We start from the raw sequence: 72,089 nt of genomic DNA, 5'->3' as shown, positions 1-72,089 counted from the left end.
GTTGCTCGCGGTGGCGCGGCTCTAGAGCGCTGTCCACAGAATGGTCAAAAAGGTCCCGCTGTAGCGGATCGGAAGCCGCATGAGCTGGGGTCAAGGTGTCAAAATGGCAAACAGTGAATGACACATCATCAAACGCGAACAGAAGGTCCACGGGCTCGATGCGGCCGAGGCACTTCCCTTCGATCAACATAGCGGGAGACGCAAGAGGATTGGCTACCAGAAGTGTGCTAGCGCCGTTGTTCATTTCAAGGACGACAAACGGCAGCGGTAAGGGGCGGCGGCGCAGACAGCGTTAGAGGGCACAAAGAGGACTGTCGCGGCGGTGGTAAAAGAGGCAGTGAGGGGAACCAGAACAGCGCTAACGAGTGGCATGGCTGTGTCATGAGCTACGAGGAGTTTGGCCGCAAAACGATGACACGGCTCGTGGAGCAGGGCATCTGATGGTGCATCATTTGGTTCAATGAGCTCTACTTGAGGACTGGCGCAGTCAATGATAGCATGAAGCTGGGACAGGAAATCCCAGTCGAGAATGACGTCATGAGAACATGTGGGGAGAACGACGAATTTCGATGATGTACAAGGCTGCAGCAATGACGACGCGAGCAGTGCAGATAGCTGTCAGGTGTATACTGTGAGCGGATGCGGTACGAACCGATAGTCACTCCAGAGGCATAGTCACCTTCCGGATGGAGCAGCAGAGTTTTTGGCTGATAACTGATACAGCGGCGCCGGTGTCAACGAGCGCAAGAGTATAAACACCATCAACGATGACAAGAATAACATTCGCGGGATTAAGACGAGGACTTTGAAATTCTGTCGAATACTCAGTTCGTGCCTCGCGAACTGCGACGGTTAGTTTTCCGGCTGGGTAGCGGGTCGTCGGCGCATTGGCGAAATGGAGGGGCGACGTGGTTATGGCGAACGACTAGGGAGGAAGTCAGGAGGATCAGGGGGTGCTTTTGGAGGACCCGATGGGACTGGGAACTGGGGGGCCAAATAAGGTGCGCAGTCAGTGCAGAAAAGGCCATATCTATGCGACGCCGGCAGTAGCGTGTAGTGTACCCCGGGATGCCGCAGTGGTTGCAAATAGGCGTGTTGTCTGAAGTGCGCCATGGAGATTGTGTCTGAAGCTAGGGTGGTGCAAAAGCTGTTGGTGCCGGCCGCATGGGGGGCGAAGCATAGGCATATGCTGGCTCAGGAGGCGGACATGAAGGACTTCGGCATACGTGCGACGCAATACTTGAGGAGGAGCCGGCGCGAATGCTGGAGCGTAGCTCAGTGGCGCAACGCCAGACGATGAAATTGTGGGCGTGGGAAACGGCACTGAGGGTGCAACCGGAGCTCATTGAGGAACAGGATTAGGAACGACTTGATGTACATGCTGCTGGATTGCACGGCGAAGCTCCGGAACCACGGCCAGTTGGTGACGACTTCTTAACATATGGCTGCAGGGACAGGTGCCGCGCGACTTTCTGACGTGCAAAAGCCTTGATGTCTTCGGAGAGGCTAGATGACTCCCTCTCCGCGGCTAGTCAAGCGAGTTAAGCGAGAGGCTGGCGAATCAAAACACGCTCCTTGCGGAGCTCGTCATAGCTTTCACAGAGGTCGTAGGTTTCTTTGACTGTAGTGGAGCCTTTGGCGATGATCATATTGAAGGCGCCGTCATCAATTCCTGTGAGGCCATGACGTATCTTAAAGGCCTCGATCACGGTCGGGTCAACGCGGCGACACAAATCAACAATGACCTCAATGTAACTGGTGAATATTTCTCCGGTCATCTGTACTCGCGACCGGAGACGCTGTTCCGCGCGAAGTTTTCGGTCAGCGGGGTGGCCAAAGACATTAGAAAATTTGGTCTTGAATTTAGCCCAGGGGCTAAAGTCCGACTCGTGGTTTGGAAACCACGAATTAGCTATGTCGCTCGAGTGAACGATGACATTGTTGAGCTTACGATTGTCGTTCCAGTTATTGTGACGGCTGACCCGTTCATAAGTGGTCAGCCAATCGTGGACGTCGTCATCGCTGCTTCCACTGAAGATAGCGGGGTCCCATTGACGAAGCGCACCTATGCAGGTGACGGGCGGAGGTAGGTGAAATGAAGTGGGCTTCGTCATTGGAGTAGTCAACGTTCTGCTGCGAAGTTCCAGGGCGAGATGGGTACAGGGAACCTCAGATTGACCTCCACCAAGTAAAATGTGGATTTAATAGTTGGTTTGAACGTCTAGCGCTGCCAGTAATTCGGGCACAGCAGGGTCGAATTGCCAGCCGCAGGACGTAGCTTCAGCGCGAGAGATGGGCGCCGGAGACCAGCGATGGTGATGGCGATGCCGCAGTGTTTTCCGTTCTTTGTCTTCTTTACTGTATATATATATATATATATATATATATTATTTATTTATTTATTTTTATTTATTTAACAATACTGCCGCTCTCAATCGAGAGCCTAGCAGACGGGCAAAACTGTTACAAGCATACAATATAAAAGCAATGAAAGAATTCTAAACGGTTACAATAAATGCGGACAACAAAGTATACAATTTTTGGGAAAAACAACCGAACAATACTCGAAACAGTATGGCAGCATTTCATAACAAACAAACAAACAAACAAAATAAAAAGATAACAATAGTCGGTGTACCCCATATTAATCCTACGAATTGTTTGTAACGTGTAAAGGGAACCGGGAATAAAAGTAAGAAGCATTAATGGTCTCTTGTGATCAACTCTAGTTGGGTTACGAACTGCGACAAAGAATTTGTCTTTTTTAGAGATGAGCTTAGCTGATTCCATTCTCTTATCGCACGAGGAAAGAAAGAGTACCTGAATGCGTCGTTAGAAAAAGAGTATTCCGTTAGCGCATGCTCGTGGTGGTGCCGTGTTATTCTAGACAGCGAATGCGATATGTACGTAGTTGTATCAATTTTGTACTGGCCGTGTAGTAGTTGATAAAGAGATTTTAGTCGGGCTTGTTTTGCTCTAGTCGATAATGTGTTTAAATCTGAACGAGCTTAGAGAAGGGATGATGAGTCTGTACGCCTGTATTTGCTGCGAATAAACCTTGCTGCATTTCGTTGCACGCGTTCGAGTTTAGCTATGTTAGTTGCTGTATAAGGAAACTAAATTGTTTTAGCGTATTCTAAAATTGGTCTGACAAATGTTTTATAGGCCAGAAGCTTAATATTCATTGGTGTGGCCTTTAGGCGTCTTATTAAATAAAATAATTTTTGTAGTGCTGTAGTCGTAATATTATTTATGTGTGCCTCCCAATTAATATTTGATGTCAGTGTTATTCCCAAGCATCTATGTTCATCATCCTTTAAAAGTGGTGTACCATTAACTCTGTAGGTGAAGAGAGAGGATTGCTTTTTTCTTGTAATTGTCATGGCCACTGATTGTTTAACATTAATAGACATTTGCTAGAGGGAGCACCACTCGGATACCCTGTTGAAGGATTCGGAAAGGATGAGATAGTCATTGTGGCTTTTAAATTCTTTGTATATAGCGCAATCATCCGCGAAGAGTTTAATTTTGCACCCTATATTATTTGTTATGTCATTGATATAGATCAAAAATAGAAGTGGGCCGAGAACTGAGCCTTGTGGAACCCCAGATGTGACAGAGACGGTATCAGATGGCGTATGATAGACTATAACGAACTGAGACAATTTTTAAAAAAATTTGTTATCCAAGCAGAAACTTCTCCCTTTCCAATAATGTTCTCTAATTTTGTAGTTAATTTGTAATGACTCACGCAGTCAAAAGCTTTCGATAAATCAAGTAGAATCATGTCGACTTGTGAACGGTTGTTAATGCAAAGGGTAAGGTCATGAACTACTTCTTTTAGTTGTGTGATGGTTGATAACCCAGCCCGAAAACAATGTTGGTGAAGAGATAGTATGTTTTCACGTTCTAGAAATGTGGTAATATGTTTGAAAATGATATGCTCTAGTATTTTACATGAAGTGCTTGTCGATGATATTGGTCTGAAGTTAGCAACATTCATTTTGTCTCCTGTCTTGTGAATCGGTATTATTTTAGCCATTTTCCAGTCATGCGGTACGTTACCAGTTGACAGCGACTTACGAAAGATCTGTCCCAGATATTTGCTACACCATTCAGCATATCTTTTAAGAAATTCCATCGGGGCCGTTGGATTTTTTGGGGTTAATGTTGAGAAGAAAATTGAGGATTCCGGCATCTGTTATTATTAATGGATCAAGTACCGAGGTATGAGGTAGTGGGAGAGGAGGAAGTGTACCGTTATCTTTCGTGAAGACTGACTGAAAAATGTATCGTAGCTATTAGCCATTGTAGCTCTCTCTTCTTTTGTTAAGTTTGTTGTAGGCTGGGTATTGCGTAGATGTTTCCAGAATCTTTGTGGGCTATGTTTAAGGAAGTTGGGAAATGTTACACTGTAGTAATGTTGTTTTGAGTGATTTAGTTTTTCCTTGAATTCTTGTAATGCAGATTTCAACTTGGAAGTCGTAGAGGGTGTCGGGTTGTTTCTGTTGGCCTTGCGAAGCCGTTTTACACGTCGCTTAGCATGGATAACTTCGCGCGTGATCCAGGGATATTTCAGGTGTTGTTTATTCTGCTTCATTGGAATGTTTTACAATGAAAGCACAATGCTCTTAAAATGAAGCCACAATGAATTCACATCACTGTATACATGAGTGGCTTTTTCTTGGAAGGACGGAAATTCATGAGCTAGATAGTTTAGTAAGCTTACGTCATCTGCTTTATTAAAATTAATGAAACTTTGAACTGTAGGAGGGCTGTATGTAACCCGCGGAACCACAGAAAAAATTTTGTAGAGGCGATCACTTTGTTCGATGATGTTAAAGTGTTTTTTTATTATTTTGTTGATGTTCGGAAGGTTGTTTGCGAAAGTTAAGATCAGGTTTGAGCGGTGTTCATTTTGTGCTGCCGGCCGGTCTTCCCCAAATGTTTCATTGCGATCAATTAATCCCGCTTTTTGGATGGCATCATCAATAATAGTTGGCGGTTAGTGCTGGTGTTTCAGAACCTCCCGCATACGGTTGGAATTTTCCTCAAAATCTTTTGAGCGAGAGCAGATTCGTTTGAATCTTATTGCCTGAGAGTATGGAATTGATGTTTTGCAGTGGCGCGGGTGGCAGCTTTTAAAATGAAGGTATTGTTGTCTGTCCGTGGGTTTTCTGTAGACATTGGTGATTAGTGCCCCGTCTTCAAATTGAATTAATACGTCCAGGAAGTTAATTTGAGTGGAGGAGTAGGTATGTGTGAATGAGATGTTGGGATGTATGTTGTTAAATGAGGTAATGAATTGGATGAGTTCATGTTCGTTTTCTGTCCATATGATAAATATATCGTCTAGGAAGCGTTTATAAAAAGCTGTTTTTTTTGGGGGGTACGAGCGTAGGAAGTCAGATTCAATGTGATCCATGAATATGTTAGCATAGTTTGACGCCATTTTCGTTCCCATGGCTGTACCACTGATTTGTAGGTAATATGAGTTGTTGAATTCGAAGTAATTGAGTTTTAGAACCAGATTAGCGAGTGATGCCTGCACCTGCTTTTTACCCCACCCATCACTACAATGCCATTGTACTCTGCGCACCTGTCTCTCTTTCCACTCTTTGCATATAAAACCTACTCCCATCCCTTGATTTCACACTCCTGATGAAGGCCAGCTTCTGGTCGAAACGTCGAGTAAAATAAAATGTTTCTTTAAATGAAGCGTACCCTTCGCTCTCTCTCTCTCTCTCTCTCTATATATATATATATATATATATATATATATATATATATATATATATATATATATATATATATATCTTGATTAGTCAAATTCAGACGAAGACTTCCCATTTCAGTATGCGCGAAACGCGACAGGGAAGGATAAATGTAACCAACAATCGATGCACTGCTGATGCCGCCAGCAGCACCTAAAAGCACTCCCACTTACTAAAGTTGATGATGACACTCTGTATTCGCCGAAATTTAGGACGGAGCATTGTTTATATACGCATAAACCAACGCCATTTTTGCATCACGTAGCTCTAAATGTCTCTAGCCAATTATAAATATTCGCCCAAATGTTAAACGACACTTGAACATGGTGTAAGCTATAAAAATACCGCTGTAAAAGCGAGAACCAAAATATCACTAGCGTGTACTGTCTCAATTTCGAAGCGTACTCATATATCTCTTTAGGTCAAGTTTCTTCGGGCATTTCTTTTTGCAGCTGCAACACTGTATTCATCTCCGAAGGTTTTGGCGTGTGGCAGGACACATTTCGGTAATGTTAATCGAATTTGAATTGTTGAACAGCAAAACGTTCATGACTGTAAACGACGCTGCTGGGCTTAGCGTGACGGACTGGACAAACTAACCCTTGTGAGAGAAATGATAGCCTCGGGCTCCTTGGTAAACCTTCGGAGAACTGATGATCTAATCGGACACCGTGAAAGGAAAGAAGACAAGAAAGACTCCATTGAACAGCTGATAATATAACTAATAGAAACACAGTCTCTGTAAATGAAGGGGCCAGCTGTATTGTTCGAGGGAGGCATTGAAAACCAGCTCATGCCGACGAGGTGATTCTCTTGCGCAATGCGCCAACAACACAGAAGGTACCTACACAAGCCAAAATCGAACATACGTACTAGCTGTTATGATAGGTATGTAGCTCAAATAAAGAAGAACGAATGCAGTGTCGTTTTCCCTCAAAATGTATTGAAACTGTAGGTTTGCTTAAAGGGAATTCTATGTCCAGTGGCTCGAAGAAACATACTAGTATGATAGCTCCTCTACGCTATATCTTCCTGCCATGGTTACAGATAAGATTTTCCAGGAAGGTCAATGCCGACTGTAAGACTGAATTCATGCTGACTCAGCGAAATGTTGAACAGCAGACTGCAAAATAATGAGAATACAAAACAAAGAAGTGATTCCGACGACCTCTGGCGCTGAATGGTTATACACAAACGCAGTACACACACAAGAGAATGAAACCAAGACGTTAACACAAATGATGCGCTTGCTACCAACTGCCGGTTTTTGCGGTATGTCGAAGAAGAAGAACACATCACAAAAAACGTGGGATTACAATATGAAGAAGTAAACAAAAGGATCAGAATAAATGTGTCATTCAGAAAGATTCGTCATTAGTTGGCTTTATTTTAATTTATTATTTTCATTCCGAATTTCTTCGCATTTTTTTCTGAATCTATTGTGTTTGTGAATCTGTTGTGTGTATTGTGTTTGTGTATAACCATGCAGCGCCAGAGGTCGTCGGATTCGTATAGCCAACTACCCGCTCGCAAGTACTACTGAGAGAAGTGATGACAGGATATTAGAGCGGAAATACCTTCAGTGAAGAGCTTCTATGGCCGCATAGGCATATATTTTAAAACCGCGCAGATCCTATTATTGCACTTCGTAAGACACTTAAAAAGTCAATTTTTTATGGTTTTGATATATATCTATGGCTTTGCCAATATAATATAAAAAAAAACAAATTAACTTGATAACGGCTGTCATCTCTAATTGACAAGAAAAGCCATGAAAAAAGCCCGAGAACGCGCAAATAGGTGGTTTAGGAACACGTTTGCGCTGCTGTAATGACACAAAAGCTCTCAATTCCAAAATGTGTCTAATGACAATGCAATATAAGAGATATTTGTTGCTGTCGCAGGAAGCGCTCTGCTGTATACGGAGGGATTCCAAGCATGACATTATATTTGTTTATCAGGGCGTCGTTCGTACACCTAGGAACCTCAGCAAAGGCCAGATGCTGAATCGCAGGTAAAAACAATATTGACTTATGATGTACTACAGCGTAACCTTCATTTCCAAACTTAATTTCTGCAAAGTGGTCGGTTCTTCTGTATGGATGGATAGATGGACGGAATATAGGAGCGTCCCCTTTGAAACGGGGTGGTAGAAGTAGCTATCATGTTCATTTTTTGCCGTATATTTTATTTATTGATTTAAATTGGTTAACTAAACCATCTTTCTATTTATTAAATTTTTGCGTCTACATTACTAACATTATGTCACTTCTCTGCTTTTAAGCCACCAATCTTCCAGTCGTTTTGTGCTAGTTTATTCACCCGGCCACTGGTATCTCTAAACCCCAGAGCTTCAGGAACAGTGATTGCGCCTGCATGAACTTTCGGATGGATACCATTACATTCGAGTATAATATGGTGAATTGTTTCATAGGAGTTGCCATATACAGCACACGCGTCTTCTTCATTGTTAAATTTCTTTTTGTAGCTGCGTGTTCTAAGGCACCCTGATCTAGCTTCAAAAAGTAGGGCACTGCCTTTTCAGTTATCAAAGAAAGCTTCCTTCCTGATCTGCATTTTCCACTTTCGGTATAATTCCACACTCTGTTGCTTTTCCATCAAATTTATCCAATTTTTACCTTCGCTGTTTTTCACCTGTTGCTTAATGCTCTTTATTTCTCCGTCCATGTGACTAGCATACTTACTAGTTAGTTTCCTAGTTCTTATCATCCATCGTGAGTCAACGCTTTTCAAGTACAGATATTTAAATACTTTAGCTGCCCATCTGTTACTGTCCAATTTCCTCAGGCGTTCCATATATAATATTTTACTTTGAGCTTCCCGTACTTCGAAAGATGCCTAGCCCATATCTCCCTGTACCGCCTCATTTGTGGTTTTGCCGTGGGGACCTAGTGCTAATCGTCGAACAGCTCTCTGATTTATATCTAATGTCGGCTGTACCTCTGACTTTAGGCACAAAACCGCATTTCCGAAAGTAAGTCCGGGCACCATAATTCCTTTCCAAATACCCCTGAAAACCTCATACCTGTTGCATCCCCACAGTGCCCTATGCTTCATTATCCCGGCATTCCTTCGCCCTTTGGCCTTAAGTGATTGCTCATGCATTCCAATGTATGCCAATTCTTCGTTTACCTATAAACCCAGATAATTATATTATGCTGCTCTGGGTATTTCACGGCCTTGTATTTTAAGATCCTGATCAGTTGAGCCGTTGAAAATCATCAGACCCGAGTTAACTGCGCTAAAACGGAAGCCTAGAGCGTCCCCTTCGTCTCCGCAATACTTAACTAGAGCTTGGAATTCTTCCAGACCCTCAGGAAGCAGCACAACATCATCTGCGTACATCAAACCAGGGTGGCGCTGCTCTACCGCCTTTCCATCTAATCTATATGACAGGTTAAAGCCTAGGTTACTGTCTTGTATCCTCCGATCCAGGTTTATCATATAAAGCATGAATAGCAGCGGTGATAGAGGACAGCCTTGGCTTAATCCTTTGCATACTTTGACATCTTCCGTACTTCTTATCCCTTCCCATGTAATTGCTACCTTGTTATCCCGGTATATTTTCAGTAGGAACTCTATTGTCTCAAAGCCAATACCTTCCTCTTTTAAAATGCTCCACAGGAGTTCCCTGTTTAGGTTGTTGTACGCCCCGTGTATATCCAGGAAGGCCAAATACAAAGGTCTATTTTCCACTCTAGATATTTCGATGCATTGGGTAAGCACGAAAAGGCTATCATCTACGCGCCTACTATTTCTAAAGCCTTTCTGAAGTTCTCCGAGTACCTTGTTACTTTATATCCATGCTTGCACCTTTAATTTCACCGCCTGCATGGCCAATCTGCACATAACAGATGTTATAATAATCGGCCTGTAGGATTTTATGTGCATCCTTTCTCCTTTCCCTTTATAAATCCAATTCATTTTGCTCTGCCGCCAGTTGTTCAAAATTTGCTTATTCGTTACGACTGTTTCCAGAGCTTTTAATACATTTCCTTACTTTTTGGACCAAGTTCATTAATCAGCTTGATCGGAATTCCATCTATTCCTGTTGATGTGTTCTTAGGAATATTTTTTTCTGCCTTTTTACAGGTTATATTCGTCAGTTCTAAGCTGCTTTGTATTCTACTACCTTGTTTGGCTTCCATATTTGCGGAGATTACCCTATAGTCGCTCTTAAATGACTCGGCTCTAACTGATGTAATGTAGTTCACTGCGTTGTCTCCTTTAAACATTTTCCCTCGTTATCGTGAATCGGATCCTGTTTTCTTTGATTCTTCTTCCCTAGCCAGCTTATATGGTTCTAGAAGTTTTTTGCTCCGCTTCTAGAGGCATCGTGTATGTCAGCCATCCAGCGATCGGTGGACTGCCTTATTTTAATTTGAACGAGGGCCTGTACCTCGTTTCTTTTGTCGATATGATTCTCATTTTTGGTCGATTTCCTCCTGAGATACCTGTGCTTTCTTTGCCACTCGGTGTTCTCTTGAAGCAGCCCGTCTTTGTTCAATCGCTTCCCTGATTTCCTTATTCCACCAGCTCCGTGGCTTCCTCTTTCCTTTCCAGCGGTTTGCCACTTTAACCTCCTTAATTTTCCTCCTTATGAGTAGTTCTACCTGTTCATAATCCCAGTCTTCCATGGAGCTTTTCTCTATTGCTTCCTCTATGTCTGCTGCTATCTGCGCTATTTGATTGTCGTTTAATTTTGCGTTTACTTTTTGTCTGAATTCCATCTCTCTTTTCATCAAGGGCCCCATCTGCAGACTAATACGTTTATGAACACTTCCCAGACTACATTCTTTTTCTTCGTCTATTTCCATTGCTGTGACTTTGCTATAAATTTCTTGCGACATTAGACAATAGTCAATGGTCGTCTGCCTGTTGCGGAATTCCCACGTGATTTGGCCTTCACATTTTGTTTCCCTATTTACTATAACTAGATTGTGTCGCCCACAGAATCTAGCATTAGCTTCACGTTACAATCCGTGCATCCGTCCAGATCGTCGATGTGGCGTTCATGTCCCCCAGCAGAATAATATTGGCCCCGTCTCCAAACTGGCTTATATCGTCACTGAGACATTCAACAAGATCCTTGTTTTCTTGCCTGCATTGGTGTCCTGTTCCTAAATAAACTACCCCTAGCCATGTCCTTATGCCGACAATTGTTCCTGATACCCAGATATGTTCTTTACCAGATGATTTATTTCTTTGCCATTTTGTTCCCTTGTGTATCCACATACATACAACTCCACCTTTTTTTCCATTCTCGTTCCGTTGCACCCTTCCCAGACGTATTCTTCTATAAACGGTGGATCTTTTAGATCCCTGAGATGAGTCTCGCAAACAGCATACACACCTATTTTGTCACCCTTCAACTGCTGTTCTATCTCTAGCCATTTCGCTTTTTTTCTACCTCCTTGCATGTTTATTTAGCTGATCGTAGTGTTAAATTTCTCTTTTGTACTTTTCTTTCTCGACCTCCTCCTCGCCATTTTGCGGGGCTCAGCCTGCATTATTACACTTTCTTCTGCTTCACTTCTACCTACCTCTGTGCACAGAGTCCTCGTGGACCGCCTAAAAACGTTGCAGCCCTGCCTGCTGGCGCCAGCCGATCTCTGCTCCCACCCTTCTGTTAAAATGAATGCCTCCTCGCTGAAAAGCCCTACCAAAACCTGCTTTATGTACCTCCCTGTTTACCTCAACCACTTCGAAACGGTTCTCCAGGCTTAACTTTCTTATGTCCTGATTAACTGTCAACACGTCTTTTTTCAGCTTTCCGTTCAATCCTAGCACCTCGGGTAGTGTGCATGCAACTATCTGCGCTTGCTGTGCTATCTCCCTGATATCGTCAACTGCCTTACCTAAACTTTCCACCACTCCTGCAGCGTCACCTTTTAGGACATCGTTTAGCCCCGTGGCTACTATCGCCATACTGCGCTCTGCGGAATTTTTTAACAGCCTATTTTTATTATCTTTCAGCAGTGCCCTCATTGTGCTCCCTGGGATGGCTCCAACTAACACTCGCTTATCACCCTTTACACGTTCCAAGATATCTCGCTTGCACCTGCTCATGTTAGAATCTCCGGCTATAAGCACCTGGGCCTTCTCTCTCCCTCTCTCAACTGTTGGCTCCTGCTTTCGGTTATCTGTGTCCTTCTTTCTGGGATTTTCACTTTTCCTTACTTCTTCCTTTTTTTCCGGCTTCTTAGTAGCTGCTTCTGAATAACTCTGTCGGTTCGGATACGCCTGACCTACTTTGCTTATGACTTTAATGCCAGTGCTGGTCCCAGCCACGTTGCCCGAACTGGAATGTTCGTCCTCGTTGTTTCCAAGGACAAAATCCGGCTGACCTACTTTGCTTGCGCCTTCCATGCCAGTGCTGGTCCCAGCCACGTGGCCCGCACTGGAACGTTCGTCCTCATTTCTTCAAAGGATAAATTCGGCCAATTTTCATTCCATTTGAGCAAACTGTCCAAACGGTTTTCGATTTTCTGCCCTTAACAAACGTACTTCATTTTCTAAATCATCCACCCGAAACCTTTAACTGCCCTGTAGTAGTTGTTGATTTGATATTATACTGAACTTTGTTACTTCAACTTTGAACTTTAGGGGATTCGAATAAAAGTGAAGAAATCACACGCGGACAAACAGTTTTACAGTAACAAAAACACTGGATATATTCAGCGAAGTTTACACGCGTCTTTCTCCGACGAAGGATGCGTTCCGCACTGTCTCGTCCCCTCTTCTCTCTTTCAGCTAGTCGTTCCCAGCAGCACTCGCACCCCGCACGTGCGCACCGCCTCTTCGTCGCCGGCCCAGGCCATTCCTTCTCCTCAGCGGGGTGCCACGCCTACCCTTGTTTCCAATCGCGCGTTCCCCGGTCGTTCCGGGAAAGTGAACCATGCCGTCTTCGGTTTACAAGTTGGAACCTAGGAACGCGCTGACTTTTTCTAACTGCTCTTTCGGGAGCAAGAGCTCGGCATTTCTTCTCTGCTTTGTGCTCAGATTTATGGCCCTTTTTTGTTTGTGAAGTCGAGCTACGGGATTTTCGGTTCTTTCTCTCTTGTATTCTTTACATCATCCCCCCCCCCCCTTCCAAAATGAGGGCAACTCATTCTACACGCGTCTCCAAGGGATAGAGGAGCGTAATCATCGAGTCAGTCCAATAGGATACATTCATTTGGTGATCAATTGCTCCTTGAAAGTAGGTGGCTATGCGTGATCCAATTACAGCCGCCATCAGCTTCAACGGAGGCAGCGACAAGGCCTTCAGAGGCTCCACGCGTGACTTGGCAAGGATGAAGTTGACGCTCACCGTTTCGTTGTCTTCTTCGATGCGGAGGTAGGCACAGCACCCGTAGGTCGTCGGACCTGCGGCGTAAAACATGTGGAGCTGCGCGGAAACGTTGTCGTTCTGTAGGATGCAACGTGGGAAGGAGAGTTGTCTGAGATTGGCGAGGTCTAAACACCAACTTCTCCATTCCGCTTCCAAGTCGCTCGGTAATTCGATACCCCTCTCCCGTAGCCTTTGGAAAAGGATCTTTGCTCGCACCACGAACGGTGCGACGAGGCCCAAGGGGTCGAATATTCTTGCTGACGCCTGCAGCACCGCGCGCTTCGACGCTGCTTCGCTTTTTAATGAGCTGATCACACTGGCCAGGGATATTGCCATCTTGTCGTGAGCTGCGTTCCATTTCATTCCCAGAATCTTCTGTGCACCGTTTGAAGGTGTAGTTTCATCGTCCCCAAGCGCCGCGCGGACTGCATCGGAATTCGAGGACCCTTTCCTTAAGCGTATGCCGGCGTCGCTCATTATGTCGGTGGCTTCAGTGGCTATTCTCAACACCTCCTTTACTGTAGTCGCCCCCGCCACCAGATCGTCCACGTAAAAGGAGTCCTTCATAAGGCTCGCCGTTTTCGAAACTTCCTTTGACGTGCATTCAAGGTGGTGGAGGAGGGTAACGGTCAGTAAAAACGGGCTGGCTGTCGTACCGAACGGTACCCGAGTCATCCTCCATTCTTTGATATCCGGCAATGCTGACGGGTCAAGCGGCGGGCTACTGTACCAGAAGAACCGCAGGGCGTCTCTATCCTCAGGCCGCACGCTTATCTGCAGAAATGCTTTCTCGATGTCTGCAACGAGAGCGACCTTGTGTAGGCGGAACCGCAAGAGAAACTGCACCAAATCACTGACGAGGTTAGGTCCTTTTTCCAAGTGGTCGTTGAGCGACCGTTTCCTCGGAGCGTGTGATGATGCGTCGAACACGACAAGCAGCTTCGTTGTAGTTGCCTCATTACGTACGACTGGCTGATGTGGCCTGTATTAAACTTTCCCAGACACTACTTCTTCGGTCACCTGCTCCGCATGCCCTGCCTTGATGGCGTCGTCGTATTGCTGAGCGAGTTCTGGATTGCGGCATAGTCGCTTTGTCAGGTTGTCGAGTCGCCGAATTGCCATATTTTTGTTGTCGTTGAGTTCTTTGGATGCGTCTTTCCATGGCAAGGCAACTTCATAACGCTGACCTTTCTTTTCCAACTTTACCTTGCTCAGTGCTCTTTCGTCGTGTGTCTCTGGGGGATCTTTTATGCCGATTGCGTCTAGTTCTCAGAATTCTGCAGCGTAGTGTGGACCTGGTCTGCAGTTTCCAAGCCTATTCTTAGTATGCAAACATTGTTTGCGGTTGCGAGGCTTGAAGTCACACTGAACGGTCCCTGAATCGTCCAACCAAACTTTGTATTCACCGCTGCTAATCCTTCATTTTCGTTTCATCTCTGCACCTCTCCCGTTTGAAATTTCCAAAGGTGGTCGGCTCCAATTAGTAATCCAATACCTGGCACTGAAGACATGCCCGGATGGATCATTCTGTCTGCGAGCAGTGCTCCTCGAAATTCCATCTTTTGAACAAAACTGTGATCTGTGGGCACCTGCCTGACGTCCTTGCATATGAAGGGCACCTCAATAGCCTCTACTGCTACTTCGTGATCTTCGTATTGGCTCCGAAGGCAAACTTCTACCAGCCGGCAGCTTTGGACTTGCGCGGCCGCCGCCCCAAAGGTGTTTAAGTGGAAGTCGGTCTTTCCCAAAACCTTCAAATTAAGTGTTTTTGAGATATCTACTCGAATGAACATTTTTTGACTTCCACCGTCCATTACGCCCCGAATGTAGCCGTATTTGGTACTCCCCAAAGCAAATTCACCGAAAGTCTGCAGTGCCGTCTCTTGCGTTTCTTCTGTTTTGGCTTCTGCATGCACATGAGTGGCGGTGATCTCTGTTGGTACGTCAGTTTTGCTTACTGCCAAACTGGGGTTGCACATTGAGGTAGCGTGCCTTTTCTCGCAATTCCCGCATTTTATCTTTCGCCTGCAGTCTTTTGCTCAGTGTCCCCACCTTGTGCATCGAAAGCACCTTTTCGCCCCGGCAAGATTTTCGGCTTTTTCTTCGTTCGTCAGTGCAGCCTTGCAGATCTCTGTGCCGTGCCTGTTCGAATTACAGAATGCGCATTTTTCTGTCTTCTCTGTTTGCGCATAAAGAACAGCGGCACTCGGAGTCGGCTGCCTGGCGCGTTTGCCGAGGTTTACCTTGTAAGACGGCTTTTCAAAGGCGGGAACTTACCTACATTGCTCTCGACACTCTGTTTCTACAAGCAGAAAATGTTGTACCTCCTCTAGCCTTCTCTCTGATTTGTTTCCTGCCTGCGTCGAGGCGGAGGACTGCTGCGCTGGCGACGCGGGACTACTATCGGGCGGCGACATTACATCTCTCTTGGTCGCTCGGCTTTCCAGGCGGTGAAACTCCACCACCAAGTGTCGCGGCAGCGCCGTCAGGATAATAATGCAAAGCATTGCGCAGTAAGCATGCTTGGTCACTCCGAGAGCCGTTAACCCGCACATGTGGGCTTGAACATGATCGCAGAGCCGGCGGAGTCCTTTGACTTCTCCTGATGACGACACTGGCGGTGGCGTCCTTAATTTGGTCAGGTGTTCTTGTTCGATTAGCCCCTTGTCGCCGAAACGGCGCTGCAGTATTTGTACCGCGTCGTCATAGCAGGCCTCAGTTGCCTGCAATCCTTTTACTGCCGATGCGCAAGGCCCGGTGAGGAGGCTCTTTAAGCAATGAAATTTCTCCGCTTTGTACAGGGCCTCATTATCATGCACCGCTTCGCGGAAACATTCACCGAAAGACTGCCAGTTAGCAAGATCACCATTGAAAGATTGGAGCTGCAGCTTCGGAAGCCTGATAGCAGTGAGTCTGGGCGTCGGCACGGACGCTTGCGTCGATTCGGCGTTGTGTTCAGACGCAGTCTGTTGTGAAGCTGCGATCCGAGCCCTCAGTTGGCCGATGAGGTTAATGGTCCGGTCGTCGTATTCGACGCTTTCTGTAAACTCGATCTGGAACGCTTCCTCCGGTAGATAGTTCTCCAACTTGTCGTTGATCATCCGCAGCTCATCATTGCTGACTTCCCGTCTGTGAAGCAGAGCTGTCCACTGTTGGACATTGGCTGTGGGCAGTGCTGTTGTGGCCTCGTTGATGATAATCGTATTCTGCCCTCGTCAACTTCGCCTCTTCGCTTTGAGCTTTTCCATTTTGGTCCGTCGTGGTATTTGCGGATTTCGCCACTATCTTCTCTTCCCGGGCTTCGGCACCATGTAGTAGTTGTTGATTTGATATTAAACTGAACTTTGTTACTACAACTTTGAACTTTAGGGGATTCGAATAAAAGTGAAGAAATCACACGCGGACAAACTGTTTTACAGCAGCAAAAACACTGGATATATTCAGCAAAGTTTACGCGCGTCTTTCTGCGACGAAGGATGCGTTCCGCACTGTGTCGTCCCCTCTTCTTTCTCTCGGCCAGTCGTTTCCAGCAGCACTCGCACCTCGCATGTGCGGACAGCCTCCTCGTCGCCGGCCCAGGCCCCTCCGTCTCCTCAGTGGGGTGCCACGCCGACCCTTGTTTCCAATCGCGCGTTCCCCGGTCGTTCCGGAAAAGTGGACCATGCCGTCTTCAGTTTGTACCTTGAAACCTAGGAACGCGCTGACTTTTGCTGGCTGCTCTTTCGGGAGCAAGAACTTGGCATTTCTTCTCTACTTTGTGCTCAGATTTATGGCCCTTTTTCGTTTCTGAAGTCGAGCTACGGGAGTTTCGGTTCTTTCTCTTTTGTATTCTTAACATGCCCCTTTCTTGATCAAATCTATCTAGGCGCGCACTCAATACGCAACCCCGACCCAAAAGTCGCTGCCTTCCGCTTCACCTACAGAGTCGAAACGCTTTTCCTTGAGATTAACACTGAGTACACTTTACCTTCTTTTGATTGCACATCTTAAGCATGTATCGACTGAACTATATCTATTACGAATTCTCAGAATATAGAAACTGCCAGAAGAAGACAGAAGAAACGACTAGCAAACAAGCGTTAAAATCAATCCTGCGAATGCCAATAGCAGAGAAAAAAAAGTATTTATCTAAACAAAATAGTTAAGGAATGAACGCCGAGAAAACCTAGCTGCCGGCACGAAATACCAGGCCGCTTGGACAAAGAGCTAAAATATATTCTTTAGGCTGCACCTAACCTAACTAGCTGAAAACGAAATAAAGGTAATAAAAGAAAGAACTCATCTATTTGACGCTTCGGAAGCTCCCGCTGTTGCCAGTCCGTCCGTTTCCGGTAGCCACGTGCAATCGGAGGAGCGATGGAACACGCGATCGCACCACACGGCTGTCAACTGTCAACACGGCTTCTCCATCTATCTTCATACGCCATCTGAGATGAAGAAATTAAACTCTCGAAAAGCGAGAATGCCGCCACTAATTAATCACTATTGAACACCAGTACTTGAGCACGTGCAGTATGACAATTCATGGATTTATCCACTCAATAACACTTGAGACGTATATAAAGACCGGAAATGTTGCACTTCTACAATGATCACTGAAACTCGAAGGACGAAAACGTCCACGCTACATAACGTTAAACCTCGATATTTTCAAGGGATAAGAACTCCTGCAATGATTTTGTTCATTCTGAAAACCTTGTTTCTACATGTGTTTCTGCATTCGAGGGGTCACGAAACAAGCGCAGCATCAGTTTCCAGCATCTGTCTGAACTATGTTCTGTATCAAGACATCTACAAGGTAAATATTAGCACAGAAGTAATAGGAGGGCATTATTTTCGTGATAACATGTTTGATTTGGATTATGGGGTTTAACGTCCCAAAGCGCCTCAGGCCCACTAGTGAAGGAATTCAGAAATTGCAACCTCCTGGGCATCGTGAACGCGCACTGATATCACGCAGCACACGGACGCCTTGCTTTTCGCCACCATCAAGAAGAGACCACCGTGGCCAGGATTCGAACCCATCATCCTTGGACAGAGCAGTCGTGCGCGTAACCATTGCTTCACCGCGGCAGAACGTGATATATTGTGCTTGTGCGTCAATGCGTTTCCTACGTTACCAGTTTCTTGCTAAATAATTTGTTCTCTTCAACTCTATATGAATAATTATCACGGATCGCTCTGCTCGGACTTTGGCTAATGTTTTAGAAAACTTGCTAATGTATATACGTAAAATACAGTTGTGTCTTTACAGTTTTCAGCCTAGGTTGATTTAATTTATTCTCTGGTGTATTACCTTTTATTGCTTATTTTTGTACGTGAAAAACGTTTTAATATTAGACTCCTCATAGCCAAGCTATACACCGTTAAAATGGTGCAATCGGAACACAGAACTTTCTAGACAATTGTGCATTTTATACAGAGATGATGGCCAAATGGGCATTCGAATTCCCCGCATAAGAACGATGTGAGTCCTGCTAAAGCGCAAAATGCGTGATGAGAGAAGAATAGTTTGGTTTCTTCATCACAAAACTGAAAAGAAGCGTTGATTGTTTTGAAGGTATAAACTACAAAACATTGCTATTTTATGTTTTTTCGTATACTACCTTGTACAATACTACTTTCTACCGAAGCGGTGGCCTTTCTTCAATGGCCAGGCCATGGAAGAATTCCCACAGTGTGCGTCACTTGATAACCACCGAACATGACCACGAACCCTTTGACATGATTTTCCTCGGACTTTTCAGCCTGTAGAAAACGCGTATTTTGGATCAGAATGCTGAGCCTCTCGTCTCCCCCGCTACTCATTTCGGCCAGATGGTGCACCAGCTTAGAGACACGAAGATAGTGACTATCAACCGGACTTGCCGCCATTGTTGATGTGTTGTCTTTCCTTGCCACCGTTTTAGTGAATTTGTGCTAAGTCGTGTTCTAGTTGTGTGGTGTTGTGTTGTATGTTTCAGTTGGAATGTTCGCCTACAGGCTGATTACTTTGTAAATAAAGTCTATAGCTCTACGCTGAATTTAAAAGCATGTAATAAATGCCATGCTGCAAAAACAAGAAGTGGTGGCCTTGTGGTAGGGCTTCCGCCTCGCATTCGGGAGGTGCCGGGTTCGATCCCTGGTGCCGCCGGTAACCCTCCGGCTTTTAAATGGGTACAAGCTTCCCCCTACCTGGTGCTCGGCTCTTCGGGGGTGAAATGCTTTCGAAAAGGAATCGCGGCAACAAATAGTTGCACCGATGTGGCAGTGATCCGCTCCGCCATCCGACAAAAAAAAGTCAGCCTCGGGCGGCAGAAAGTCCATTATTTCGCCCCTCTTTTCTTCGCAAAGTCAGACAGAAGCCACGACCTCTGAATATCGCGTCCGGTGTACCGTTGTTTTTCCTTCTACTTGGTGTTTAATTATCTTTCCCCTAAACAGATTAAATTACTAATTTATGTCATTACCGAAGTAAGAATTACAAAAAGAATAAAGTATAATCCCCAATGCTTACCTTGGCCTCGCCGAGAGTTGGCTTCTTTTTTTCATGAATTATAACGAGCACCCTCATTTTCCCTTCATTTATTGTATATATATATATATATATATACATATATATATATATATTGTGAAGGAAGGCTAGGTTGAGACGGCAAGGTCGCGACGGCAAGGCCAGTGATGCCTTGTCTAGCGTTTTAATCCGATGACAAAACCCAGGCGCCTGCCGGAGCAGGCGCCGCGGGACGATGATGATGGTATGTACTAATGAAAGAGGAAGATCATGGCATGTACAAAAATAAAGAACATCCACGGAACGCTCCGAATATATATATATATATATATATATATATATATATATATATATATATATATATATATATATATATATGCATATATATATAACGTGAATTTATTAGTTTGGTCGAACGTCTAGCACTGCCACTTGTTCGGGCACAGCAGGATCGAATTGCCAGCCGCAGGGCCAAGCTTCAGCGCGAGAGATGGGCGCCGGAGGCAAGCTATGATGATGGCGATGCCGCAGCGTTGTCTGTTCTTCGTCGTCTTTACATTTACCCCGCGTAAAAAGTCACCATCCTGGCGACTCACGCGGAAGTGACGACCAGAGGGTTGTAATACGGCACGGCTTTAGGCGGCTAACATGGAACACCTCGCCGCCGCGACGGCGGTGGTTGGAAGAAGTGGTGACTGGCTCGATGACGTAATTCACAGGGGACGTGCGTTCCAAGACGCGATAAGGTCCGTGGTATTTGGTTTCTAGTCTGCTGGTGGCAGGAACGCATAGTTAAACGAAGCTGTCGGCCAGGAATGTCGGAGCAGAGGTATCGCTATCATGCTGATATTTGCGATAGCTATGAGTGTTTGATCTAAACGTGTCAGCTAGCTGACGGCAATCCTCGGCCTTATGTATATTATTTGACAACGCACTGTACTCAGAGGCATCTAGATGGTATGGCAAAATTGTGCGCAGAGTTCAAGATGGTTCATTGTCGTATAAGAGAAAGAAGGGCGAAAAGCCAGTTGTTGCTTGGGTGGCAGTGTTGTACATTAATGTTACGAATGGGAGTACCTGGTCCCAGTTAGAGCGCCCAGATTCAGATGTAAAATACGTTGTGAGCATGTCCCCAAGGGTACGGTTGAAGCGCTCCGTGAGGCCGTTTCTTTGCGGGTGGTACGCGGTTGTAGTCCGATGTATCGATTTGCAAGACGACAGCAGCTCTTGGACTACTTCTAAAAGAAAATACGCGACCTCTATCACTTAGTCGCTCGCGAGGAGCGCCGTGTCGAAGAATGAAGTGGTGCTGAAGATCCTGGAGAATACTGCGCTACTTGACCAACCAACTGGCCCCTGTGTTTTCATTGTTGGTGCTGAAGATAATGGGCTACCTCTCTGGCTGTCGCTGCTGGAAGGGCAGCAGTGTCCGCGTAACGGGTCATGTGATCGATGGCGACGACGACCCCAGCGGCGTTGCATGGTAGCGGACCATAAATATCGATTCCCATGCGAAATTCAGGCGAGCTGGACACGGTGAAGGCTGGAGAGGGCCACCGAGGTGGCCAGCAATCTTGCCTTGTTGACAGGCGGTACAAGAGAGAATGTAGCTACATACGAAATTGTACATTCACCGCTAGTAGTATCTCTGACGAATTCGATCATAGATTTTCAGGACGCTGGCATGAGCGCTTTGCGGCTCTATATGATGGTGGGCACAAACCTCGGAGCCGAGGTGGCGCAGAATGACAAGAAGCCATTTTCTGCTGTCTGAGTTGTAGTTCCTTCGGTAGAGGAGGCCATCCCAAATGCTGAAATGGGAGGCCTGTCAGCGGAGTGCCCGAGGATGCGAAGCCGCGGAGATAGTGCCAAGGATACCTAGCAGGCATCTTGTCGTTGCTCGAAGGGCATATCCTCTATGGTGAGTTCTGTCAAGGACGATGGAGGGGACGATGTATCAGGCGAGCGCGCCTGTGATCGAGAGAGATCGTCGGCGTCAGAGGGCTTGCGGCCAGAGCGGTACACTACACGCATGTCGAATTCCTGAAGACTGAGAGCTCAGGACCCGAGACGGCCAGACGAATCTTTGAGAGACGCGAGCCAGCAGAGAGCGTGATGACCTGTAACTACCTCGAAGGAGTGGCCGTATATGTAAGGGCGGAACATCGTTACAGCCCAAACGATTGCTAAGCACTAATTTTCGGTAACGGAGTACTTGGACTCGGCTTTGGTAAGAGCACGGCTTGCGTAGGCGACAACGTATTCGGAGAAGCCAGGCTTGCGCTAGGCGAGGACGGCACTGAGGCCGACACCACGGGCATTGGTGTGAAGTTCTGTAGGTGCAGTAGGGTCGTAATGGCGAAGGATTAGCGGAGACGTCAGAGCATTGCGCAGCGTCGCGAATGCATCCTCGCAGGCCGGCTACCAAGAGGAAATGTTAGGGGTGCCTTTCAATAGCTGTGTAAGGGGGGCTGTGATGGTTGCGAAATTTCGAACAAAACGACGAAAGTACGAGCGGAGGCCCACGAAGCTTCGCAGTTGTTTCAAAGTGGTCGGATTCAGAAAGTCAACAACGGCGCGCAGCTTCTCAGTATCAGGCAGAACATCTTTGCACACAACATATCCGAGTATTGTGAGCTGGCGGGAACCGAAGCGGCACTTTTTGAGGTTCAGGTGAAGACCGGCGCGGGTTAGGCAGGTGAAGACCTGTCGAAGTCGAGTCAAGTGAGTCGGGAAGTCTGTTGAAAAGACGACAATATTATCGAGGTAGCATAAGCAGATTTTCAATTTCAGGCTGCGCAGTACGGTGTCCATCATCCTTTGAAATGTGGCTGGGCGTTACAGAGTCCGAATGGCGTAGCATTAAATTCGTATAGTCCGTCTTTGGTAATATAGGCGGTCTCAGCACGATCCGTCTCTGCCATGGGCACCTGCCAGTGCCCGGAGCGCAAATCAAGTGAGGAAAATTCTGTGCCTTGCAAGCAGTCTAGGGAATCGGCGATTCGTGGCAGGGGGTACACATCACGACGAGTAATATTGTTGAGGCGGCGATAATCAGCACCAAAATCGTATTGCTCCATCCTTCTTAACTAGGACCACAGGAGACGGCCATGGACTACAGGATTCTCTAATTACTCCTCCCTGCAGCATGTCATCGACTTGTTGGGCAATAGCACGGCACTGAGTCGGGGACACAAGATACGGCCGCTGATGGAGAGGTGGATGAGCGCCAGTGTCGATGAAGTGGGAAACGGTCGTAGTGCAGCCCAAATAAGATTGTGGGACAAGTTCCGCAAAATTAGAGACCAAAACCCGGCACAAGAAATTCATGACAATATGGACTGGGTTTATAAGCTCGTACGGGATGTATCCCGTAGCGAAAAAAAATCGGCCCAGGCAGAACATATTGGCGATCCAGTTGACAGCAGACTACTCCACCTCTTGGAGGCCTATCAGAATTTATAGAAACGATGGCTCAGGCAAAAACATAATCGCAAATTAAAACGGAAAATGGCGCAAACGCTCCAGCTCATCACCGAACACGCGGCCGAGCTCTCGTCACAGCAATGGAATCAGTTATGTAACCGATTAGACGGCACTCTACACATGAAGAACTCGTGGGCCCTCCTCAGCCATATGCTTAACCCATGTTCCTCGCGGTCAGAAAATAATAAACAAGTCACCAAACATGATAGAAAAACAGCGTAACAGACGTGGACGGAGGTGAAGAACAAACACGACAGGCGCTGAACTCACAACTGAAGTTTATTGAAAAAAACACAGATATTAGATTGGTAAAGGGTCTAATCTGGTTGTACACTGTAAGGGATGTGACGGCTGCCATCCTTCCCTAACACAGACAGTTATTTTGGATGCCCATCCGGCACAGATTAACCGGGAAATCATTGAGGCCAGGCATATCATTCGATTCGGTGCAAAATGCGTTAGTGAACCGTCAATCGCTTTAACAGATAATAAGGTTGAAATTGTGGGGTCATCATGATTTTCTTGTTTAATGTGCTGTTTGCTGCTGCTTGGCTGGGTTTTATATCTTTTTTTTTCAATAAACTTCAGTTTTGAGTTCAGCGCCTGTCCTGTTTGTTCTTCACCTCCGTCCACGTCTGTTGCGCTGTTTTTCTGTCATGTCACCATACCAACTCGCCCAGATGTCTCTTCTATTAAATCACCAAACTACTGCACGAGGCGGACAAGCAGGGGCAAGACGTTGAAGGAGCTCTTAAAGCCACATACTTCCCCGACCTAAAGTAGGAACCATTACTGGCTTACAAAAGAACCCCCAATCAAAGAGGCGGAGGTATGGGCTGCCCTGGGTAGGCTCTGCACCACGTCCGCACCACGTCTTGATGGAGTAACTAACAAAGCGCTAAGAAATTTGGACGCCAAATCATTAGCTTCTCTCACTAGGAACATGAATCAACACTGGGACCAGGGCACGCTGCCCCCGGAATGGAAATCAGCCAAGGTAACTTTCATACCAAAACCTAACAAACCTTTAGGCCTTAAGAATCTCAGACCAATCTCTCTCACCTCCTGCACAAGAAAAATCATGGAGCACGTAATCCTAAATTTACTTAACCGATAAATGGAGCAAAATCAGCTCTTCCCCACCACCATGCTTGGCTTCCGCGTGGGCCTGTCAACTCAAGACGTCATGTTACAACTTAAGGAGGATGTGCTCAATCCCGTTTTCCCTCACATCACCAGATCTATCCTTGCATTGTACCTGACGACTGACGAAGGCCTTTGATAATGTTGGCCACTCCTCCATTTTACAATCACTGAGCGACCTAAACGTGGGCTCTCGCACGCATGACTATGTTGCTGCCTTTCTCAGCAACCGATCCGTCTGCCTACAATTAGGCAGAGTAAAAACGTGCCCTTTCACGCTAGGCAGTAAGGGAACGCCCCAGAGAGCAGTTTTGTCCCCATTTCTTTTTAACATTACTCTTATTCCGTTAGCGAGGGATCTTGACAAAATTCCTTCCATCTACCACTCCTTGTATGCGGATGACGTCACCATCTGGGTCAATACCGGCAACCATGGCGAGATAGAATACAAACTTCAGCTGGCAGCTGACACTGTTGCTACGCATGCAAGCAGCATTGGTCTAAGCTGCTCAGCAGCTAAATCTGAGCTCATAGTCATGGACTTAACGAAACCCCCCTAATATTCAAGTCACATTAAACGACACCCCCATCCGCAGGGTCAATATAACCAAAATTTTAGGTCTCAGTATTTCTGACAACGGCTCCAACGCCGAGACTATAAAATTAATTCGTGCTGCCATTTTGAATACAGCCTCACTAATTAGGCGTATCACCAATCGCCATCGCGGCATGAGGGAAGCAGACACACGTCGCCTCATTCAAGCATTTTGCCTGTGCAGGATCACCTACTCCATCCCTTACCTCTACCTCACACCCACGGAGACCGAGCAACTCGGCAGACTTATCCGCACAGCTTACAAAAGCGCTCTCCTCCTCCCTAAATCAACGCCTACTGAAAAACTACTTCAACTATGGGTTCACAACACCTTAGGAGAGCTGGTAGAAGCTCACCTCATTAGTCAGTACCACAGGCTCTCACATACCAAAACCGGCCAAATTCTTCTGCGCCGAGTTGGGATAAACCTACCCGGTCATACCTCGGCCACGCGAAATCCTCCCACCGCTGTCAGCAACAATCTTTACATTCCGCCTCTTCCCAAAAATACCCACCCGGAGCACAATCGTGAGAGACGGAAAGCTAGAGCCAAGGCTTTGCACAAGCACTAACTGGGGGGGGGGGGGGGCAAATAAGGGGGCGCAGGCCATGGACCAAAGGTCATATATAAGCGGCGCCGGCTGTAGTGTGTAGTGTGCCCAAGGATGCCGCGGCGGTAGCCATAGGCTTGTTGTCTCAAGTGAGCCATAGAGATGGTGTGTAAAACAACAGGGAGCAAAAGCTGTTGATGCCGAATGCATATGGGGCGAAGCATAGGCAAAGGCTGGATCAGGAGGTGGACGTGAAGTGATTTCGGCATACGTACGACGGTGTACATGAGGAGGCGTCGGCACGGATGCTGGAGCCTAGCTCAGTGGCTCAACGCCGGACGATGAAATTTTGGGTGCGGAGATTGGCATTGAGTGTGCGACCGGAGCTGACTGAGGAAAAGGATTAGGGACGACTTCAGAGACATGTCGCTGGATTGCATGGCGAAGCTCCGGAATAAGGCCAGTTGGTGACGACTCCTTAACATATGACTGCAGGGACAGTTGTCGCGCGACCTTCTGACGTACAAAATCCTTGATGTCTTCGGAGAGGCTAGATGACTTCCTCTCCGCGGCTAGTCAAGCGAGGTAAGCGTGAGGCTGGCGAATCAAAACAAACTCCTTGCGGAGCTCGTCATAGCTTTCAAAGAGGTCGTAGATTTCTTTGACTGTAGTGGAGCCTTTGACGATGATCATATTGAAGGCGCTGTCATCAATTCCTGTGAGGACATGACGTACGTTAAACGCCTCGGTCATGGTCGGGTCAACGCGGCGACACAAATCAACAATGTCCTCAATGTAACTGGTGAACGCTGCTCCGGTCATCTGTACTCACGACCGGAGACGCTGTTCCGCGCGGAGTTCTCGGACGGCGGGGTGGCCAAAGACATCAAAAAATTTGGTCTTAAATTTAGCCCAGGGGGTAAAGTACGACTAGTGGTTTCGAAACCACGAGTTAGCTATGTCGTTCAAGCGAACGATCGATGACATTGTTGAGCTTACTATTGTCGTTTCAGTTATTGTGACGGCTGACCCGTTCGTAAGCGGACATCCAATCGTCGACGTCGTCATCGCTGCTTCCACTGAAGGTAGCGGGGTCCCGTTGACGAAGGGAACCTATGCAGGTGACGGGCCGAACTAGGTGCAATGAAGTCGGCTCGGTAATTGGGGTAGTCAATGTTCTGCTGCGAAGTTCCAGGGCAAGATGGGTAGAGGGAACATTAGATTGACCTCCACCAAGTGAAAAGTGGATTTAATAGTTGGTTCGAACGTCTCGCGCTGCCAGTAGTTCGGGCACAGCAGGATCGAACTGCCAGCTGCAAGGCCAAGCTTCAGGGCGAGAGATGGGCGCCGAAGTCAAGAGTTGGTAGTGGCGATGCCGCAGCGCTGTCTGTTCTTCGTCTTCTTTACAATACATTTATCTTCAACAAGCCATTTGAAAGCAGTGGAACACTGAAGCTGGTTACAAAAATTCAAATATTGTTTGCTGGGATGCAGTGCACCTCGTAGTACTTTTAGAAGTATTGCCCTGCCAAAAGAGTTTTGACTAAATGAAATGTGCACTCTCGCCCTTTCAAATTGAGGGGCCGAAGCCACTGTCAGCAAGTCTAAAAACTGCGTCATCACATGCTACTGGACCACGGAAATGCCGAGTAAAGATCAGCAATAAGCTGCGGGTAGGCTACCAATACCCAACTTGAACGGCGTTTTTATCCATCTACCATTGTGAGAACAAGATGCAAAAAAAAGCGCTGAAGTCGCGTAATCTAAACGAGGCTTCCATTCCTTTGTGTCCTGGTGCAGGCCGCGGAATTCAGCGGCGGCTGCTTCGCGGTTATTGCAAGCATTTTTTTCGCCCGGAAGTTGTTGGGAGGACTACCGTAATATAGCGGATAATTGCACTGACGTGAAATTTTGTTATATGTCGCGGGCTTTCTTTAAATACCAGAAACAATGCCATGTGGGAGGCAGTTGGAGAGAGAAAAACTGTGAATTGTGTTTTTTATGAAATCACCATGGGCCAAAACTGAATAATAATCATTTTGTAGAACTCGTCTTAGTTAATTAGGTGAAAATTATAGTCTAAAAAATACCCTTACAACTGCTAAAGGATGGAAAAACGCGGTCATTCTTTCACCAAGCATTGCTGCACAGCTTTTTCAAGCCTTGCTTCCAATTCGATCCTTTTGAGTCCTTTCTTGCGCCGTCAGTTGACATAACAGAACAAATGTCCCGCTAGCGTATGAGGACACAAAGATAAAGTAATGATAATTACGGTGGCTGTTCCCTTCAGATTCTTCTTTATATTAGTATTGCTATTGTCGCATTTGGACTAAACTGTCTGGTGTGAGTTCGAATTAGACGCAAAACTGACGCCAAACCTAAGGCAGCATCAATACACAAAATTCGTAAATCAATTTTGCTCTCTGAACATTTTTTATTTTTTGCAGCAATTTTTTAAGTATCGTGGTAAACACATTGCTAACCCTGATTTCAACTTTCAAATAAATCCAATATGTAGAGGGCTCGCTAGACTGTATTTCGGGCATGCGCAACTGAACGCATCAGGGCTCAACGATTCTCAGTCGGTGCCATTGAGCGGCGATATGGATACGACTAGAGGGGTCCGCTTGCTTTCTTTAGATGTACTTTTGAGGCTCTTTAAGAATGACCGATTAGTACTTGCGGCAAGCAATCAGACACAATATATTTTCAAGGAATCAAAAATTGAATTTTTTTTTTCAGAGCACGACTGTTGGAATGGAGCATTTTAATGTGAAAGCAACAGGACCAAATAAGACTGAAGATTCACCCTTTAACATGATCATTTATTCAAACGTTTTACTCTTCTCCTCTTGCTTTCGATACCGCTGGAGAGAGCCTGGAATCTAGTTTGCGACGTGTATGGCAACTAGTGCACCAGCGTACGTTCAGTACATGTATACGCCTTCGATGCCGGGAAGAATACAGCACGCTTTTCTACTTTTTCTTGACAATGGGAATATACACTGTGGTCGCAATTGCGTTGTTTCCTCATTCGTACCAACAGATAGCGGTGGTGCATTGGGCAATCGGGTCCGGACGCCCGTTGTGCGGCAGCACTCTCTCCTCATCGGAACAGCGCCGCCTGCTGTAAAATGCTAGCCACCGGAACATCGAGGTAGTGAAGCGGCGCAGCCGGTTCCTTTCGGCGAGCGGACTGTTTCTACGCGTAGTTCTGCGATGTGGCTTTGAAAGCTTAATAAACACGCAGAGTATTTTTTTATAGGAAATCTTGATAAATGAAAGAGCCGTCCTCGGCAGGGAATGCGCTTCTCTAAACCGCCCATCGCATGGTGTTTCTGTCATATTCTGAAATGCCGCCCACTCAATTTATCCATGCCTAAGGAACGACTTCGTTAGACGCTTATGACCATGACTCTGATGAACCCATGGGAAGTTCAATTACCGCCGACCAGGTAGTTGTAATCGCTCATGAAGATTTAAAAAGACGCTATATCCATGTTATTTGACAATAGGTTCGAACAATACTGCGAATAGTGATAGCTGACGATTTGACAACTTCTCCCTTAATCGACAGCTGGAAAAAAGAGAAAATAAACAAACAAGGCAGGAGATAGGATTCGTTTTTTGGTGCCGGAATCAAAGAAAAAAATGGCAGGACTTATTACGCAGTTATGCTACCCTGGTTCATTGAACATAGCCCTGAGACTACCAACTTAATCATCATATGAGCGAAATTACTAATACCACATCAGCGTTATCTTTACATATACAATAATGCTTTGTTTGAACCTGCTTAACTTGTCGGAGCTGTTAGAGATGATTGATTTCTGAAATTGCATTATATAAATATGTTTCTCTCGACATGCTGCGGAGATTGTGAAAACCTGCTATGATATATGCGGTCAAAGGAATCTTTTGATTTTATTATTTTAGGCCTTCCCCCAACGCTGAAAGTTCATGTCGATTGATGGCACAAGTCCAGAACATTTGTCCAACACTGATAAACCGCAAAGTACAATGGAATAAAAATAGAGATCGTGATTTTTGCGTCAGATAGGCCGCCAAGCAACTAAGAGAGCGTTTCAATGCTACAGCACTGGCAACGATTGCTCTTTCCCTAAGATGACATGGTTTCTGAGCGTGCCGCAAATTTGTGGGGCCGATAGCTGTGCACGGTAGAATCCTTTCGATCAACGTGAAAGGATACATCTATGTATGTAGTTTTTTCATTGGACGTTAAGATTCCCGGACGATCGTAAAAGAACCTTTTCACACACTCTGTCAATCTGTTTTATAGCGTGTGATATATGAACAATTTATCCGATGTAAAATGGCTTCCTCTTACTCCGTCGTATTCCGGCAGCGTTCTGTACACTAGAGGGCCAATAAAAGACACCGTGTGTAGGCGGGAGAGATAAATGGGAGCAACTGATAAAGCACGTAAACCGGTGTTTGCAACGCGAATGCGAAATAAACCACACAGAAATGCTTGCTAATCGAGAGGACATGTGTTCGACACCTATATAACATTCCAAAAGGAAGTCTACGTGACTTCCAAAAGAAAAGAAACGCTGCGTTTATGGTCTTTACTATAAACTAAATTTCCTCGTCGGTGGCTTTTTATATGACGCTAATAGCAGCTTTTCTCACATGTAATATTAAATGAGCATTGCTTTGAGTGCATTATTACGCTTGAAGGGCTCAACAGACAAAGTTGAACCAATCTGAAGACTCAACCCAGACTTAGCACGCTGATATTGGTTAAAAAACGAAGAGATGAAACAAGGCAACTAAATCATGGCGATGCCAATTGTTCCTGTCTCATATGCTGCTCATTTTGTGAGGACATAAAATTAAATGTGCTATAAATATGCCAGTGATAGTATCTGTGCAAGCATTACATCTGAACATCAATGACGAGCGTAACGCGGCTTTAACCGCGATTGCAGCTGTCTTTTATTTTTCTGTGCCGCCCTTTTCAAGCAAACAGGCGGGAAAATGCCGGAGATGTAACATCAATAACGTAACTGTCAATAGTATGACGACAACGCTACACACTCATCAGTGCAGCTTCGGCTCAGACTCCCGTGCCATCACTCCTGGCGAACAGAAGGCACAAAGCTTACGGTTCCACCGAGATTTCAAAGCTTCCAAGCTTCCAATCGTGTCCAAGTCACCCACCGCTCAAGTTTGTGAGAAAACTCTTAGATATGAGTCGACTGACAAGTATCCGACGCGTTTGTGCAGCTGTCGGTGCAGCCAACAACGCACACGTTTGTCCACATTTCGTTTCAAGGGACATATTCGCACAACTGGCATAACTTTCTGCTATCCAAAAGACATATACACGCACATCACTTAAGAATTTGAGCACCGAAGCAATCTCCACAAAAAGCAAACGACAGATTTTTATCTCAATGTGCCGGTGGCAGCCTGCGCTTTCGGGCCACTGGTGAGGTGCCGTGAGGCGATGGCAGCAGTCCAACTGTCCGGTACCTATTAAAGAAACAAATATCTCGGCCGCCTGTGTAGAACTAACAGCGTCTTCAAAATAACGCGCTCAGAATGCAAAACGAGATAAATTGTTTTACGAGCCATCCATTATACAAATTTAAACATGTTGATACGTGTCAAGGTAAGGCCAAGAGATTAGTCCAAGATGCCTCCGCACACAGTACACAAAAACACAGCAGCATTAACCGGGCACCAACCGACACTGCTCGCACGTCGCTTCACCAAAACTCACGAGCTTCTTCTTCTGTCCTTATGCAGATACCAGTGCATGCAACGCCTAATGTAGCACTACCCCGCCGGCTGAAGAGCACCGTCCCGGTGCGTACTAGCGTCCAAACCGGGGTCCGTGTAGTACGGCTTGAGGCATGCAACATGGACCGTCTCGGTGCGTGGTGTAGAGGTATGCGTTGCGGGGTGCAAGGGCGCAATTTCATATGTCACTGGAGTCACTTGTAAAAAGCGGTAGCGTCCTGTATAACGGGGCAAACGTTTTTCCGAGAGGCCGACGCGGCGAACTGGGGTTCAAAGCAGCGCGAGACAGCCGCAAGAATACTGTGTGTTGCGATGACAGGAATCATAGCGACGTTTCTGGGAGTGCTGGGAGGCTGCGAGTCGGCTGCGAGCAACAACGCGGGCAGCATCAGCTCAGGCTATGGCATCACGAGCATATGAGCTGGCAGTGGCGGCCGAAGGGAGCAGGCTGTCAAAAGGAAGCAGAGGTTCACGGTCGTATAGAAGATAGAAGGAGGAGTAGCCGGTAGTATCGTAAAGCGACGAAGTGTATGCGAATGTCACAAATGGCAGCGTTATATCCAGTCGCGGTGGTCATCAGAAATGTAAACAGACAGCATGTCAGTTAATGTCCGGTTAAGGCGTTCAGTAAGCCCGTTCGTCTGTGGATGGTAAGCAGTCTTGAAAGAATGACGAACGTTGCACAATCGTAGGATCTCGTCGACTATACGCACAAGAAAGCAACAGCCACGGTCGGTGAGCTGCTGGCGGGGAGCTCCGTGGACGAGTATAACGTCGTTGAGGAGGCAAACAGCGACATCAGTTGCACAACTGGTTGGTATTGCTCGTGCGACCACGTAGCGTGTGGTGTAATCAGTGGCCACCTCAATCCATTTGTTCCCCGATGCGGACAGTGGAAAAGGCCTCAGAAGATCAAGACCTACTCGAGAAAATGGGTCTATGGGGATGTCGATCGGCTGCAGCAGTCCAGCTGGTAAAACTGACGGCTATTCCCGGCCTTGACAGCGGCACAAGCAGCCACGTAGCGGCGGACTATGCGGTATAGGCCTGGCCAAAAGAACTGAGGGCGCACACTATCGTATGTGCGAGAGACGCCTAGATGACCTGCTGTGGGAACGCCGTGACGCTGTTCAAGGACAGCTGTGAGTAGGTGCTGAGGGACTACTAGTCGAAGGTCGGGGCCATCAGGTCGCATATTGTGCCGGTATAAGGTGCCGTCGTGGAGCACAAACAAACGAAGGGAAGGGTCATGGCGATCGGCGCTAAGGCGATTAATAATTTCGCGAAGCTGAGGATCCTGGCGTTGCTCCCAGCGAATGTTGGAAAAGTCAGAAATAGAGAGCGCGCAAGCGTCATTGTCACATTCAAGTTGGCTTGCCGGGTCGACTGGATCACGGGACAGGCAATCCGCGTCTCGATGCAACTGGCCAGACCTATAAAACTACTGAAAAATTGTACTCCTCAAGGCGCAAGGCCCAACGTCCAAGGCGGCCAGTAGGGTCGTTGAGTGTGGAAAGCCAACACAATGCATGGTGGTCAGTGAGTACTGTGAATGGCCGCCCATACAAGTAAGGGCGGAACTCTGTAATGGCCCAAACTAGGGCTAAGCACTCACGTTCGGTCATGGACTAATTATGTTCGGCCGCACAGAGGAGTCGGCTGGCATAGGCGATGACGCGAGGTAAACCGAGCTGACGTTGTTCGAGAACGGCACCAATTCCATGACCACTTGCGTCGGTGCGTACTTCTGTTGGCGCTGACGGGCTGAAGTGAGCCAACACTGGCAGACCGGTGAGGTAGGCAATAAGAGCGACGAAGGCGGCGGATTTTTCGTGGCCCCAGGAAAAGGAGACCCCTTTTTTTTCCCAAGCTGCGTGAGTGGACGGGCGATTTCTGCGACGTTTGGTACAAATCGCCGGAGATATGAGCAAGGTCCGATGAAGCTACGCACGTCGCGTCTAGATTTCGGTATAGGAAAATCACTTACAGCGCGAATAACAGGCAGTGGTAAGCATTCGAAAGACCTACAAAAATTCAGGGTACGCTTAAGCTGCGCCGTTAATGGTATGCTGCAGTAGAGTTTCCACACGGACAATGCTTTTACCTTTCAAACCTTGTTTCTTTTTTTTTAAACTTTATACACGGATAATTAGCATCATAAAATATTGGATTTATATTCTGAGCAGTTTCAAAGCATTGAATGCGTTTATCATTTTTATTATTTGAAATAACTTATCATTCAGTTATTAATTTTCTTACTTAGCATAAGATATCATTAATTGCCTCTTAATTCTAAGCGTTGGCACTTTGGGCCACCTTTCTCCAATTTGGGCCACAAGTCCGGCATCAGTAACAACGCGAGAGCAACCCATCTGCTGTTGGGAGAGAATGACAACAATACCTTGACCACTGTACCAATACCTTCACCACTGGTAATGTTAATCGAATTTGAATGGTTGAACAGCAAAACGTTCATGACTGTAAATGAAGCTGCTAGGCTTAGCGTGACGAACTGACAAACTAACCATTGTGAGAGAAATGATAGCCTCGGGCTCCTTGGTAAACCTTCGGAGAACTGATGATCTAATCTGACACCTTGAAGGGAAATAAGAAAAGAAAGACCCCAATTGAACAGCTGATAAAAGGACTAATAGAAACACAGTGTCTGTAAATGAAGGGGCCATCAGTATTGTTCGAGGGAGGCATTAAATACCAGCTCATGCCGACGAGGTTATTCTCCTTGCGCAATGCGCCAACAACACAGAAGGTACCTATACAAGCCAAAATCGAGCATACCTACCAGCATTTATGATAGGTATGTAACTCAAATAAAAAAGAACGAATGCAGTGTCGTTTTCTCTCAAAATGTATTGAAACTGTATGTTTGCTTGAAGGGAATTCTATGTACAGTGGCTCGAAGAAACATACCAGTATGATAGCTCCTCTAAGCTATATCTTCCTGACGTGGTTACAGATAAGATTGCGAGAGTTTCCAGCAAGGTCAATGCCGACTGTAAGACTAACTTCATGCTGACTCAGCCAAATGTTGAACAGCAGACTGCAAAACGATGAGAATACAAAACAGAGAAGTGATTCCGACGACCTCTGGCGCTGCATGGTTATACACAAACACAGTACACACACAAGATAATTAAACCAAGACGTTAACACAGATGATGCGCTTGCTACCAACTGCCGGTTTTTGCGGTACGACGAAGAAGAAGAATGCATCACAAAAAACGTGGGATTACAATATGAAGAAGTAAACAAAAGGTTCAGAATAAATGTGTCATTCAGAAAGATTCGTCATTAGTTGGCTTTATTTTCATTTATTATTTTCATTCCGAATTTCTTCGCAATTTTTTCTGAATCTAATGTGTTTGTGAATCTGTTGTGTGTATTGTGTTTGTGTATAACCATGCAGCGCCAGAGGTCGTCGGATTCGTATAGCCAACTACCCGCTCGCAAGTACTACTGAGAGAAGTGATGACAGGATATTAGAGCGGAAATACCTTCAGTGAAGAGCTTCTATGGCCGCATAGGCACATATTTTAAAACCGCGCAGATCCTATTATTGCACTTCGTAAGACACTTAAAAAGTCAATTTTTTATGGTTTTGATATATATCTATGGCTTTGCCAATATAATATCTAAAAAAAAAAACAAATTAACTTGATAACGGCTGTCATCTCTAATTGACAAGAAAAGCCATCAAAAAAGCCCGAGAACGCGCAAATAGGTGGTTTAGGAACACACTTCCGGTGCTGTAAAGACACAAAAGCTCTCAATTCGAAAAGGTGTCTAATGACAAATGCAATATAAGAGATATTTTTTGCTGTCACAGGAAGCGCTCGGCTACATACGGAGAGAATTCCAAGCATGACATTATATTTGCTTACCAGGGCATCGTTCGTACACCTAGGAGCCTCAGCAAAGGCCAGATGCTGAATCGCAGGTAAAAACAATATTGCCACATGATGTACTACAGCGTAACCTTTATTTCCAAACTTATATTTCTGCAAAGTGGTTGGTTCTTCTGTATGAATGGATGGATGGATGAAATATAGGGGCATCCCCTTTGAGACGGGGTGGTAGCAGTAGCTATCATGCTCATTTTTCTCCCTATATTTTAAATATTAATTTAGATTGGTTAACTAAACCATCATCCTATTTATTAAATTTTAGCGTCTACATTACTAACATTATGTCACTTCTCTGCTTTTAAGCCACCAATCTTCCAGTCTTTTTTGCTAGTTTCCACCGCCTGTTTATTCCTCCGGCCACTGGTATCTCTAAACCCCACAGCATCAGGAACAGTGACTGTGCCTGCATCAATTTCCGGATGGATACAATTACATTCGAGTATAATATGGTCAATTGTTTCACTGGAGTTACCACATTCAGCACATGCGTCTTCTTCATTGTTAAATTTCTTTTTGTAGCTGCGTGTTCTAAGTCACCCTGATTTAGCTTCAAAAAGTAGGGCACAGCCCCTTCAGTTATCAAAGAAAGCTTCCTTCCTGATCGGCATTTTCCAATTTCGGTATAATTCCACACTCCGTTTCTTTTCCATCGAATTTATCCAATTTTTACCTTCTGTGTTTTTCACCTGTTGCTTAATGCTCTTTATTTCTCCGTCCATGTGACTAACGTACTTACTAGTTAGTTTCCTTGTTCTTTTCCTCCATTGTGAGTCAACGCTTTTTAAGTACAGGTATTTAAATACTTTAGCTGCCCATCTGTTACTGTTCAATTTCTTAAGGCGTTCCTTATATAATATTTTACTCTGAGCTTCCCGTACTTGGAAAGATGCCTAGCCCATATCTCCCTGTACCGCCTCATTTGTGGTTATGCCGTGGGCACCTAGTGCTAATCGTCCAACAGCTCTCTGATTTATTTCTAATGTCGACTGTACCTCTGACTTTAGGCGCAAAACCGCATTTCCGAAAGCAAGTCCGGGCACCATAATTCCTTTCCAAAACCTCATACCTATTGTATCCCCAGAGTGCCTTATGCTTCATTATCCCGGCATTCCTTCGCCCTTTGACCTTAAGTGATTGCTCATGCTTTCCAATGTATGCCAATCCTTCGTTTACCTATACCCCCAGATATTTATATTCTGCTACTCTGGGTATTTCACGGCCTTGTATTTTAAGACCCTGATCAGAAGAAGCCGTTGAAAATCATCAGACCCGACTTAACTGCGCTAAAACTGAAGCCTAGTGTGTCCCCTTCAACTCGGCAATACTTAACTAGAGTTTGCGATTCTTCCAGACTCTCAGCTAGCAGCACAATATCGTCTGCATACATCAAACCGGGGAGGAACTGCTCTACCCTAATCTATATGACAGGTTAAAACCTAGGTTACTGTCTTGTATCCTCCGTTCCGGGGTTAATCATATAAAGCATAATTAGCAGCGGTGATAGAGGACAGCCTAGGCTTAGTCCTTTGCATACTTTGACATCTTTTATACTTCTTATCCCTTCCCATGTAATTTCTACCTTGTTATCCCGGCATATTTCCTGTAGGAACTCTATTATCTCATAACCAATACCTTCTACTTTTAAAATGTTCCACAGAAGTTCCCTGTTTACTTTGTCGTACGCCCCGTATATGTCCAGGAACGATGCATTGGGTAAGCACGAAAAGGCTATCATCTAAGCGCCTACCATTTCTAAAGCCTTTCTAAAGTTCTGTTCTCCGAGTATCATTTTACTTGCTACCCATGCTCGCACCTTTCATTTCACCGCCTGCATGGCCAACCTGCACATAACAGATGATATATTAATCGGCCTGTAGGATTTTATGTGTATCCTTTCTCTTTTCCCTTTATAAATCAAATTCATTTTACTCTGCTGCCAGCTGTCAAGAATTTGCTTATTCGTTAGGACTGTTTCCAGAGCTTTTAGCAACGTTTCCTCACTTTTTGGACCAAGTTCATTAATCAGCTTGATTGGAATTCCATCTATTCCTGTACATGTGTTTTTAGGAATAATTTTTTCTGCCTTTTTCCAGTTTAGATTGGTCAGTTCTAAGCTGCTTTGCATTCTACTACATTGTGTTGCTTCCTGATTTGCGGATATTACCCTTTAGTCGCTCTTAAATGACAAGGCTATACCTGATGTGATGTAGTTGACGGCGTTGTCTCCCTTTGAAAAATTTCCCTCGTTATCTTGAATGCGATCCTGTTTTCTTTTATTCTTTTCCCTAGCCAGTTTATATGGTTCAAGAAGTTTTTTGCTCCGCCTCTAGAGGCATCGTGTATGTCAGCCAACCAGCGATCGGTGGACTGCCTTATTTTACTTTGGATGAGGGCCTGTACCTCAAGTGTTTTTGTCTATATGATTCCCATTTTTGGTCGATTTCCTCCTGAGATACCTGTGCTTTCTTTCCCACTCGGTGTTCCCCTGAAGCAGCCCGTCGTTGTTCAATCGCTTCCCTGATTTCCTTATTCGAACAGCTCTGTGGCTTCCTCTCTCCATTTCAGCGGTTTGCTTATTTAACCTCCTTAATTTTCCTCCTTATGAGTAGTTCTACCTGTTCATAATCCCAGTCTTCCATGGGGCTTTTCTCTTTTGCTTCCTCTATGTCTGCTGCTATCTGTGCTATTTGATTGTCGTTTAATTTTGCGTTTACTTTTTGTCTGAATTCCATCTCTCTTTTCATCAAGGGCCCCATCTGTAGACTAATGCGTTTATGATCACTTCCCAGACTACACTCTCCTTCGTCTATTTCTATTGTTGTGACTTTGCTATAAATTGCCTGCGACATTAGACAGTAGTCAATGGTCGTCTGCCTGTTGCGGAATTCCCACGTGATTTGGCCTTCACATTTTGTTTCTCTATTTACTATAACTAGATCGTGTCGCCCACAAAAATCTAGCATTAGCTTCCCGTTACCATCCGTGTATCCGTCCAGATCGTCGATATGGCCGTTCATGTCCCCCAGCAGAATAATATTGACCCCGTCTCCAAACTGGCTTATATCGTCACTGAGACATTCAACAAGATCTTTGTTTTCTTGTCTGCATTGGTGTCCTGTTCCTAAATAAACTACCCCTAGCCATGTGCTTATGCTCGCAATTGTTCCTGATACCTAGATGTGTTCTTTACCAGATGATTTATTTCTTCGTCATTTTGTTCACTGGTGTATCAAAATACCTACCCCTCCACCCTTTTTTCCATTCTAGTTCCGTTGCACCCTTCCCAGACGTATCCTTCTATAAACGGTGGATCTTTTAGATCCCTGAGATAAGTCTCGGAAAGAGCGCACACACCTATTTTGTCATCCTTCAACTGCAGTTCTATCTCTAACCATTTCGCTCTTTTTCTACCTCCTTGCATGTTTATGTAGCTGATCTTAGTGTTAAATTTGTTTTTTGTACTTGTCTTTCTCGACCTCCTCCTCGTCATTTTACGGGGCTCAGCCTCCATTATTACACTTTCTTCTGCTTCACTTCTAACTACCTTTGTGCACGGAGTCCTCGCGGGCCCCCTATAAAAGTTGCAGCCCTGCCTGCTGGCGCCAGCCGATCTCTGCTTCCACCCTTCTGTTAAAATGAATGCCATCTCGCTGAAAAGCCCTACCACAACCTACTTTATGTACCTCCCTGTTTACCTCAACCATTTCGAAACGCTTCTCGAGGCTTAACTTTCTTATGTCCTGATTAACTGCCACCGCGTCCTTTTTCAGTTTTCCGCTCAATCCTAGCACCTCCGGTACTGCGTATACAACTATCTGTGCTTGCTGTGCTATCTCCCTGATATCGTCAACTCCTTAGCTAAACTTTCCACCACTCCTGCAGCGTCACATCGTTTAGCCCCGCGGCTACTATCACCATACTGCGCTCTGCGGAATTTTTCAACAGCCTATTTTACTCTCTTTCAGCAGTGCCCTCACTGTGCTCCCTGGGAAGGTTCCAACTAACACTCGCTTATCACCCTTTACACGTTCCAAGATATCTCGCTTGCATCTACTCATGTTAGAATCTCTGGCCATAAGCACCCGGGCCTTCTCTCTTCCTCTCCCAACTGTTGGCTCCTGCGTTCATTTATCTGCATCCTTCTTTCTAGGATTTTCACTCATCCTTACTTCTTCCTTTTTTTCCGTCTTCTTATTAGCTGCTTCTAAATGACTCTGTTGGTTCGGATCCGCCTGACCTACTTTGCTTATGCCTTCCATGCCAGTGCTGGTCCCAGCCACGTTGCCCGCACTGGAATGTTCGTCCTCGTTGTTTCCAAGGAAAAAATCCGCCTGACCTACTTTGCTTACGCCTTCCAAGCCAGTGCTGGTTCCAGCCAGGTGGCCCGCCCTGGAATGTTCGTCCTTGTTGGTTCCAAGGATAAATTCGGCCAATTTTCTTTCCATTTGAGGAAACTGTCCGAGCAGTTTCTGATTTTCTGCCCTCAACAAACGTACTTCATTTTCTAAATCATCCACACGAGACACTAAACTGCCCCTTTCTTGATCAAATCTATCTAGGCGCGCACTCAGCACGGAACCCCGACCCAAAAGTCGCTGCCTTCCGCTTCACCTACAGAGTCGAAACGCTTTTCCTTGAAATTAACACTGAGTACACTTTACCTTCTTTTGATTGCACATCTTAAGCTTGTATCGACTGAACTATATCTATTACGAATTCTCAGAATATACACATTGCCAAAAGAAGACAGAAGAAACGACTAGCAAACACGCGTTAAAATCAATCCTGCGAATGCCAATAGCGGAGAAAAAAAAAGTATTTATCTAAACAAAATAGTTAAAGAATGAACGCCGAGAAAACCTAGCTGCTGGCACGAAAAACCGGGCCGCTTGGACAAAGAGCTAACCTAACCTAACTAGCTGAAAACGAAATAAAGTAATAAAAGAAAGAAGTAATCTATTTGATGCTTCGGAAGCTCCCGCTGTCGCTAGTCCGTCCGTTTCCGCTAGCCACGTGAAATCGGAGGAGTGATGGAACACGCGTCCGCACCACACGGCTGTCAACTGTCAACACGGCTTCTCCATCTATCTTCATACGCATTCTGAGATGAAGAAATTAAACTCTCGAAAAGCAAGAATGCCGCCACTAATATATCACTATTGAACACCGGTACTTGAGCACGTGCATAATGACAATTCATGGATTTATCCACTCAATAACACTTGAGACGTATATAAAGACCGGAAATTTTGCACTTCTACAATGATAACTGAAACTCGAAGGACGAAAACGTCCACGCTACATAACGTTAAACCTCGATATTTTCAAGGGATAAGAACTCCTGCAATGATTTTGTTCATTCTGAAAACCTTGTTTCTACATGTGTTTCTGCATTCGAGGGGTCACGAAACAAGCGCAGCATCAGTTTCCAGCATCTGTCTGAACTATGTTCTGTATCAAGACATCTACAAGGTAAATATTAGCACAGATGTAATAGGAACGCATTATTTTTGTGATAACATGTTTGGTTTGGTTTATGGGGTTTAACGTCCCAAAGCGCCTCAGGCCCACTAGTGAAGAAATTCAGAAATTTCAACTTCCTGGCCGTTGTGAACGCGCACTGATATCGCGCAGCGCACTGGCGCCTTGCTTTTCGCAACCATCAAGAAGAGACCACCGGGCCCAGGATTCGATCCCGTATCCTTGGCAGAGCAGTCGTGCGAATGGTCGTGCGCGTAACCATTGCTTCACCGCGGCAGAGCGTGATATATTGTGCTTGTGCGTCAAAGCGTTTCCTACGTTACGAGTTGCTTGCTAAATAATTTTTTCTCTTCAACTCTATATGAAATATTATCACGGATCGCTCTGCTCGGACTTTGGCTAATGTTTTAGAAAACTTTCTAATGTGTATACGCAAAATACAGTTGTGTCTTTACAGTTTTCACCCTAGGTTTATTTAATTTATTCTCTGGTGTAGTAGCTTTTATTGCTTATTTTTGTACGTGAAAAACGTTTTAAAACTAGACTCCTCGTGGCCAAGCTATATACCGTGAAAATGGTGCATTCGGAACACTAAACTTTCTAGACAATTGTACGTTTTATACAGAGATGATGGCCAAATGGGCATTCGAATTCCCCGCATAAGAACGATGTGAGTCCTGCTAAAGCTCAAAATGCGTGATGAGAGAAGAATAGTTTGGTTTCTTCATCACCAAACTGAAATGAAGCGTTCATTAATTTGAAGGTATAAACTACAATACATTGCTATTTTATCTTTTTTCGTATACTACCTTGTACAATACTACTTTGTACCGAAGCGGTGGCCTTTCTTCAATGGCCAGGCAATGGCCATGGAATAATTCCCAGAGTGTGCTTTACTTCATAACCACCGAACATGACCACGAACCCTTTGACATGGTTTTCCTCCTTGGACTGCCCAGCCTGTAGAAAACGCGTATGTTGGATCGGAATGCTGAGCCTCTCGTCTCCCCCGCTACTCATTTCGGCCAGATGGTGCACCAGCTTAGAGACACGAAGATAGTGACTATCAACCGGACTTGGCGCCATTGTTGATGTGTTGTCTTTCCTTGCCACCGTTTTAGTGAATTTGTGCTAAGTCGTATTCTAGTTGTGTCGTGTTGTGTTGTATGTTTCAGTTGGAATTTTCGCCTACAGACTGATTACTTTGTAAATAACGTCTATAGATCTACGCTCATTTTAAAAGCATGTAATAAATGCCATGCTGCAAAAAAAAAAGAATTGGTGGCCTTGTGTAGCAATCTCTTAGCTAACACCTTCATCAGAATTTTATAATCAACATTTGTTAACGTGATCGGTCTACAGCTTGTAATTTTTAAAAGCATAGCGGGCTCATCAGTCTTGGGAACCAAGACCGTATGCGCGTTGCTAAACGACGGTGGCAGATAACCCACATCAAAGCACTCGTTGAAAAGCCTATAGAGCATGATAGCTAACGCACTTTTATGGCTCTTGTAAAAGGCCCCACTCAAACCATCTGGACCCGGGGACTTTCCGACATTCAATCCATCAATGGCCTTTTCTATTTCCTCCACACTTATTTCGTTCTCTAACTCTTCAGTAACTTCTTTGCCTAATACTGGCATCAGAGGTAAAAAGTTATCTCTAAACCCTTCTTCACTTGGTGCTTTGCTCGAAAACAGCTCACGGTAATGTTCCACGAAGGCGCTCAAACTGTCTACTATGTAGGAAGCCTGAAACAGTTCAGCACTTGTTCCTGGATTGTTGGGATGCGGTGTTTTACTGGGATGTGTTACAAAGGACACTTAAAAAAGACCTGCCATTGACGCCATGTGGAATTCGGTACATGACAACTATTAATGATGATTTTCAGTATGACCTCATCATGCTACTGGGCCTTCACAGTATTCGGAGGAGTTGGATGGCTTATAAAAACTGTGATATTTATGCACGACCTGTATGTTATTGTTTTGTTGAACAAGTGTATGTTCAACAAAATAATCACATTGATTATTTTGAGACCCAGGTGGCTGTCCCAGTAAAAAAAAAAGTGTATAAACTAAAAGAAATTTTGAAGCAGCAAGACGCTGCGGAGGAGGCCTTGAGGCTGATGGGCGAACTTGTGGTAATGAAAGTCCATTAGACACGGTTGTCAGCCAAGGGGCATCGCAATCACGATCTTTTACTCATGTATTTGTACTAATTCATGCAATAAAGAAAACAAAAGTGGTGGCCTTGTGGTAGGGCTTTCGCCTCGCATTCGGGAGGTACCGGGTTCGATCCCTGGTGCCGCCGGTAACCCACCGGCTTTTAAATGGGTGCAAGCTTCCCCCTGCCTGGTGCTCGGCTCTTCAGGGGTGAAATGCTTGGGAAAAGGGGTCGCGGCACAAATAGTTGCAGCGATGTGGCAGTGATCCGCTCCGCCATCGGACAAACAAAGTCAGCCTCGGGTGGAAGAAAGTCCACTATTTGGCCCCTTTTCTCGTCACAATATATCGCGTCCGGTGCTCTTCGGTGCACCGGACGCGATATTCGGAGGTCGTGGGTTCGGTTCCCACCATCGGCACGTTGTTTTTCCTTCTACTTTGTGTTTAATTATCTTTCCCCTAAAGAGATTACATTGATAATTTATGTGATTACCGAAGTAAGAATTACAAAAAGAACCAAGTATAATCCCCGATGCTTTCCTTGGCCTCGCCGACTGTTGGCTTCTTTATTTCATGTATTATAACGAGCACCCTGTTTTCCCTTCATTTATCTGCTTATATATATATATATATATATATATATATATATATATATATATATATATATATATATATATATATATATATATATATATATATATATATATATATATATATATATATACTGTGAAAGAAAGCAAGGTTGAGACGGCAAGGCCAGCGATGCCTTGTCTAGCGTTTTAATCCGATGACAAAACCCAGGCGCGTGCCGTAGCCGGCGCCGCGGGACGATGTTGATGGTATGTACAATTGAAGGTGGCAGATCATGGCATGTATAAATTAAAGACCATCCACCAAAGGCTCACAATATGTATATATAACGTGAATTCATTAGTTTGGTCGAACGTCTAGCGTGGCCAGTTGTTCGGGCACAGCAGGATCGAATTGCCAGCAGCATGGCCAAGCTACAGCGCGAGAGATGGGCACCGGAGGCAAGCGATGGTGATGGCGATGCCGCAGCGTTGTCTGTTCTTCGTCGTCTGTACATTTACCCCGCGTAAAGAAGTCACCATACTAGCGACTCACGCGGAAGTGACGACCAGACGGTTGTAATACGGCTTTAGTCGGCTAACATGGAAAACCTCGCCGCAGCGACGGCGGTGGTCGGAAGAAGGGGTGACTGGCTCGATGACGTAGTTTACTGGGTATGTGCGTTCCAAGACGCGATAAAGTCCGTGGTATTTGGTTTCTAGTTTGCTGATGGCAGGAACGCATAGCCGAACGAAGCTGTCGGCCAGGAACGTCGGAGCAGAGGTATCGCTATCATGCTGATCTTTGCTATAGCCTCGAGTGTTTGAGCTAAACGTGTGAGATAGCTGACGGCATTCCTCGGCCTTCTGTATATTATTTGACAAAGCACTGTACTCAGAGGAATCTAGATGGTATGGCAAAATTGTGCGCAGAGTTCAAGATGGCTCATGGAAGAGAAAGAAGGGCAAAAAAACAGTTGTTGCTTGGGTGGCAGTGTTGTACATAAATGTTACGAATGGAAGTACCTGGTCCCATTTGGAGCTCCCAGATTCAAAAGTAAAATACATTGTGAGCAGGTCCCCAAGCGTGATTGAAGCGCTCCGTGAGGCCGTTTGTTTGCGGGCGGTACGCGGTTATAGACCGATGTATCGATTTGCAAGACGACAGGAGCTCTTGGACTACTTCTAAAAGAAAATACACGACCTCTATCACTCAGTAGCTCGCGAGGAGCACCGTGTCGAAAACTGAAGTGGTGCTGAAGATAATGGGCTACCTCTCGGGCTGTCGCTGCTGGAAGGGCAGCAGTCTATGCGCAACGGGTCAGGTGATCGATGGCGACGACGACCCCAGCGGCACTGTATGGTAGCGTACCATAAAAGTCGATTCCCATGCGATCAAACGGGCAAGCTGGACACGGTGAAAGCTGGAAGGGTTCCGGGGTGGCGAGAAATCTTGAGTTGTAGACAGGCGGTACAAGAGAGAATGTAGCGACATACGAAATTGTACATTCCCCGCTAGTAATGCCTCTGACAAATTCGATCATAGATTTTCAGGCTCAATATGATGGTGGGCACAAACCTCGGAGCGGAGGTGGCGCGGAATGACAAGAAGCCAATTTCTGCTGTCTGAGTTGTAGTTCTTTCGGTAGAGCAGGCCGTCCCAAATTCTGAAATGGGAGGCATGTCAGTGGAGTGCCCGAGGATGCTAAGCCGCGGAAGTAGTGCCAAGAATATCTAGCAGGCTAGAAACCCAAGGATCTTGTCGTTGCTCGAAAGGCATATCCTCAATAGTGAGTTCTGTCAAGGACGATGGCGGGGACGATGTATCAGGTAAGCGCGCCGGTGATCGAGAGAGATCGTCGGCGTCAGACTGCTTGTGGCCAGAGCGGTACACTACACGCATGTCGAATTCCTGAAGACTGAGAGCTCAGCCCCCGAGATGGCCAGACGGATCCTTGAGAGACGCCAGCCAGCAGAGAGCGTGATGATCTGTAACTACCTCGAAGGAGTGGCCGTATATGTAAGGGCGGAACTTCGTTACAGCCCACACGATTGCTAAGCACTCCTTTTTGGTAACGGAGTAGTTGGACTCGGCTTTGGCAAGAGCACGGCTTGCGTAAGCGACAACGTATTCGGAGAAGCCAGGCTTGCGCTGGGCGAGGATGGTGCCGAGTTTGACATCACTGGCATCTGTGTGAAGTTCTGTAGGTGCAGTAGGGTCGTAATGTCGAAGGATTAGCGTAGACGTCAGAGCATTGCGCAGCGTCGCGAATGCATCCTCGTAGGTCAGCTACAAAGAGGAAATGTTAGGGATGCCTTTCAATAGCTGTGTAAGGGGGGCTATGATGGTTGCGAAATTCCGAACAAAACGACGAAAGTACGAGCGGAGGCCCACGAAGCTTCGCAGTTGTTTCAAAGTGGTCGGATTCAGAAAGTCAACAACGGCGCGCAGCTTCTCAGTATCAGGCAGAACATCTTTGCGCACAACATATCCGAGTATTGAGAGCTGGCTGGAACCGAAGCGTCACTTTTTGAGGTTCAGGTGAAGACCGTCGCGGGTTAGGCGGTGAAGACCTGTCGAGGTCGAGTCAGGTGGGTCGGGAAGTCTGTTGAAAAAACACGAAATTATCGAGGTAACATAAACAGATTTTCCATTTCAGGCTGCGCAGTACGGTGTCCATCATCCTTTTAAATGTGGCTTGGCGTTACAGAGTCCGAATGGCATAGCATTAAATTCGTATAGTCCGTCTTTGGTAATAAAGGCGGTCTTAGCACGATCCGTCTCTGCCATGGGCACCTGCCAGTGCCCGGAGCGCAAATCAAGTGAGGAAAATTCTGCGCCTTGCAAGCAGTCTATGGAATCGGCGATTCATGGCAGGGGGTACACATCACGACGAGTAATTTTGTTGAGGCGGCGATAATCAACACTAAAATCGCATTGCTCCATCCTTCTTAGCTCGGCCCACAGGAGACGGCCATGGACTACAGGATTCTCTAATTACTTCTCGCTGCAGCATGTCATCGACTTGTTGGGCAATAGCACGGCACTGAGTCGGGGACACACGATACGGCCGCTGATGGAGAGGTGGATGAGCGCTAGTGTCGATGAAGTGGGAAACGGTCGTCGTGCAGCTCAAATAAGATTGTGGGACAAGTTCCGAAAAATTAGAGACCAAAATCCCGGCACAAGAAATTCATGACTATATGGACTCGGCTTCTAAGCTCCTACGGGATGTATCCCTTAGCGAAAAAAAATGGCCCCGGCAGAACATATTGGCGATCCAGTTGACAGCAGACTACTCCACCTCTGGAAGGCCTATCAGAATTTAGAGAAACGATGGCTCAGGCAAAAACATAATCGCAAATTAAAACGGAAAATGGCGCAAACGCTCCAGCTCATCACCAAGCACGCGGCCGAGCTCTCGTCACAGCAATGGAATCAGTTAAGTAACCGATTAGACGGCACTCTACACATGAAGAACTCGTGGTCCCTCCTCAGCCATATGCTTAACCCATGTTCCTCGCGGTCAGAAAATAATAAACAAATCACCAAACATGATAGAAAAACAGCGTAACCGACGTGGACGGAGGTGAAGAACAAACAGGACAGGCGCTGAACTCAAAACTGAAATTTATTAAAAAAAACACAGATATTAGATTGGTAAAGGATCTAATCTGGTTGTACACTGTAAGGGATGTGACGGCTGCCATCCTTCCCTAACACAGACAGTTATTTTGGATGCCCATCCGGCACAGATTAACCGGGAAATCATTAAGGCCAGCCATATCATTCGATTGGGTGCAAAATGCGTTAGTGAACCGTCAATCGCTTTAACAGATAATGAGGTTGAGTTTCTTGAACGTGGTGTGTGTGTGTGTGTGTGGGGGGGGTCATCATGATTTTCTTGTTTAATGTACGGTTTGGTGCTGCTTGGCTGGGTTTTATATCTGTGTTTTTTTTCAATAAACTTCAGTTGTGAGTTCAGCGCCTGTCCTGTTTGTTCACCTCCGTCCACGTCTGTTGCGCTGTTTTTCTATCATGTCAACATACCAACTCGCCCAGATGTATCTTCTATTAAATCACCAAACTACTGCACGAGGCGGAGAAACAGGGGCAAGACGTTGAAGCAGCTCTTAAAGCCACATACTTCCCCGACCTAAAGCAGGAAGCATTACCGGCTTACAAAAGAACCCCCAATTCAGACTTGGACGCTCCCATCAAAGAGGCGGAGGTATGGGCTGCCATCGGTAGGCTCCGCACCACGTCCGCACCAGGTCTTGATGGAGTAACTAACAAAGCGCTACGAAATTTAGACGCAAAATCATTAGCCTCTCTCACTAGGAACATGAATCAACACTGGGACCAGGGCACGCTGCCCCCGGAATGGAAATCAGCCAAGGTAACTTTCATACCAAAACCTAACAAACCTTTAGGCCTTAAGAATCTCAGACCAATATCTCTCACCTCCTGCACGGGTAAAGTCATGGAGCACGTAATTCTAAATCGACTTAACCGATACATGGAGCAAAACCAGCTCTTCCCCACCACCATGCTTGGGTTCCGCGTGGGCCTGTCAACTCAAGACGTCATGTTACAACATAAGGATGATGTGCTCAATCCCGTTTTCCCTAACATCACCAGAGCTATCCTTGCATTCGACCTGACGAAGGCCTTTGATAATGTTGGCCACTCCTCCATTTTACAATCACTGAGCGACCTAAACGTGGGCTCTCGCACGCATGAATATGTTGCCTTTCTCAGCAACCGATCCGTCTGCCTACAATCAGGCACAATAAAAACGTGCCCTTTCACGCTAGGCAGTAAGGGAACGCCCCAGAGAGCAGTTTTGTCCCCATTTCTTTTTAACATTACTCTTATTCCGTTAGCGAGGGATCTTGATAAAATTCCTTCCATCTACCACTCCTTGTATGCGGATGGCGTAACCATCTGGGTCAATACCGGCAACCATGGCGAAATAGAATCCAAACTTCAGCTGGCAGCTGACACTGTTGCTACGCATGCAAGCAGCATTGGTCTAAGCTGCTCGGCAGCTAAATCTGAGCTCATAGTAATGGACCTAAAAGAACGTAAACCCCCTAATATTCAAGTCACATTGAACTACACCCCATCCGCAGGGTCAATATAACCAAAATTTTAGGTCTCAGTATTTCTGACAACGGCTCCAACACCGAGACCATAAAATTAATTCGTGCTGCCATTTTGAATACAGCCTCACTAATTAAGCGTATCGCCAATCGCCATCGCTGCATGAGGGAAGCAGACACACGTCGCCTCATTCAAGCATTTTGCCTATGCAGGATCACCTACTCCATCCCTTACCTCTACCTCACACCCACGGAGACCGGGCAACACAACAGACTTATCCGCACGGCTTGCAATAGCGCTCTCCTCCTCCCTAAATCAACGCCTACTAAAAAACTACTTCAACTATGGGTTCACAACACCTTAGGAGAGCTGGTAGAAGCTCACCTCATTAGTCATTACCACAGACTCTCACATACCGAAACCGGCCAAATTCTTCTGCGCCGAATTGGGATAAACCTACCCGGTCATACCTCGGCCACGCGCAATCCTTCCACTGCTGTTAGCAACAATCTTTACATTCCGCCTCTTCCTAAAAATACCCACCCGGAGCATAATCGTGAGAGACGGAAAGCTAGAGCCAAGGCTTTGCACAAGCACTACCTTCCTGGCGCTCCGGCAGCTTACGTAGACGGGGCTGAATATTCAAACCGACCAGCTTTCGCATTAGCCGTCGTGGATGGATTCCACAACACGATAGTCAGTGCGTCCATTCCAAATTTGCAGGATTCTTTGAAAGCTGAAGAAGCAGCAATTGCCCTAGCAATCACACACTCCGCTGCTGAGTATATCTGATCAGACTCCAAAACAGCAATTAGTAATTATGCCCATCGCAAAATCCACTCCCCAGCCGTAAACATTCTAGCATCATCCCCTCCACTGAATCACCTCATCACCCTCCTCTGGGTCCCTGCGCACAGCGAACGCCCAGGCAACACGGCCGCTCACTCCCAAGCCCGAGCACTCGTCAACCGGGCTGAGAGCGACCTGGTGCCGTCGTCTCGCAGTGCCAGAGATCGGCTTCTTAACTACCACGACCTCACCGTATTTTATAGAAATTCCCGCCTTCTGTACCCTCCTCCGCATAAATCTCTTCCCAAAAGCGACCAGGCTTTCTGACGCAGACTTCAGAGGGCCACAGTCATGACCTCTTTCTTTCTCTCTGTTATAAACCGTGGCGAAACCTCTTCTCACTGCCACTTGTGTCCTACCACCAGAGCCGACTTTTCTCACGTCTTCCTGAACTGCCCGAACAAACCCAAGCCCCCGTGGAAAGGGCCAAGACATCAGGAGCGATGGGAGCCTGCTCTGCGCAGCTTCCTGCCGGAGGTACAGCTTCTGACAGTGAGCTGGGCCCGAGGGGTCGCCGAAGCTCAAAAGTGCCCGGCCATCTAGAGCGGCCTGAGGGCCCATCGTCGTCCTGCTCCCTCACATCCCTTTACCCCCCCCCCCCCCCCCTCACTTGGTTCTTTTTTGAATCATTAAAGTTGCTACCTACCTATCTTAGGAGGAGCGTAATTGGTGTACAAGGCCAAGATGTTGCTCGCGGCTGCGCGGATCTTCAGCGCTGTCCACAGAATAGTCGAAAAGATCCCGCTGCAGCGGATCGGAAGCCACACGAGTTCGAATCAAGGCGTCAACTTGGCAAACAGGTACCGACACATCAACAAAGGCGAAAAGAGGGTCCACGGGCTCGATGCGGCCGAGACACTTCTTTTCGATCAACATAGCGGGAGATGAGAGAGGATTGGCTACCAGAAGTTGCAAGCGCCGTTTCATGTCAAGGACGGCAAACGGGAGCGGTAAGTAGCGGCGGCGGCAGACAATAACACCGGGCACAAAGAGGACTGTCGCAGTGGTGGTAAAAGAGGCAATTAGGGGAACCAGGACAGCCCTAACGGGTGGGATGGCTGTGTCATGAGCTACGAGGAGTTTGGGCGCCAAACGAGGACACGGCCCGTGGAGCAGGGAATCTGACCGTGCATCACCTGGTTCAAAGAGCTCTACTTGAGGACTGGCGCAGTCAATCATAGCATAATGCTGGGACGAAAAATCCCAGCCGAGAATGATGTCATAAAAACATGTGGGGAGAACGATGAATTCGATGATGTGCATGGCTGTAGCAATGACACGCGAGCGTTGCAGACAGCTGTCGGCTGTATACTCTGAGCGGATGGGGCACGAAACGATAGTCCCTCGAGAGGCGTAGTCATCTTTTGGACGGAGTGGCAGAGTTTTGGGCTGATAACTGATACAGCGGCACCGGTATCGACGAGCACAAGAGTATGAACACGTTCAACAATCGCAACCATAATATTTGCGGAATTAAGATGAGGACTTGGAAATTCTGTCGCATACGTAGTTCCTGCATCGCGACCTGCGGTGGTTAGTTTTCTGGCTGTGTAGCGGGTCGTCGGCGCATTGGCGAATAGGGGCGGCGATGTGGTGATGACGAACGACGAGAGAGGAAGTCCGAAGGATTCGGAGGTGCCGAAAGACCCGGTGGGACTGGAAACTGGGGGGGGGGGGGGGGGGGGCAAATAAGGTGGCGCAGGCCATGGAGCAAAGGTCATATTTAAGCGGCGCCGGCTGTAGTGTGTAGTGTGCCCAGGGATGCCGCAGCGGTAGCCATAGGCTTGTTGTCTGAAGTGAGCCTTAGAGATGGTGTCTAAAACAAGGGGGGAGCCAAAGCTGTTGATGCCGAACGCATAGGGGGCGAAGCATAGGCAAAGGCTGGATCAGGAGGTGGACGTGAAGTGACTTCGGCATACGTACGACACTACCTGAGGAGGAGTCGGCGCGGATGCTGGAGCGTAGCTCAGTGGTTCAACGCCGACCGATGAAATTCTGGGTGTGGAGATTGGCATTGAGCGTGCGACCGGAGCTGACTGAAAGAAAGGATTAGGGACGACTTCAGAGACATGTCGCTGGATTGCATGGCGAAGCTCCGGAACAAGGCCAGTAGGTGACGACTCCTTAACATATGACTGCAGGGACAGTTGTTGCGCGACCTTCTGACGAACAAAATCCTTGATGTCTTCGGAGAGGCTAGATGACTCCCTCTCCGCGGCTAGTCAAGCAAGTTAAGCGTGAGGCCGGCGAATCAAAACACGCTCCTTGCGGAGCTCGTCATAGCTTTCAAAGAGGTCGTAGATTTCTTTGACTGTAGTGGAGCCTTTGGCGATGATGATATTGAAGGCGCCGTCATCAATTCCTGTGAGGATATGACGTATCTTAAAGGCCTCGGTCATGGTCGGGTCAACGCGGCGACAAAAATCAACAATGTCCTCAATGTAACTGTTGAACGCTTCTCCGGTAATCTCTACTCACGACCGAAGACGCTGTTCTGCGCGGAGTTCTCGGACGGCGGGGTGGCCAAAGACATCAAAAAATTTTGTCTTAAATTTAGCCCAGGGGGTAAAGTCCGACTAGTGGTTCCGAAACCACGAGTTAGCTATGTCGTTCAAGCGAACGATCGATGACATTGTTGAGCTTACGATTGTCGTTCCAGTTATTGTGACGGCTGACCCGTTCGTAAGCGGACATCCAATCGTCGACGTCGTCATCGCTGCTTCCACTGAAGGTAGCGGGGTCCCGTTGGCGAAGGGAACCTGTGCAGGTGACGGGCGGAGCTAGGTGCAATGAAGTCGGCTCGGTAATTGGGGTAGTCAATGTTCTGCTGCGAAGTTCCAGGGCAAGATGGGTACAGGGAACCCCAGATTGACCTCCACCAAGTGAAATGTGGATTTAATAGTTGGTTCGAACGTCTCGCGCTGCCAGTAGTTCGGGCACAGCAGGATCGAATTGCCAGCTGCAAGGCCAAGCTTCAGGGCGAGAGATGGGCGCCGAAGTCAAGAGTTGGTAGTGGCGATGCCGCAGCGCTGTCTGTTCTTCGTCTTCTTTACAATACATTTATCTTCAACAAGCCATTTGAAACCAGATGAACACTGAAGCTGGTTACAAAAATTCAAATGTTGTTTGTTGCGATGCAGTGCACCTCGTAGTACTTTAAGAAGTATAGCCCTGCCAAAAGCGTTTTGACTAAATGAAATGTGCACTCTCGCCCTTTCAAATTGAGGGGCCGAAGCCACTGTCAGCAAGTCTAAAAACTGCGTCATCACATGCTACTGGACCACGGAAATGCCGAGTAATGATCAGCGATAAGCTGCGGGTAGGCTACCAATACCCAACTTGAACGGCGTTTTTATCCATCTAACATTGCGAGAACAAGATGCAAAAAAAAAAAGCGCTTAAGTCGCGTAATGTAAACGAGGCTTCCATTCCTTTGTGTCCTGGTGCAGCCGGCGGAATTCAGCGGCGGCTGCTTCGCGGTTATTGCAAGCATTTTGTTAGCCCGGAAGTTGTTGGGAGGACTACCGTAATATAGCGGATAATTGCACTGACTTGAAATTTTGTTATATGTCGCGGGCTTTCTTTAAATACCAGAAACAATGCCATGTGGGAGGCAGTTGGAGAGAGAAAAAATGTGAATTGTGTTTTTTATGAAATCACCATGACCGATAACTGAATAATAAAATCATTTTGTAGAACCCGTCTTAGTTAATTAGGTAAAAATTAGAGTTTAAAAAAACCCTTAGAACTGCTAAAGGATGGAAAAACGCGGTCATTCTTTCACCAAGCATCGCTGCACAGCTTTTTCAAGCCTTGCTTCCAATTCGATCCTTTTGAGTCCTTTCTTGCGCCGTCAGTTGACATAACAGAACAAATGTTCCGCTAGCGTATGAGGACACAAAGATAAAGTAATGATAATTACGGTGGCTGTTTCCTTCAGATTCCTCTTTATATTAGTATTGCTATTGTCGCATTTGGACTAAACTGTCTGGTGTGAGTTCGAATTAGACGCAAAACTGACGCGAACCTAAAGCAGCATCAATACACAAAATTCGTAAATCAATTTTGCTCTCTGAACATATTTTATTTCTTGCAGCAATTATTTAAGTATCGTGGTAAACACATTCCTAACCTTGATTTCAACTTTCAAATAAATCCAATATGTAGAGGGCTCGCTAGACTGTATTTCGGGCATGCGCAACTGAACGCATCAGGGCTCAACGATTCTCAGTCGGTGCCATTGAGCGACGATATGGATACGACTAGAGGGATCCGCTTGCTTTCTTTAGATGTACTTTTGAGGCTCTTTAAGAATGACCGATTAGTACTTGCGGCAAGCAATCAGACACAATATATTTTCAAGCAATCAAAAATTGAATTTTTTTTTTTTTATCAGAGCACGACTGTTGGAATGGAGCCTTTTAATGTGAAACGCAACAGGACCAAATAAGACTGAAGATTCACCCTTTAACATGATCATTTATTCAAACGTTTTACTCTTCTCCGCTTGCTTTCGATACCGCTGGAGAGAGCCTGGAATCTAGTTTGCGACGTGTATGCAACTAGTGCACCAGCGTACGTTCAGTACATGTATACGCCTTCGATGCTGGGAAGAATACAGCACGCTTTTCTACTTTTTCTTGACAATGGGAATATACACAGTGGTCGCAATTGCGTTGTTTCCTCATTCGTACCGACAGATAGCGGTGGTGCATTGGGCAATAGGGTCCGGACGCCCGTTGTGCGGCAGCACTCTCTCCTCATCGGAACAGCGCCGCCTGCTGTAAAATGCTAGCCACCGGAACATCGAGGTAGTGAAGCGGCGCAGCCGGTTCCTTTCGGCGAGCGGAATGTTTCTACGCGTAGTTCTGCGATGTGGCTTTGAAAGCTTAATAAACACACAGAGTATTTTTTTATAGGAAATCTTGATAAATGAAAGAGCCGTCCTCGGCAGGGAATGCGTTTCTCTAAACCGCCCATCGCATGGTATTTCTGTCATATTCTGAAATGCCGCCCACTCAGTTTATCCATGCCTAAGGAACGACTTCGTTAGACGCTTATGAACACGACTCCGATGAACCCATGGGAAGTTCAATTACCGCCGACCAGGTAGTTGTAATCGCTCATGAATATTTAAAAAGACGCTATATCCATGTTATTTGACAATAGGTTCGAACAATACTGGGAATAGTGATAGTTGACCATTTTACAACTTCTCCCTTAATCGACAGCTGGAAAAAATAGAAAATAAACAAGCAAGGCAAGAGATAGGATTCGTTTTTGGTGCCGAAATCAAAGAAAAAAATGGCAGGACTTATTACGCAGTTATGCTACCCTGGTTCATTGAACATAGCCCTGAGACTACCAACTTAATCATCATGTGAGCGAAATGACAAATACCACATCAGCGTTATCTTTACATATACAATAATGCTTTGTTTGAACCTGCTTAACCTGTCGGAGCTGTTAGAGATGGTTCATTTCTGAAATTGCATTATATAAATATGTTTCTCTCGACATGCTGCGGAGATTGTGAAAACCTGCTATGATAGATGCGGTCAAAGGAATCTTTTGATTTTAATATTTTAGGCCTGCCCCCAACGCTGAAAGTTCATGTTGATTGATGGCACAAGTCCAGAACATTTGTCCAACACTGCTAAACCGCAAAGTACAATGGAATAAAAATAGAGATCGTGATGTTTTGCGTCAGATAGGCCGCCAAGCAACTACGAGAGCGTTTCAATGCTACAGCACTCGCAATGATTGCTCTTTCCCTAAGATGACATGGTTTCTGAGCGTGCCGCAAATTTGTGGGGCCGATAGCTGTGCACGGTAGAAGCCTTTCGATCAACGTGAAAGGATACATCTATGTATGTAGTTTTCTCTTTGGACGTTAAGATTCCCGGACGATCATAAAAGAACATTTTCACACACTCTGTCAATCTGTTTTATAGCGTGTGATATATGAACAATTTTTCCGATGTAAAATGGCTTCCTCTTACTCCGTCGTATTCCGGCAGCGATCTGTACACTAGAGGGCCAATAAAAAACACCGTGTGTAGGCGGGAGAGATAAATGGGAGCAACTGATAAAGCACGTAAACAGGTGTTTGCAACGCGAATTCGAAATAAACCACACAGAAATGCTTGCTAATCGAGAGGACATGTGTTCGACACCTATATAACATTCCAAAAGGAAGTCTACGTGACTTCCAAAAGAAAAGAAAAGCTGCGTTTATGGTCTTTACTATAAACTAAATTTCCTCGTCGGTGGCTTTTCATATGACGCTAATAGCAGCTTTTCTCACATGTAATATTAAATGAGCATTGCTTTGAGTGCATTATTACGCTTGAAGGGCTCAACAGACAAAGTTGAACCAATCTGAAGACTCAACCCAGACTTAGCACGCTGATATTGGTTAAAAAACAAAGAGATGAAACAAGGCAACTAATTCATGGCGATGCCAATTGTTCCTGTCTCATATGCTGCTCATTTTGTGAGGGCATAAAATTAAATGTGCTATAAATATGCCAGTGATGGTATCTGTGCAAGCATTACATCTGAACATCAATGAGGAGCGTAACGCGGCTTTAACCGCGATTGCAGCTGTCTTTTATTTTTCTGTGCCGCCCTTTTCAAGCAAACAGGCGGGAAAATGCCGGAGATGTAACATCAATAACGTAACTGTCAATAGTATGACGACAACGCTACACACTCATCAGTGCAGCTTCGGCTCAGACTCCCGTGCCATCACTCCTCGGGAACAGAAGACACAAAGCTTCCGGTTGCACCAAGATTTGAAAGCTTCCAAGCTTCCAATCGCGTCCAAGTCATCCACCGCTCAAGTTTGTGAGAAAACTTAGATATGAGTCGACTGACAAGCATCCGACGCGTTTGTGCAGCTGTCGGTGCAGCCAACAACGCACACGTTTGTCCACATTTCGTTTCAAGGGACATATTCACAAAACTGGCATAACTTTCTGCTCTCCAAAAGACATATACACGCACATCACTTAAGAATTTGAGCACCGAAGCAATCTCCACAAAAAGCAAACGACAGATTTTTATCTCAATGTGCCGGCGGCAGCCTGCGCTTTCGGGCCACTGGTGAGGTGCCGTGAGGCGATGGCAGCAGTCCAGCTGTCCGGTACCTATTAATGAAACAAATATCTCGGCCGCCTGTGTAGAACTAACAGCGTCTTCAAAATAACGAGCTCAGAATGCAAAACGAGATAAATTGTTTTACGAGGCATCCATATTACAAATTTAAACATATTGATACGTGTCAAGGTAAGGCCAAGAGATTAGTCCATGATGCCTCCGCACTCAGTACACAAAAACACAGCAGCATTAACCGGGCACCAACCGACACTGCTCGCACGTCGCTTCACCAAAACTCACGAGCTTTTTCTTCTGTCCTTATGCAGGTACCAGTGCATGCAACGCCTAATGTAGCACTACCCCGCCGGCTGAAGGGCACCGTCCCGGTGCGTACTAGCCTCCAAACCGGGGTCGTGTAGGACGGCTTGAGGCATGCAACATGAACCGTCTCGGTGCGTGGTGTAGAGGTATGCGTCGCGGGGTGCAAGGGCGAAATTTCATATGTCACTGGAGTCACTTGTAAAAAGCGGTAGCGTCCTGTATAACGGGGCAAACGTTTTTCAGTGAGGCCAACGCGGCCAACTGGGGTTCAAAGCAGCACGAGACAGCCGCAAGAATACTGTGTGTTGCGATGACAGGAATCATAGCGACTTTTCTGGGAGTGCTGGGAGGCTGCGAGTCGGCTGCGAGCAACAACGCGGGCAGCATCAGCTCGGGCTATGGCGTCACGAGCATATGAGCTGGCAGTGGCGGCCGTGCAGCTACCTCGACGCTCCTGAGCTGACAAGCAATCTGCATCAAGTCGTATCTTCGCGCCTGCGCTCCGTACCTCCTGCCTCCTGCGTTCAGCGCCACGACTGGCTCCTAGGCTGCTTAAAAGGAACTTCTGTGCCTGGCCCGTCTTCTTGGCAGCAGTGACGGCACTGCGAGCACTGGCTTACATCGTACCCTGTCTATTTGCAGAACGTGTCTATACTGAAACCTGTGCAGCTACCTCGACGCTCATGAGCTGACAAGCAATCTGCATCAAGTCTTATCTTCGCGCCTGCGCTCCTTACCTCCTGCCTCCTGCGTTCAGCGCCACGACTGGCTCCTAGGCTGCTTAAAAGGAACTTCTGTGCCTGGCCCGTCTTCTTGGCAGCAGTGATGGCACTGCGAGCACTGGCTTACATCGTACCCTGTCTATTTGCAGGTTAGTTTACAGCATTCTTGTTAAGTGAGACTAGTTGTGCCTTATTGCTGTCACTGCTGCCTCATTGATACCGTGTTTTCCCTGCTGTTCGTGCCAATTATCTTGTGCTTTACTATGCCTTCTGAAATTGAAAAACTTCGAGAAGAGCTGAGAAAAGAATTTCGTAAAGAAATCGCAGCGATGCGCAGTTCACTAGAACGTGATCTGCGCAATGACTCAAGAGAGCTAACCAAAAGTGTACAGCATTGCAGTGAAGAGTATGATGATTTGCTAGTCAAGGTTTCTTCCTTGAAAGAAGAAAATAAGGAACTGAAATCTGAAAACGCTGCAATGTCATCTGAATGTGACGAACTGAGAAAGCGATGCTCTGACCTTGAACAACGATTAACAAGTCTGGAGCAGTACACCAGAAATAAGAACATCGAGATCAAGGGCCTTCCAGCAGCAGAAGAAGAAAACCTTCCGAACATGTTGGAAAAAATGGGAGAAATGATCAATGAGCCAATACTGGAAAGTGATGTTGATGTTTGCCACCGCGTTCAGACGAAGAACAAGACTACCCCAAATATAGTTGTCCAATTCAAAACTCGAACAAAGCGCGACAGTGTACTAGCGAAAGCGAAAAAGGCGCAGCTTACAGCAGGACAACTTGGCTATAGTGGTTCAGACACTGTGTATGTAAATGAGCACTTGTGTCCGTCCCTCAAAAAACTGCTGGGTAGCGCAGCAGCACGGAAAAAGGAACATGGTTGGAAATTTGTTTGGACAAAGAATGGGCAATTTCTTGCCAGAAAAACTGAAACATCAACGATTGTGCGTATCTGCTGTATCCAAGACCTGGATAAGATAGCCTAAGTGCTGCGCTTCTAATACATAACCCCAAGCCGATGTCGAAAAGATGTGCAAATTCTTGCTGCCTTCCGACCTATGTGCCGAATCTGCTCAGAAAAAGAAAGCTGTCTCTTTCTTTCGCCTTAACGCGCAATCCCTGCGAAGCAAAGGTGATGAGTTGGAAGCGTTTTTCTGCACACTGAATTTCCGTTTTGACGTTATAATGATAACGGAGACTTGGTATCAAAATAGTAGCGAAGCTATGTACCTGTCTGATCACAACACATACCTGCAGAACCGCACAGATAAACGAGGAGGCGGTGTTATGATAGCGTTGGCAAAATCTTTCAAATGCAGCATTCTGGATGACTTTACTGTAACACACGAAGATTACGAAGTGCTTTCGCTACAAAGTGGCAGAAACGTTTTCTCTGTTATTTACCGGCCTCCCAAAGGAAACGTCTCGAATTTCGCTGTCTTCCTTGATGACTACCTGCAATGGATAACAGTAAACAAGCTCAACCTAGTTCGAGGTGGGGACCTTAACATAGATTTTTTATCTTCTTGTGCAAGTAAACGTGAGGTTGACTACATATTGCAGAGCAATGGATTTACCAATGCCATAAATAAACCAACACGGCTTCAGACAGCGACGGCAATTGATGTCTTCATTAGTAATTCTCCAGTTGACTGTGTTCACTCAGGAGTCATTAATGCCCAGATAAGTGATCACCTGCCCATATTCATGTTTGTAGACCGCTTATCCCCTCAAAAACAGTGCACGGTTCCTGCTGTACAATATCGGCGTATAAACGATGACACATTATACTCCTTTAGTGAAACACTCGCGGCCGTAAATTGGAGTGTTGTGCTCAGCGAAGATGACCCAGTAAATGCTTATAATACATTTATTACTACATTTAGGTCTATATATGAACGCAGCTTTCCACTTGTCACTTTCAAAAAACCTTCCTAAGCACGTAAGCCCTGGATAACAACTGAATGTCTTCGGATGATAAAACGAAAAACAGATCTTTATAATCGTTTCATCCAAAGCAGAAATCTGGATGATCTAGCGAGCTTTAAGACTTATCGAAACCGAGTAACGTCGTTTCTTCGTCAAGCAAAACAAGAATATATGGAAAAATTATTTAATCCAGCTGTACTAGAAAGAAGTGACCTTGTATGGAAAACTATAAATGAAGTTTTAAACCGTGGTCGACAAGCTGACGGCATGCTGGATATCTTAGTAGACAAGGAACGACTGAGCGGAAAAAAACTAGCAGATAAATTTAATGAATACTTCGTGTCCCTGGTAGATGATAATCCTTGCCCGCAGAATGTGAAGTGCCTTGACTCGCGGGTTCCTTCCACAGCATACTTGATGCCAACAGATGCCACTGAAATTAAGAACTGCCTGTTGGCTCTGCGCAACAGCAGATCACGGGACATAGATGACCTTAAAATTCTGCCGGTAAAATATGTAGTCGATATAATTAGCCCAGTATTGGAATACATCTTTAATTGCTGCCTCGAACATGCAGTCTTTCCCGAAGGAATGAAGATTGCCAAGCTAACCGTTCTCTTCAAAGGTGGAGACCAAAATCAACTGTCAAATTATCGTCCAATATCTATTCTGCCCATATTTTCGAAGTGTTTTGAAAAAATTCTGTATAGGCGAATGTCCACTTTTTGTGATAAATATAACATACTAACACCTTTTCAACATGGCTTTAGGAAAAACTTTTCGACAGAGACCGCACTTCTAACCCAAAAAGAACTAATTTTAGAGTCATTTGAACAGCAACTTCTTACACTCGGCATTTTTGTTGACTTTTCAACAGCTTTTGATAGAATCAATCACAAAACAATGTTAGCCAAACTTGAACATTATGGTTTTCGCGGGAAATTTCTTGAAATGATTACCTCCTACCTTAGTTCCCGTGCGCAGCAAGTGAACATAAACAATGAATTATCAAATTTCAAACGCCTCTCTTCTGGCGTTCCGCAGGGTAGCGTTTTAGGACCGTTGATTTTCCTCCTTTATGTCAATGACATCGTATGCATAAGTAAGATTCCAAGCTTTGTAATTTATGCTGATGACACAACTCTATTCTTTAAAGCCGCACACATACAAGACCTTGAACAGCAAGCCATAGCTTGTCTGCACGTTCTTTATGAATGGTCTGAATGCAATTCGCTAATTATAAACACCGAAAAAACCAAGGCTGTACTCTTTAGGCCTCGAAATAAACTGATTTCTTGTCCGCCATGTCTCACACTCCACTTAAACAGTGGTTCATCGCTGATTCAAATAGTCCATTCGGTCAAAAGCTTAGGTGTGATTTTTCATGAAAGCATGTCATGGGATGAGCACGTCGAAATGGTTGGGGACAAATTGTCGAAGGTTGCTGGTGTTGTATCCAGAATGCGATTTTTATTGCCGCAGCGTATTAAACAGATGTTGTACAATGCACTATTTTCTTCTGTTCTTAATTATTGTTTTTTGGTGTGGGGTACCACGTCGTTTACCAATATTAAACGGATGCATCTCATTCAGAAGAAAATTGTTCGTAGTATTACCAATTCTTCGCGATTTGATCACACTAAACCAATTTTTGGGGCACTTGGCATCATCTCCATTCACCAGCTGTATGACACGATACTTTTTAGGAGGTACAAGACTAATATTTTAAAACAAAGCTCATTCATGACGCAGCTGTCTCTCTTAAAAGCAAAAGACCAAAATTATTCTACTCGCGCTCGTTTCACATGGACTGTGCCAAAAACGAGAACCAATTATGGTCGCCAAATGTTGCGCTATACTCTTCCTTATTTGCTAAACAATGTACAAGTAAACTAATGTATACAAAACACTATCAACAATGTTGCATCACTGTGATTTCTACTTGTTTTTTTTGTGTGTGTATTATTGGTAATGTAAGTGTTTCACGTTCTGTTTTATACACTATTCATATACACCTATCTGCTATTATTGTATTGTACAGATTTTACTTATTATGTAACTAATGCTTGTTTGTGCATACTGCTGCCAACTCTTTGTAGGGTGCGTCGACCTCTGTCAAGCCTTTTTCTGCCTTTTTGTCGGCGCACCTAACATCTTCACGGTGTTGAATAAATTGAAAAATTGAATTGAATTGAAGGGAGCAGGCTGTCAAAAGGAAGCAGAGGTTCACGGTCGTATAGAAGATAGAAGGAGGAGTAGCCGGTAGTATCGTAAAGCGACGAAGTGTATGCGAATGTCACAAATGGCAGCGTTATATCCCAGTCGCGGTGGTCATCAGAAATGTAAACAGACAGCATGTCAGTTAATGTCCGGTTAAGGCGTTCAGTAAGCCAGTTCGTCTGTGGATGGTAAGCAGTCTTGAAAGAATGACGAACGTTGCACAATCGTAGGATCTCGTCGACTATACGCACAAGAAAGCAACAGCCACGGTCGGTGAGCTGCTGGCGGGGAGCTCCGTGGACGAGTATAACGTCGTTGAGGAGGCGAACAGCGACATCAGTTGCACAACTGGTTGGTATTGCTCGTGCGACCGCGTAGCGTGTGGTGTAATCAGTGGCCACCGCAATCCATTTGTTCCCCGATGTGGACAGTGGAAAAGGCCTCAGAAGATCAAGACCTACTCGAGAAAATGGGTCTATGGGGATGTCGATCGGCTGCAGCAGTCCAGCTGGTAAAACTGACGGCTATTTCCGGCCTTGACAGCGTCACAAGCAGCCACGTAGTGGCGGACTATGCGGTATAGACCTGGCCAAAAGAACTGAGGGCGCACACTATCGTATGTGCGAGAGACGCCTAGATGACCTGCTGTGGGAACGTCGTGACGCTGTTCAAAGACAGCTGTGAGTAGGTGCTGAGGGACAACTAGTCGAAGGTCGGGGCCATCAGGTCGCATATTGTGCCGGTATAAGGTGCCGTCGTGGAGCACAAACAAACGAAGGGAAGGGTCATTGCGATCGGCGCTAAGGCGATTAATAATTTCGCGAAGCTGAGGATCCTGGCGTTGCTCCCAGCGAATGTTGGAAAAGTCACAAATAGAGACCGCGCAAGCGTCATTGTCACATTCAAGTTGGCTTGCCGGGTCGACTGGATCACGGGACAGGCAATCTGCGTCTCGATGCAACTGACCAGACCTATAAAACTACTGAAAAATTGTACTCCTCAAGGCGCAAGGCCCAACGTCCAAGGCGGCCAGTAGGGTCGTTGAGTGTGGAAAGCCAACACAATGCATGGTGGGCAGTAAGTACTGTGAATGGCCGCCCATACAAGTAAGGGCGGAACTCTGTAATGGCCCAAACTAGGGCTAAGCACTCACGTTCGGTCATGGACTAATTATGTTCGGCCGCACAGAGGAGTCGGCTGGCATAGGCGATGACGCGAGGTAAACCGAGCTGACGTTGTGCGAGAACGGCACCAATTCCATGACCACTTGCGTCGGTGCGTACTTCTGTGGGCGCTGACGGACTGAAGTGAGCCAACACTGGCAGACCTGTGAGGTAGGCAATAAGAGCGGCGAAGGCGGCCGATTGTTCGTGGCCCCAGGAAAAGGAGACCCCTTTTTTTTCCCAAGCTGCGTGAGTGGACGGGCGATTTCTGCGACGTTTGGTACAAATCGCCGGAGATATGAGCAAGGTCCGATGAAGCTACGCACGTCGCTTCTAGATTTCGGTATAGGAAAATCACTTACATCGCGAATAACAGGCAGTGGTAAGCATTCAAAAGACCTACAAAAATTCAGGGTACGGTTAAGCTGCGCCGTTAATGGTATGCTGCAGTAGAGTTTCCACACGGACAATGCTTTTACCTTTCAAACCTTGTTTCTTTTTTTTTAACTTTATACACGGATAATTAGCATCATAAAATATTGGATTTCTATTCTGAGCAGTTTCAAAGCATTGAATGCGTTTATCATTTTTATTATTTGAAATAACTTATCAGTCAGTAATTAATTTTCTTACTTAGCATCAGAAATCATTAATTGGCTCTTAATTCTAAGCGTTGGCACTTTGGGCCACCTTTCTCCAATTTGGGCCACAAGTCCGGCATCAGTAACAACGCGAGAGCAACCCATTTGCTGTTGGGAGAAAATGACACCAATACCTTGACCACTGTACCAATACCTTGACCACTGGTAATGTTAATCGAATTTGAATGGTTGAACAGCAAAACGTTCATGACTGTAAATGAAGCTGCTAGGCTTAGCGTAACGAACTGACAAACTAACCCTTGTGAGAGAAATGATAGCCTCGGGCTCCTTGGTAAACCTTCGGAGAACTGATGATCTAATCGGACACCTTGAAGGGAAAGAAGAAAAGAAAGACCCCAATCGAACAGCTGATAAAATGACTAATAGAAACACAGTGTCTGTAAATGAAGGGGCCATCAGTATTGTTCGAGGGAGGCATTAAATACCAGCTCATGCCGACGAGGTTATTCTCCTTGCGCAATGCGCCAACAACACAGAAGGTACCTATACAAGCCAAAATCGAACATACCTACCAGCATTTATGATAGGTATGTAACTCAAATAAAAAAGAACGAATGCAGTGTCGTTTTCCCTCAAAATGTATTGAAACTGTATGTTTGCTTGAAGGGAATTCTATGTACAGTGGCTCGAAGAAACATACCAGTATGATAGCTCCTCTAAGCTATATCTTCCTGACGTGGTTACAGATAAGATTGCGAGAGTTTCCAGCAAGGTCAATGCCGACTGTAAGACTAACTTCATGCTGACTCAGCCAAATGTTGAACAGCAGACTGCAAAACGATGAGAATACAAAACAGAGAAGTGATTCCGACGACCTCTGGCGCTGCATGGTTATACACAAACACAGTACACACACAAGATAATTAAACCAAGACGTTAACACAGATGATGCGCTTGCTACCAACTGCCGGTTTTTGCGGTACGACGAAGAAGAAGAATGCATCACAAAAAACGTGGGATTACAATATGAAGAAGTAAACAAAAGGTTCAGAATAAATGTGTCATTCAGAAAGATTCGTCATTAGTTGGCTTTATTTTCATTTATTATTTTCATTCCGAATTTCTTCGCAATTTTTTCTGAATCTATTGTGTTTGTGAATCTGTTGTGTGTATTGTGTTTGTGTGTAACCATGCAGCGCCAGAGGTCGTCGGATTCGTATAGCCAACTACCCGCTCGCAAGTACAACTGAGAGAAGTGATGACAGGATATTAGAGCGGAAATACCTTCAGTGAAGAGCTTCTATGGCCGCATAGGCACATATTTTAAAACCGCGCAGATCCTATTATTGCACTTCGTAAGACACTTAAAAAGTCAATTTTTTATGGTTTTGATATATATCTATGGCTTTGCCAATATAATATCCAAAAAAAAACAAGTTAACTTGATAACGGCTGTCATCTCTAATTGACAAGAAAAGCCATGAAAAAAGCCCGAGAACGCGCAAATAGGTGGTTTAGGAACACACTTCCGGTGCTGTAAAGACACAAAAGCTCTCAATTCCAAAAGGTGTCTAATGATAAATGCAATATAAGAGATATTTTTTGCTGTCACAGGAAGCGCTCGGCTACATACGGAGAGAATTCCAAGCATGACATTATATTTGCTTACCAGGGCATCGTTCGTACACCTAGGAGCCTCAGCAAAGGCCAGATGCTGAATCGCAGGTAAAAACAATATTGCCACATGATGTACTACAGCGTAACCTTTATTTCCAAACTTATATTTCTGCAAAGTGGTTGGTTCTTCTGTATGAATGGATGGATGGATGAAATATAGGGGCGTCCCCTTTGAGACGGGGTGGTAGCAGTAGCTATCATGCTCATTTTTCTCCCTATATTTTAAATATTAATTTAGATTGGTTAACTAAACCATCATCCTATTTATTAAATTTTAGCGTCTACATTACTAACATTATGTCACTTCTCTGCTTTTAAGCCACCAATCTTCCAGTCTTTTTTGCTAGTTTCCACCGCCGGTTTATTCTTCCGGCCACTGGTATCTCTAAACCCCAGAGCATCAGGAACAGTGACTGTGCCTGCATCAATTTCCGGATGGATACAATTACATTCGAGTATAATATGGTCAATTGTTTCACTGGAGTTACCACATTCAGCACATGCGTCTTCTTCATTGTTAAATTTCTTTTTGTAGCTGCGTGTTCTAAGTCACCCTGATTTAGCTTCAAAAAGTAGGGCACAGCCCCTTCAGTTATCAAAGAAAGCTTCCTTCCTGATCGGCATTTTCCAATTTCGGTATAATTCCACACTCTGTTTCTTTTCCATCGAATTTATCCAATTTTTACCTTCTGTGTTTTTCACCTGTTGCTTAATGCTCTTTATTTCTCCGTCCATGTGACTAACGTACTTACTAGTTAGTTTCCTTGTTCTTTTCCTCCATTGTGAGTCAACGCTTTTTAAGTACAGGTATTTAAATACTTTAGCTGCCCATCTGTTACTGTTCAATTTCTTAAGGCGTTCCTTATATAATATTTTACTCTGAGCTTCCCGTACTTGGAAAGATGCCTAGCCCATATCTCCCTGTACCGCCTCATTTGTGGTTATGCCGTGGGCACCTAGTGCTAATCGTCCAACAGCTCTCTGATTTATTTCTAATGTCGACTGTACCTCTGACTTTAGGCGCAAAACCGCATTTCCGAAAGTAAGTCCGGGCACCATAATTCCTTTCCAAAACCTCATACCTATTGTATCCCTAGAGTGCCCTATGCTTCATTATCCCGGCATTCCTTCGCCCTTTGACCTTAAGTGATTGCTCATGCTTTCCAATGTATGCCAATCCTTCGTTTACCTATACCCCACGATATTTATATTCTGCTACTCTGGGTATTTCACGGCCTTGTATTTTAAGACCCTGATCAGAAGAAGCCGTTGAAAATCATCAGACCCGACTTAACTGCGCTAAAACTGGAAGTGTGTCCCCTTCAACTCGGCAATACTTAACTAGAGTTTGCGATTCTTCCAGACTCTCAGCTAGCAGCACAATATCGTCTGCATACATCAAACCGGGGAGGAACTGCTCTACCCTAATCTATATGACAGGTTAAAACCTAGGTTACTGTCTTGTATCCTCCGTTCCAGGTTTATCATATAAAGCATGATTAGCAGCGGTGACAGAGCACAGCCTAGGCTTAATCCTTTGCATACTTTGACATCTTTTGTACTTCTTATCCCTTCCCATGTAATTTCTACCTTGTTATCCCGGTATATTTTCTGTAGGAACTCTATTGTCTCAAAGCCAATACCTTTTTCTTTTAAAATGCTCCACAGGAGTTCCCTGTTTACGTTGCTGTACGCCCCGTGTATATCCAGGAAGGCCAAATACAAAGGTCTATTTTCCACTCTAGATATTTCGATGCATTGGGTAAGCACGAAAAGGCTATCATCTACGCGCCTACCATTTCTAAAGCCTTTCTGAAGTTCTCCGAGTACCTTGTTACTTTCTACCCATGACTGCACCTTTAATTTCACCGCCTCCTGCACAAAACAGATGTTATAATAATCGGCCTGTAGGATTTTATGTGCATCCTTTCTCCTTTCCCTTTTTAAATCCAATTTATTTTACTCTGCCGCCAGCTGTTCAAAATTTGCTTATTCGTTACGACTGTTTCCATAGCTTTTAATACGTTTCCTTACTTTTTGGATCAAGTTCATTAATCAGCTTGATCGGAATTCCATCTATTCCTGTAGATGTGTTTTAGGGATATTTTTTTTCAGCCTTTTTACAGGTTAGATTCGTCAGTTCTAAGCTGCTTTGTATTCTACTACCTTGTGTTGCTTCCAGATTTGCGGAGATTACCCTATAGTCGCTCCTAAATGACTCGGCTCTAACTGATGTAATGTAGTTCACTGCGTTGTCTCCTTTAAACATTTTCCCTCGTTATCAGAATAATATTGGCCCCGTCTCCAAACTGGCTTATATCGTCACTGAGACATTCAACAAGATCTTTGTTTTCTTGTCTGCATTGGTGTCCTGTTCCTAAATAAACTACCCCTAGCCATGTGCTTATGCCGGCAATTGTTCCTGATACCTAGATGTGTTCTTTACCAGATGATTTATTTCTTCGTCATTTTGTTCACTGGTGTATCAAAATACCTACCCCTCCACCCTTTTTTTCCATTCTAGTTCCGTTGCACCCTTTCCAGACGTATCCTTCTATAAACGGCGGATCTTTTAGATCCCTGAGATAAGTCTCGTAAAGAGCGTACACACCTATTTTGTCATCCTTCAACTGCTGTTCTATCTCTAACCATTTCGCTCTTTTTCTACCTCCTTGCATGTTTATGTAGCTGATCTTAGTGTTAAATTTCTTTTTTGTACTTGTCTTTCTCGACCTCCTCCTCGTCATTTTACGGGGCTCAGCTTCCATTATTACACTTTCTTCTGCTTCACTTCTAACTACCTTTGTGCACGGAGTCCTCGCGGACCCCCTATAAAAGTTGCAGCCCTGCCTGCTGGCGCCAGCCGATCTCTGCTTCCACCCTTCTCTTAAAATTAATGCCATCTCGCTGAAAAGCCCTACTAAAACCTACTTTATGTATCTCCCTGTTTACCTCAACCACTTCGAAACGCTTCTCGAGGCTTAACTTTCTTATGTCCTGATTAACTGTCACCGCGTCCTTTTTCAGCTTTCCGCTCAATCCTAGCACCTCCGGTACTGTGTATACAACTATCTGCGCTTGCTGTGCTATCTCCCTGATATCGTCAACTCCCTTACCTAAACTTTCCACCACTCCTGCAGCGTCACATCGTTTAGCCCCGCGGCTACTATCACCATACTGCGCTCTGCGGAATTTTTCAACAGCCTATTTTTACTCTCTTTCAGCAGTGCCCTCACTGTGCTCCCTGGGAAGGTTCCAACTAACACTCGCTTATCACCCTTTACACGTTCCAAGATATCTCGCTTGCATCTGCTCATGTTAGAATCTCTGGCCATAAGCACCTGGGCCTTCTCTCTTCCTCTCCCAACTGTTGGCTCCTGCGTTCATTTATCTGCATCCTTCTTTCTGGGATTTTCACTCTTCCTTACTTCTTCCTTTTTTTCCGTCTTCTTATTAGCTGCTTCTAAATATCTCTGTTGGTTCGGATCCGCCTGACCTACTTTGCTTATGCCTTCCATGCCAGTGCTGGTCCCAGCCACGTTGCCCGCACTGGAATGTTCGTCCTCGTTGTTTCCAAGGAAAAAATCCGCCTGACCTACTTTGCTTACGCCTTCCATGCCATTGCTGGTTCCAGGCAAGTGGCCCGCCCTGGAATGTTCGTCCTCGTTGGTTGCAAGGATAAATTCGGCCAATTTTCTTTCCATTTGAGGAAACTGTCCGAGCAGTTTCTGATTTTCTGCCCTCAACAAACGTACTTAATTTTCTAAATCATCCACAAAAGGCCATAAACTGCCCTTTTCTTGATCAAATCTATCTAGGCGCGCACTCAGCACGCAACCCCGACCCAAAAGTCGCTGCCTTCCGCTTCACCTACAGAGTCGAAACGCTTTTCCTTGAAATTAACACTGAGTACAATTTACCTTCTTTTGATTGCACTCTTAAGCTTGTATCGACTGAACTATATCTATTACGAATTCTCAGAATATACAAATTGCCAAAAGAAGACAGAAGAAACGACTAGCAAACACGCGTTAAAATCAATCCTGCGAATGCCAATAGCGGAGAAAAAAAGTATTTATCTAAACAAAATAGTTAAAGAATGAACGCCGAGAAAACCTAGCTGCTGGCACGAAAAACCAGGCCGCTTGGACAAAGAGCTAAAATCTATTCTTTAGGCTGCACCTAACCTAACTAGCTGAAAACGAAATAAAGTAATAAAGGAAAGAAGTAATCTATTTGATGCTTCGGAAGCTCCCGCTGTCGCTAGTCCGTCCGTTTCCGCTAGCCACGTGAAATCGGAGGAGTGATGGAACACACGTCCGCACCACACGGCTGTCAACTGTCAACACGGCTTCTCCATCTATCTTCATACGCATTCTGAGATGAAGAAATTAAACTCTCGAAAAGCAAGAATGCCGCCACTAATATATCACTATTGAACACCGGTACTTGAGCACGTGCATAATGACAATTCATGGATTTATCCACTCAATAACACTTGAGACGTATATAAAGACCGGAAATTTTGCACTTCTACAATGATAACTGAAACTCGAAGGACGAAAACGTCCACGCTACATAACGTTAAACCTCGATATTTTCAAGGGATAAGAACTCCTGCAATGATTTTGTTCATTCTGAAAACCTTGTTTCTACATGTGTTTCTGCATTCGAGGGGTCACGAAACAAGCGCAGCATCAGTTTCCAGCATCTGTCTGAACTATGTTCTGTATCAAGACATCTACAAGGTAAATATTAGCACAGATGTAATAGGAACGCATTATTTTTGTGATAACATGTTTGGTTTGGTTTATGGGGTTTAACGTCCCAAAGCGCCTCAGGCCCACTAGTGAAGAAATTCAGAAATTTCAACTTCCTGGCCGTTGTGAACGCGCACTGATATCGCGCAGCGCACTGGCGCCTTGCTTTTCGCAACCATCAAGAAGAGACCACCGGGCCCAGGATTCGATCCCGTATCCTTGGCAGAGCAGTCGTGCGAATGGTCGTGCGCGTAACCATTGCTTCACCGCGGCAGAGCGTGATATATTGTGCTTGTGCGTCAAAGCGTTTCCTACGTTACGAGTTGCTTGCTAAATAATTTTTTCTCTTCAACTCTATATGAAATATTATCACGGATCGCTCTGCTCGGACTTTGGCTAATGTTTTAGAAAACTTGCTAATGTGTATACGCAAAATACAGTTGTGTCTTTACAGTTTTCACCCTAGGTTTATTTAATTTATTCTCTGGTGTAGTAGCTTTTATTGCTTATTTTTGTACGTGAAAAACGTTTTAAAACTAGACTCCTCGTGGCCAAGCTATATACCGTGACAATGGTGCATTCGGAACACTAAACTTTCTAGACAATTGTACGTTTTATACAGAGATGATGGCCAAATGGGCATTCGAATTCCCCGCATAAGAACGGTGTGAGTCCTGCTAAAGCTCAAAATGCGTGATGAGAGAAGAATAGTTTGGTTTCTTCATCACCAAACTGAAATGAAGCGTTCATTAATTTGAAGGTATAAACTACAATACATTGCTATTTTATCTTTTTTCGTATACTACCTTGTACAATACTACTTTGTACCGAAGCGGTGGCCTTTCTTCAATGGCCAGGCAATGGCCATGGAATAATTCCCAGAGTGTGCTTTACTTCATAACCACCGAACATGACCACGAACCCTTTGACATGGTTTTCCTCCTTGGACTGCCCAGCCTGTAGAAAACGCGTATGTTGGATCGGAATGCTGAGCCTCTCGTCTCCCCCGCTACTCATTTCGGCCAGGTGGTGCACCAGCTTACAGACACGAAGATAGTGACTATCAACCGGACTTGCCGCCAATGTTGATGTGTTGTCTTTCCTTGCCACCGTTTTAGTCAATTTGTGCTAAGTCGTATTCTAGTTGTGTCGTGTTGTGTTGTATGTTTCAGTTGGAATTTTCGCCTACAGGCTGATTACTTTGTAAATAACGTCTATAGATCTACGCTCAATTTAAAAGCCTGTAATAAATACCATGCTGCAAAAAAAATTGGTGGCCATGTGTATTGCAATCTCTTAGCTAACACCTTCATCAGAATTTTATAATCAACATTTGTTAACGTGATCGGTCTACAGCTTGTAATTTTTAAAAGCATGGCTGGCTCATCAGCCTTGGGAACCAAGACCGTATGCGCGTTGCTAAACGACGGTGGCAGATAACTCACATCAAAGCACTCCTTGAAAAGCCTATAGAGCATGATAGCTAACTCACTTTTATGGCTCTTGTAAAAGGCCGCACTCAAACCATCTCGACCCGGGGACTTTCCGACATTCAATCCATCAATGGCCTTTTCTATTTCCTCCACACTTATTTCGTTCTCTGACTCTTCAGTAACATCTTTGCCTAATATTGGCATCAGAGGTAAAAAGTTATCTCTAAACTCTTCTTCACTTGGTGCTTTGCTCGAAAACAGCTCACGGTAAAGTTCCACGAAGGCGCTCAAACTGTCTACTATGTAGGAAGCCTGAAACAGTTGAGCACTTGTTCCTGGATTGTTGGGATGCGGTGTTTTACTGGGATGTGTTACAAAGGACACTTAAAAAAGACCTGCCATTGACGCCATGTGGAATTCGGTACTTGACAACTATTAATGATGATTTTCAGTATGACCTCATCATGCTACTGGGCCTTCACAGTATTCGGAGGAGTTGGAAGGCTTATAGACACTCTGATGTTTATGCACGACCTGTGTGTGATTATTTTGTTGTGTATAAACTAAAAGAAATTTTGAAGCAGCAAGACGCTGCGGAGGAGGCCTTGAGGCTGATGGGCGAACTTGTGGTAATGAAAGTCCATTAGACACGGTTGTCAGCCAAGGGGCATCGCAATCACGATCTTTTACTGATGTATTTGTACTAATTCATGCAATAAAGAAAACAAAAGTGGTGGCCTTGTGGTAGGGCTTTCGCCTCGCATTCGGGAGGTACCGGGTTCGAGGTACCGGGTGGTTACCTGGTGCCGCCGGTAACCCACCGGCTTTTAAATGGGTGCAAGCTTCCCCCTGCCTGGTGCTCGGCTCTTCTGGGGTGAAATGCT

At 45.5% G+C, this 72,089-nt stretch overlaps 1 pseudogene; it reads left to right on the top strand.

Annotated features, from left to right (window-relative positions):
- The first annotated feature begins 24,088 nt into the window (after positions 1 to 24,088).
- On the top strand, positions 24,089 to 49,802 carry LOC146177455 (uncharacterized; annotated as a pseudogene).
- Positions 49,803 to 72,089: the final 22,287 nt, after the last annotated feature.

Source organism: Amblyomma maculatum, chromosome 10, assembly GCF_055883805.1.
Source record: "Amblyomma maculatum isolate TAMU_Amacu chromosome 10, ASM5588380v1, whole genome shotgun sequence".
NCBI classification, from domain to species: Eukaryota; Metazoa; Arthropoda; class Arachnida; order Ixodida; family Ixodidae; genus Amblyomma; species Amblyomma maculatum.
This window is presented reverse-complemented; position numbering and strand designations above follow the sequence as displayed.